General features: G+C 33.8%; 2 protein-coding genes across 3 annotated transcripts; both read right to left on the bottom strand.

Annotated features, from left to right (window-relative positions):
• Window positions 1–4,756: 4,756 nt before the first annotated feature.
• LOC125061620 (probable cytochrome P450 4d20) lies at window positions 4,757–21,518 on the bottom strand. Of its 2 annotated transcripts, XM_047667129.1 has the most exons (10): window positions 21,124–21,518; window positions 20,498–20,607; window positions 18,033–18,126; window positions 16,745–16,921; window positions 16,018–16,087; window positions 14,728–14,854; window positions 14,131–14,322; window positions 10,304–10,547; window positions 6,821–6,988; window positions 4,757–4,984 (listed from the first exon to the last, which is right to left on the bottom strand). In XM_047667129.1, the coding sequence occupies exons 1-10, from the start codon at window positions 21,278–21,280 to the stop codon at window positions 4,821–4,823; spliced, it is 1,503 nt and encodes a 500-aa protein (XP_047523085.1). In that variant the 5' UTR covers window positions 21,281–21,518; the 3' UTR covers window positions 4,757–4,820. The 2 variants fall into 2 exon arrangements, with proteins under 2 accessions (XP_047523085.1, XP_047523086.1); XM_047667130.1 differs by lacking the exon at window positions 14,131–14,322.
• Window positions 21,519–26,308: 4,790 nt separating this feature from the next.
• Window positions 26,309–36,946, bottom strand: LOC125061640 (probable cytochrome P450 4d20). The gene is made up of 10 exons (XM_047667159.1): window positions 36,735–36,946; window positions 36,020–36,129; window positions 34,677–34,770; window positions 32,730–32,912; window positions 31,487–31,556; window positions 31,139–31,265; window positions 30,437–30,649; window positions 29,933–30,176; window positions 29,039–29,206; window positions 26,309–27,461 (listed from the first exon to the last, which is right to left on the bottom strand). The coding sequence occupies exons 1-10, from the start codon at window positions 36,889–36,891 to the stop codon at window positions 27,292–27,294; spliced, it is 1,536 nt and encodes a 511-aa protein (XP_047523115.1). The 5' UTR covers window positions 36,892–36,946; the 3' UTR covers window positions 26,309–27,291.
• Window positions 36,947–60,948: the final 24,002 nt, after the last annotated feature.

Genomic DNA, 60,948 nt, shown 5'->3' with positions numbered 1-60,948 from the left:
ACAATGTATAGTAATAATGAACTGCACAGATTAACGGGCGTTATTAATTGTCCGTTGAATGAACTGACAAAACTTCTGCTTCATGTCAGTTCTGTAAGAAATAATCTTTTATGTAAATATCTATAAGTCGTTTTGTTTTTTGAAGTTATACTTCTTTAGGCGCGTTATGAAAAATTGATGAGAGTGAAATTTTACGATGTGCGCGCACCGTGACACAAAATTAACAGAATGAAGTTTGCCCATGGAAGAGGCTACGGCATTGGACATAATTTAAAAACAACATTCGAATAATAATAGAATTTATGTTACACTTAATGTAAGAGTATTCTCTTACATTAAATCTAATCTAATCTCTCTATAATAAATATTTATTTATTAAATTTTTCAAATGTAAACTGAACTTTATTGACTGTAATGACTCCTTTTCCAGTCTTTGGTTATTTAATTGTAATTAATTACTTGCGTGCAATCAAAAACTATTTTTAATAATACCAAAGAAGTATAACTTCTTACGTGCTTTTATTTTTTCCTAAGTGTGTGTATTGTTTTGTGATATAAATGTAAATAACCGCATTGGAATCTGTAATGATAGCTTATTTTGTTTTATTTGTAACGTACCATATGTTGAACGTGGTATTTAGTATATATAGATTCCGTAATTGTAGAATCTTTAAATAATAGGCAGTTAGAATGAGAAATAATTAGTAATAGTTAGTCCAAAGTACGTTTCAGATGTGGTGTACTTGTTTATAACAACAAAGACATAGTCATTAAACACTTAGATGCATTTGCTTATGTAATGGCCGACGACCGAGGGACTTTGTGAAACTTCGTTATGCAATAATGAACGCTTAAGCAGATTGTTGAGTTTGAGATATTAGATTATGGTATATTTATATACCTTTAAATTATATTATTTTTTTCTTTGAATAATGTTTGCTTATCTATTTTATTTTTTGTATATGTTATAAAAAAAAAATGTGTGCGTGTACTAGGTGTACACACGTAAGAAGTGAAACTTCTTTATGACCTTATTTTTCGAAAAATGATCTACTATATGCAACTTAACGAAATTGGTTAAATAAAGTTTAACAAAAGGTTTTTATTATCATAGACATGAATACAAATACAATTATTTCATTTTACCTTATTACTACTAAGATTATTACAGAATTTCATTAATTGTAATAGAATTATTAGTATCATTGTTATCGTTATTATATATTTTTGTTATTAATGGCTTCGAATCTCTTCGGATCAACCGTGGTAGGGACAAGAAAAAGATGGCGCGTAACCGAAAAACGTGACGATTTGCTACAAAATTTCTCCCATACGTCGATAAAGAACTTTCATTCCAACGCCGATAAAGAAGTTTGACTTCAAAAAGCAACATGGCGCGTAACGGAAAAATGTGACGCGTAACGAAAAAATGTTACACTAATTTTTTTTTCAACCCCGATAAAGAAATTTCACTTCAATAATAATAATTATGCCCCTTTTTAACGGTATCAAATACCGTTAAAAAGTCAAAAGTCAAAAATCATTTATTCATATAGGTAACACAATGTACACTTATGAACGTCAAAAAAGAAATATAGGTACATTGAATGCTTCTAAATTTACATTTACAGCCAGTTCTCAAATCAAGGGCGTAGAACGGAAGATAAGAACTGGCAATAAACTCTCCACCACTCTTTTTAATCGCCAAGTTTTTTGTTTATACTTTACACAACGTTTGTAAGGAGCTGCAACCATTACACCATGTTCCACTTGACATCTTAAGTAATCTATATATATTTATATATATATGAAACCCGTTTTCCGTTGTCACGACATAACATGAAAACGGCTTGACCGATTTGTCTGATTCTTTTTTTATAATATTCCTTGAAGTACGAGGATGGTACTTACGGAGAGAAAAATTAAAAAAAAAATGAGTGAAAAAGTCTAAAAACAACACTTTTTTATATTCCCATACAAACTATTTGTAATAATATTTAAAGGCAATTTGAACTTCAATACCATATCATAAAGTTCAAGTGTCAGTGGAGGGGTTCCGGGAAGGTAAATTTTTATTTTTTGACATAATGTATTTGTTGTATTATCAACTTTATTTTTTCTATCTTACTAGCTAGACCGGTGTCCCGAATAGCAGAATAAGTATTTAAAAAAAATAAAGAATCGACTGATAGGCGGTACGATGTTCGCCAGGCAAGCTAGTTAATAATAATAAATTAAATTAAAAACAAAGATTTGTCCTCTATCAGCTTGAGGCATTACTTACATTCTCGTGAGAACAACACGCAAATTATTACATATCAAACATACATGGGCTAAATTGTTTTATACTTGTTGTCCACGTTAGTTATTGTTATTTCCGTTTCTGTGTGTTCTGCAGTTATCCTTTTTGGATAAACTTTGCAATATGGCCGCCCATTTCCATTTCAGCTGTAAAGACTGGGTATTATTATTATATTATATTCATATTTTTCTAGACTTCATATTACTTTAGACTCTCTTTAAATATTATTAATTTTGTATGCATAATATTAAATCATAATCCAGTGACGCTACAACCATATATATTCTTGGATTTCATCCGTTTCTTTGATTATTTTTATTTCATAAGTTCTCATAGTTCTCATAGTTATAGTTATTTCATAAGTATCTTTATTTTATCAATCTGTCCTAGACACACATCGTCGACTTTTCGGGTCTAAGGAATGCCGGTTTCCTCGCGATGTTTAGTACAAGCGAGTACTACATGGATAGAAAGTCCATTGGATTGAACCTAGAGTCGCAAGCACCACTACGCCAACACTGCTCTTTGTGATGTGTTTTCAATAATATAGATATAAGCATACGGGCATCCAACAATAAAACAAGTCAAATCAACTGCGCGCACACAATACGCACGGTACGAACGATACCAGTTTTTGACGTTGCGTGCGAGTGAAGGATTAAATGTTTGAGTTAAATGTATTATATTGATATTTATTTCCGCGTTTATAATATTCTGAACCTACATAGTAATCTATAATATATATAAAAATGAAACCCGTTTTCCGTTGTCACGACATAACATGAAAACGGCTTGACCGATTTGGCCAATTCTTTTTTTATAATATTCTTTGAAGTACGAGGATGGTTCTTACGGAATGAAAAATTAAAAAAATTGAGTGAAAAAGTCTAAAAACAATTCTTTTCTATATTCCCATACATAATCAAGTCAATCAAAAGTCAAATTCAACTTTAATACCATATCATAAAGTTCAAGTGTTAGTGGAGGGGTTCCGGGAAGGTAAATTTTTATTTTTTGACATAATGTATTTGTTGTCTTATCAACTTTCTTTTTTATATCTAAGCTAGACCGGTGTCCCGAATAGCAGAATACTCGTAAGTATTTAAAAAAATAAAGAATCGACTGTTAGGCGGTACGATGTTTGCCAGGCCAGCTAGTAATAATAATAATTATTATAAATATATAAAATTAAAACGAATTTAAAAAGTTGGGTCCCTGTGGCAGTGTACCTTGTATTGCGATATTTATTCGTTGAGCGAGAAAAGCACCAGCTGTGGGGTCATTGGTACTAGCTACCAGGCGCCAACTTCAATCTTTAATTAGCGCACTTGAACCCTACGGCCCAAGAGACTCTACTCCAAAGGGAATCAAATCAAAGTTGAGGGAAAGATATTTTAGATTTTAAATATGTGAAGTTATTTAATTATTTATCTATGTTACAATATGTTAAGAAATGAGTCGCGGTTAACTCACACAAATACATATAACATTTTCAATGAGAAATCCGCTTAGCTTTATAACTTTTCTCCTCATTACAAAAATATTGCAATGAAATAGTTTATATCTTTTATTGAAATCGGTCCGAGAGTGGCCCAGTTGGTTGAAACTTTAATAATAGAAAGAGTTCGATGGCTAAAGTTGGCTTGGGTAACGACGTTTATTCGCAAACTTAGACCATCGCAAAATAAAATGATGTGAACACTAGTTACCCCTCGCTTTTAATATCGGGTCGAAAAGAAACAATTATCTTCATACACTTACTTTCTGTGACCCAAAACGTGTCTTGGCATCATAAAATAATTTTAACTTACTTAATAATATATTTTAATTATTTAATAAATATTTCGCTACATAGCGGTGAGCAGTCTTAGATTTTAATAGAAAAAAATATAAATACATATTTGTTTAAATTTGTACCTAAACACGTATTTATATGTATATTGTATATACCACCTGTTTCACACAATTTATACTATTTGATAAGTTGAAAAAATGCCCCTTCTATAATTATCTGATTATCGATATAGCCTTTTGGTATATTTTGTAATATTTTGAATGTAAACTTATTACTAACATTTATTATAGTTACTATATTTGTGCACGCCGTCCGCACCTATTACTAGTTCTAGTTTGCATAACTTTTTCTTTTATTTTTTTACTATGACTTTGTTGGTGCCATAAATAAATGACTTTAAAATGATAAATGGAATAATAGCATAATTTTATATCTAGTAAATACAACGTGAAGTCGCGCTAGAGGTTTCCGTAGCTCTCATCGTAGAGGTTTATTTTACGAACACACTACGGCGTAGTACTACACTACGCTCGTAGCATTTCAATGGTTTTGTGCTGTAGTACCAGGTGCATTTTTGTACCTTATCTTTATAACACTATTTCGTACGATTTGTACTTATGCCTTTCAAAAACATAAAGAATTCAACTCATTAAAAACTCTTTGTAACCAATTCATGTTTGTATTGAATATAATTTTTATTATGTATACAATAAATAAATTTAACTAATAAACACGTCTTTTTATATTAAGTTGTATACCATTTCTTGACTCCGTCATTAATCTATATACAAATTGTGGTTCTGTACCGGGACCGGCTAGACCAAGCTCATACCGCCTTATTATATTGGATATTGTAGCTTTCAATGCAACCCATGCGAATCGAAAACCTGTAATAGAAAGCTTAATTAAAGAATCTAAAAGTATATGGTATTGATTTAAAACGTCCTACAGGCCTCCATAAGTCTTGTACCCACAAAGGTTGTCCTAAAGTTAAAATATTTTTATTTAGTTTCGCCGGGCCCGCAAAAAATTTCTAATAATAAGATTCTCATGGCTATTATGTTTACCAGTATAAATCTCTTCTCAGAATATCGTATATGAATAAGGGTACAAGATTAGGTATTGTCCATTAGTTTCGTCCAGTAAAATATATCTATTCTAATCTAAAAATCCCTAGTAACGCTATTGAATGGAGTTGGCGAGCAAAATATCTATATGATTTTCTCACGCGGCACACTTTTTTAATAGCGATACTTATACGATAAGGAATATTAAGGACCAGGTCTGCCATCATGGTAGCGCTGTGTTATTAATTGACCCCCTTTAAAATGTAAAAATAACCGGTATAGGTACTATATCATTTGTTTGTGTCTGTCTTTAAGAAAAATAAAAAAGGCAGACATTTTGGACTTAAGGCGGCCATTTACGGGCGATCCATCGATCCATTTGGCACGCTGTCGATACAAAATTCGTCCATGAATGTGAAAACACTGTCGGTCCAAATGGATTGGCTCGGCACGATGGAATTCCAACTGCGCGAAAGTCCATCGCGCCGAGTCAATTAGCGCGGCGCGCATACGCAGGCGGCGCGCTCGTGAATGCGGAAAACCAACGGTCCGGTCGGTCTGAGCCGTCGTGCCATACGGTTTGCTCGTTCGTGAATGGTGTTACTCGCGAGCCAAAGACGCCATTTCGATTTTAGTTTGCGTTTAGCCGTTGGACGAGAAGCACGTGACGCATTGTTAATATAAATCGTTTTCGCAATGACTTCAAACCGTGACTTTGTTATTCAATTTATTTTTAAGTTTAGAAAAAAAAACAACTCCATTAAATTCATGTGAGTGAGTTGCGATCTTTTCAGCACCCAATCCTTACACCACTTTCTTTTTTTTAAATTAGACAAATCGGGTCATCTTCTGAATCAAAGTTCATTATGAACACGTCCGGTGCTATCGACGCCTACACTCAAAATAATCAAATGGAACGGCTCGCTGGCGTTTTCGTGAATGGCATGAATTTGGCTCGGCGCGATGTCGAGTATCGAGCACGTGGCGGGAAAGCCATGTGTCGCCCGTGAATGGCCGCCGTTAGACTTATCAAGTTATGAATTTTTTCAAGATTTTTTTAAAAGCTTTGCGAACGACCGCTATTTTTCCTTACCTCAATGGTATTGACCATTAACCCAAGAGGCAGACACGAGCAAAAGATTTAGTACCGATTTTTTTAACAGATATAAACCCCTGTAGCTTAAAAACGCAGCAACGTAAAACCTTAATTGATTAAGAAAAAAATTGGCGTATTGATCTGAACTTTAGTTCCCATCAATGTGAAATACCAGAAAATCATACACTTAAATTCACTCCAGCTCCTATACAGTTAGTACTTAATTACTAAATGTGCCAAAACAATAACACGAAACTTAAAATTGAACTAAATTTGGAGTATTTTTTTTTTCTTTAATATTTGCAATTCCCAAATAGAAATACACAGAAATACAGAGTCACAGAACGCATTTCAATAATAGTAGTAGAAATGTCAGCCTTTGGTAGCAAAATAGTAGATTAGGTATTATTTTTGACGTTCTTTATTACCTTACAGAATAGGTATTGCATCTCGCAGTGGTGACCCCAGGCGGCGGTCTGTCTAAATCTGTCTCCTTAATGATTACGACGCCGGCGTTTGATTTTAATATACATATACTCGTATCTAAAATTTTCACATACCTACACAATTACGAGGACCTGAGCTAAACGGAACTAATGCGTAGTTATGCATCGGTGAGAAGAACCTGTCGGGGTTATATTTTTCAGGTTCTGAAAATATCTTTGGATCTTGGTACATCCCTTTGAAGAATATTACTAGCGTCGTATTAGCTGGTACCACTCGTCCATCTGAAAGAATATAATTGCAACTAGCTTTTCGAGTGCGAAAATATTTCTTACAGAAATAAATTTAATAAGAGTACACAAATAGAAAAAAATAGTAACAACTTTTTAGTTTTTATAGTCCCCCCCAACCTAAGAACAGATTCCATATATCATTCTTCTTGTTAAGTCGGCAGCCCCAATGTTGTTAAAGTTGTTTTAGATTTAAGATTGTGGAAAAAGTTCGACATTAAGAAGGCAGTCTTACAAAACATCGAACAACCGTTGCTGAGCGGTGTATATTACATACGTAGTTTATTTCCTATTCGAAAATACTTACTATGTTCCCATTTTAATCTAATGTATAAAATTCTCGTGTCGCGGTGTTTGTAGTTAAACTCCTCCGAAACGGCTTGACCGATTTTCATGAAATTTTGTGTGCATATTGGGTATGTCTGAGAATCAGACAACATCTATTTTTCATCCCCCTAAATGTTAAGGGTAGTCCACCCCTAATTTATTTTCGATACAGCATAAAAAAAAACATACAACCCCTAATTTTCACCCCTCTACGATCAACCCCTATTTTTTATTATAAATGATATACATGGCAAAACGACGTTTGCCGGATCAGCTAGTACTATCTATAATTTGAGTTTGTATTTTCAAGTAATACACGGTGTATTATGTATGAGAATATTAGGCGAGAAATTTGATACTGTTTCGAATGCCAACTACTACAAACTTTGCAAAATTTGTATACACAGTAACTCATACAATACATAGGAATGAAGCTAGATTCCCTTTACATGTTAAAGCTCACATAACATTCTACAACTTTGATTAACAATAAAATGGTAAAACAGATTTAGGGTAATCACGAAACTAAAATTGGCGCGAACTATTATATACGTCAAAATCAAACGTTTAACGTTTGTTTCAACCCTTACTGTCGCCGCACACGGGCCACACGCCACAGCCACAAACGCCGCCACGAGAAGCTAGAAGCGGCTACAAAGGTAGCTGAAGCGCGCGACAGCCACTTGTGGCCGGTGGTCGACACTTGCGGTCGGTGGCTGCTACTTTTTTTAACCCTTGCCTGCAGTATCATAATGGACTCTGACGAAGAAGGTTTAATTGCCCTACTTTTGATATAAAGACGTCGTCGTAGAAGACGAAACCATAGTTATTGGATACACAGAAAGACATTAATTATCCCGTCACCACGACGGTAATCGACAACCATTGAACTATACATGATGAAGCATTTGGCCTCAGTGAAAATATGATGAGGCCATATTCTGGAAAATATTTGGACTTAGACAAAAAAGTTTTCAATTATAGGTTAAGCCGTGCCAGACATTGCATTGAGTGTACCTTCGGCATACTAGCAAACAAATGGAGAATATTACATCGCCTATTAAACACTTCCTTTCATTTCTCAGAAGACATTGTGAAATCTTGTTGCATTTTGCACAACTTTATTCGCAAAAGGGATGGTTTCAATTTTCGTCACACTTTGAAAATAGTGGGACTCGAAAATATACAAAATACAGGCTGGCCAGTAACACGAGATTTCTTCCCAGGCTTTTTCTCCTCTATTACTAAAACTATCACTTTTTGAATCCCAAATCGCAGGACGGGATTGTATCTCTGATATAAATAATTCTATATCCATATTTATCTACCTATATGAAACACAGACTACGTGCGTGCGTTACCGTCGACTTCAGGTTAACTGAGGTAAGGGAGAGAGGGGCGCGGAATCGCGCGAGTGGCGTGTGGCGGCTTTTTGTGTCGGCGTTTAGTGGCCGGTGCGAGCCACAAGAAGCAAGCTGCGACGATTTGTAGCGTGTGGCCGCCACCGGCGCCAACCGTGTGCGGCGAGTCCATAAAATGTATGAAAATTACAGGAAATATGCCAGTGGCGGCGTTTTGTGGTTGTGGCCGGTGGCCCATGTGCGGGGACCCTAATAGCCCACGACGGCCAGACCTTTGTTATTTTATAAAGGCTGAAAGTTTATGTGTGTGGCAACACACCTCAGCGACTATAGCTAACATTCTTCGATTTAAATTGTAAACCGTTGAAATTGTAACATACTGATTATAATTACACGCATTGTTTTTCAACGGATTATCTATGGAAGTGAAATCGATTAATTGTAAAATGGCGTGTAACGAAACGCGTTGAAGTTAACAAACCAATATGGCGGCGCGGGCCACATGACATTTAACCAATTACCACGCGTTCGGGGGTCTCATAGCCTAGCGGTCTCATTAAGTGGCAGCTAGGTGATGGGTACCGGGTTCGATTCCCGGTTCGAGGGCAAGTTTTAATTTAATTTAAATTTGTTCTCGGCCTTTGGGAGGGTTGTGCGGTACCGGGCTCGTGCCTAAACCGTACATGGAGGACACGGAATGCACAAACCGTGCAAGAGCCATAAAAAAAATTCCGCGCGAGGTGCGTTTGGTAAGTAAATAAATGTCTTCTAGTCGAGCACTTTTTTCGAGATGACATAGAAAAACGAGTGGAGCATGACGTACAAACTCGAGCGGTAACGCAAATTCGGCTCTGTAAATCGAGAGCAAACAACGTATACAGCGACAGAACGTTGAGGTATTTTCTACCGCGCCTAATAAATGGTCTACCCAGTCAGATTAGATTAGATTAGCCTAACGCTAACCAACATAAACAGTAAATTAAAAAACTATTTTTAAATGCATTTGTCGCGCTCCTAAACAAGACTGCTATGGTTACATTAATACAAACGACAGAGGTTTTTTAATAAAACATGTTGTGTCCTCTGGATGAGCTGGGTTCCACAACAGTTCCTATGAAAAATCTCTGTTTTTCTATAAAATTTTTCTCCATGTTTTAAGAAATACATACGAGAGGAATGACGTGTGATTACTCGTGTCGCGCGAGCGCTCGGGACGACTTACAAGAGCGTACTGACCGAACCGCGTAACACTCAAAGGATTCGCCAAAAAACCGACGGCCGGTTGGAGCACTCAATGCGAGCTGTTTGAGTTGCTCGCTGGTTTACCAGTAACACGACGTACTGACTGCACGAATGCTCGCTGTGTAACGTGTTACATTACACCGTAACGTTGGTGAGTACCCACCTTTAGAATAAGTTTTTACAGAATTTCATAAGGAACTGACTAAAATTATTACTATCATTGTTATCGTTATTATATATTTTTGTTATTCATGGCTTCGAATTTCTTCGAATCAACAGGGACAATAAAAAGATGGCGCGTAACCGCAAAATGTGACGGCGCGCCGATAATGAAGTTTCACTTCAAAAAGTTTTAGTAACTTACTACAGTATATATTACCTTTGAGCTGTAAGTCATTCTTAAGATGTCTAGATATTTTTGTGATCGTTGGCAAAACACGTATACTCTCCTTAATAACAGCTTCTAGATATTTCATCTCATTCAGTTCCTTATGATTTGGTTTTTTGAACTTGTTCTCATTAAAAATTAATTTTTGTTCCTCCAAAACCCTGTGTTGTACTTCAGGATACTTTGCAATGCAGTACAGAGCGTGAGACAAGGCTATTGCAGTCGTATGATGACCCTAAAGAATATAAAATAATAGAAATTCTTTAATGTATGGTAAACTAGCTGTCATTCATGACATTTCAAAAACTCTGAGAGAAATATTCATTTGTGTTACTTATCTTACTGAGAAATTGTTTTAAAATACTTCTCTAGTAGATATTGTAACTATAAAGTACATACCAATAATTAACATGTCTGTGGTTTTGGATTTGATTTGATGAATCAGTCAGGACAGACGATTATACACAAAGATAGCCAAATCTATAGATCCACAGTGTATGTTAACGATTTCTCCGACTTTGATTCATGGTTATAGTTGTAGGATCCCATCGGTAGTCTTAATATATATAAATTACGCGTCACGTTGTTTGTCCGCTATGGACTACTAAACTACTAAACCGATTTCAATCAAATTTGCACACCGTGTGTAGTTTGATCCAACTTAAAAGATTTATACACGCAATATTATTTTATTTCAAAATATTCTTTTATTATTTGATACAATTCTAACAGATGGCGCTGTGTTAAAAGTACCAACGTTTCACATAAGTTCTCCTATCGTTTTCCTTGAATAGTTTACTACTATGTAATATAATAAAAACCTTAGCCACAGCAACGCTTGGCCGAGTCTGCTAGTATATTATAATAATTATATTAGATAACGTAATATTTATCTTTAATCAAATTACATAAATCAGTAGCGCTACAACCTTTTTAAGTCTAGGCCTCACATTTTTTGTAACTGTTTCATGATCTTTTGATTATCTAATAGGTAAAAGTGGGTTATCAGCCTCGTGTGCCTGACGCGCCGTCAACTTTTTCGGTCTAAGCCGGTTTTTCTGACAATGTTTTTCTTCACTATTCGAGCGAATGTTAAATGCGCACATAGGAAGAAAAAAAATTGGTACACCGAAGGGTTCGAACTTACGACCTCATGGATGAGACTCGCACTCCGAAGCCAAAGGGCCCACACTGCTCCTATTTTACCTTTTAAAGTAAAGTAAAGTAAAAAATCATTTAATCACATAGGTAACGTAATGTACACTTATAACTTGTCAGTAAAGAAATACATATTAATGCTTCTAATTTTTCATTTACTGCCAGTTCTCATATCTCAGATCAAGGGCGTAGAACGGGAGAGAAGAACTGTTAATAAACTCTCCGCCACTCTTTTTAATCGCCATTTTTTTTGTTTTACAAAATGTTTGTCAAGAGCTGCAACCACTACACCATGTCTCATGTGACATTTCAAGTAATTTAATTTAAAATGACATAAATGAAAAACAAAGATTTGCTACAAACTAAACAAAGATATCAGCAGGAGGCATAGTGAAATAGGAGCACGCACTTACATTCTCGTGGGAACAACACGCAAACGCATAGTCGAAATAACCAACATCACCGCATACACGAATTCAAGTACGACCAGTCACCACAAGCAGCACCCGTTCACGAGCATGACGCATGGCCAGCCATCGGCCCCCTCGCCATATTTTAGGGAGAGAGACAACCCCAAGCATGGACGCCGCCACAAGCAATGACATTTAAGCGAGCATGACGATCCTTGAAATGTGAACTTGGCTACATAAGAAAATAATAATAATATTACATATACTGAAATAATTTGATACCACATGGATCACGGTTTGTTCCCACTTTACATTAAAACAGTCGTGGATGTTGACGATCACCCCAAAAAAGTCTGGAGTGAACACATTTTTGAATTCACCAATAAATGAATCAAAAATGTGCTATATAAGTTATTATGGCATTGGTTACTACGCAAAAATGGCATTTTAAATATCATTTTTTTCCTAAATCTGTCTAAGCGATCATCTGTTATTGGAATTGTGCATATTTTCTTTTTTTGATCTTTACATTTTAGTATTTGAAATTCAAACAATTGACCAGAGTGGTCAGATGAAAGTTTGTTGATAATACAGGCGTTGAGAGGAACTATATTACTATAGATATTGTCAATACATGTTGCCGTGGTGGCTGTTACCCTAGTAGGTACAATTTTCTTATAGTGCCATCTCCTTGCGAAGGTTGGCGATCATCATGGCTATTTTAATTTTGGATGCCGCGCTTCTAAACAATGACTTGGTGCTTTGACCAAACCATTGTCTCAAGTTTTTCAACCAGGACGTGCGTCTGCGGCCAGGTCTCCTTCTACCTGCCACTTTGCCTTGTATGATTAGTTGAAGGAGCTCATATTTTTTGTAGTTTTTTTCTTTTGTAGTAGGTATAATAAAAGTATTAATTAAATTATATGATTTAAACAGATTAAGCAAACGTTTACTTGAACTACAGTTGTCAAGCAAATTTACATTAAAGTCTCCACTAACAATCAATTTTTTCTTGGATTTTTGCAATTTGTACAGAACCTGCTCCAATATTTTTTCTAAGCTATCATATTGAGCTGAAGGAGGCTATACAAACTAACAATGATAAATTGCTCCAGCTCCACACAAGATACTTCTATAAGGCGTTCCACAGCCTTCTTTTCTTTAAATTTTATTTTTTACTAAGCAATATTAATGAGCCACCGTGTATTGCATTTCCTCTGCAGAACGAACTACCAATCTGATGATTACAAAAATTGAACATAAGTTCACATGTCTTTAACCAGTGTTCTGTAATACACAATATGTCAACATTTTCACTGCTCAAAAACAACTTAATTTCTAGCAATTTACTTTTCATGCCTTGTATATTTAGGTGAACCAGATTGATAGTATTGTTCTTACTTACTTATCTTACTTTCTAATTCTAGGCCAGAGAGACTCTCTGTTGTCTTAGTGTCTAATTTAAATTAGATATACTATTTCTTCGAATATCTTCCAAGGTCTTACTAACTAAAACCTGCTCAATAGAAGCAGGTTGCCTAGCCAAATTCTTGGCTGTTATAAACAATAAATATGATAGCGAATCAGCTATCTGTCTTTTAAATTATGTAGGTAGACTATATCTATCCTTTGTCAAAAAATAATTATTACAACTAATGTACCTATTGGTATCAATAATTAGTGTAAAGTTTTGATTATATAATGTAAATGTGTGCATTGTCTAATTTAAAATATGTCTCACATTATTTTCATGCTAACTAAAGTTTTTACTATAAGGGAATGTAAACATAATCATATTTTTGGTATTAAGTGAGAACAATTTTTCATAAGCTCTTTTTTGTTTAAATTCCCTCTATTGCTTATAAATATAATTAGATTATCCGTTTTACTGGAAGTCTCTCTTACAATGTTTTTTATAATATATGTAAAAGTAGCATTTGGGTAACAGCTGTTTATAATAATTTGGTTCTTGGCTCATTTGATGGCCTATTTGGTACATTAAATTTAATTTATTTTTCCTTTAATTCATTTAATTTTGGCTTTGAAATATTATTATTAACCCTACATACTGGCGATGGCACCTGTACAGACTGGCTTGAGTTTTCAAACTCAAAGCATTGTGCTGCATGTGTGGAGATCTTGATAAGATCTTCCATAGCAGTCGAGTATTTAGAAACCATGCTTTGTGACATGGAATCTGCTATATTTTATCTATATTTAATAACTTGTCTAATTCAAATTAATACTCACTGTCCAACAAGCAAGTTTGACTTCTTCAAAAATAATATCTTCATTGATTACAACACCGCAATGCAGTTTGCTTAAAATCAATCTATCCAATAAGCATTCATTTTCTATTAAGACATCGAGTTCCATGACATTTTTATTGTTTTCTGCATATTCAATGACTTTTTGTAATTTTTTTCTTCTTTTTGCAATAAGCTAAAAATTTGTTTGACAATGTGTTATCAGACTCTTGTGTTGTTTGTGAGTAAAATGTTTAAGGCCAAAGAGGATTCCAACTATTCCAATGCTTTAAATTCTCGTTTATACATTAATAATGTTTCTGTTGGAGATTTTTGAGCTCAGCCTTGCGATTCTGTAACTCACTTTTCGAACTCTCTAAGCGGTTTTCGCAGCGGCGGTCGCGCTCAAATCAGTCGTGAAGCAGTCATTTTACGATTTGGTATTCTGATAAGGAGGGAGCTTGTAGTTTATTGATTTTCCGCCGCTGCGAAAACCGATGTGAGAGTTCGAAAAGTGAGTTACAGAATCGCAAGGCAGTACAGTTAAGATACGGAGGTCTATGTTTTAAAGTTGTTAATTTAATTTTTTTTGGATACTTACATCATTACTCATATTATCGAGAACTTTAGCGATACGCTGCGTTTCCTTGTACAATTTCGTTAACGTCACAAACCATGGGATACTTCTCCAATAAGAAAAGTAAGTTTCCGTTATTAATTTCATTGCTCTGAAAAAAATTAAAATTATAATTTTTACAAGTACTTTTATTTACATTATTTGACAGCTGGATTTATTTTGCATGTCAAAACACAATTATTCGTAAAACGTTAATTTAAGTCTGTGAATGACCTTTGATGCATGGAATCTGAAATAGTTTCTTTATACTAACTCACTTTTAACTAACCGTTCGAAACTTAAGGTTATTTTAAAAGTCTATGTTAGTAATGTTATAAAGAAGGTCCCTGAAATATATGCTATTCGCTATCTTATGTGATCCTTAGTAATTTGGGACTGCCCGCTACCAGCGCAACAAGGAGCATCCCTGACTCATGATAGCTAAAAAGCTACTTATTCTAGCTTCCGCTTTTGCAATCAACAACTTCGGCAATAAAACTGTGTAAAATACTTGGGAATACACCTTGATAGGAGACTCGTATGGAAACAACACATACATAGAAGAAGAGAGAAGAAATCAACCTGAAATACAGAGGACTCTACTGGCTTCTTGGCAGAAATTCCAAACTGTCAGTAGATAATAAGCTACTCTACGAAATGCTCTTGAAACCAATTAGGACATAGGGATTCAACTATGGGGTTCGGCGTGTGACTCTAACATAAGTATCATATTACATTTTGAAACAAATATCCAACTGTCCGTGGTTTATAAAAACATCGGAGATTCATGAGCACCTCAAAATCAGGACTGTCAAAGAGGAGATCAAGACCTGGAGTATGAAATACAGAAAAAGGCTAGAAATGCATCCTAATAGGCTTAAAAGGCGACAAATCCTAAGTCTTGATAGACACGGTTGAAAGAGAGGAGCAGTCTCGATGGAGATTTTGCTTTGAACGCCTAACAGCTCTCAACACATCTCATAGTGTAGCTGACAGATTGCAAGATAAAGACTTATATAAAAAAAAATTCTAGCTTCTGCAAATCTGCAGCACATCAGAAGCAAAGTAGCCCCCCCCCCCAGCAGAGCCCGGTTATCATTGTAATTATTCGCGATTATACCATCATATTATATGATCTATGACTCGATTTTGAAAACATCTTCACCAGAGTTCTATATAGTTCCTGCATGATTATAATTTAACAATGTTGCATCGAGCTGGTAATATAAATTTAGAACGCTGAGCAAAATGCAAATTTAAAATTTAATTACATACGTGTCGCCTGCTTCGAAGTATGGATGGTCTATACTGTCTAGGAAATTCATTTCAACGCCCATCAGGGAAGCTGTAAACAACAATAAATTTATAACTTTTACTCATGTTATTCAACAAGTCTTAAGAATTCTAATTCGAACGTCTTGGAGTTTTCAGATAATTGTTGCGGGTAGATGAGAACAGAAAGAGAAAAAATAAATGACCTATGCGGAAATGATTGCCTTCCGGAAATGATGTAATCCCGTTTCAGGGTTTCCCAATGTCCGACAACACCGTTTAAGAACTGGCAAATGAAATAAAATCATTTAATTTTGATGTTCATTATATACAGTATGGTGGAATGTATATTTTGACTTTGGTTACAATTTTTGTTATTCAAAAGTCCTGAACTTCATTCCTTCTTCCAAAAATATACAAAATAAAGCTTTAGATAAGAACGCAGTAATCTCAAAAAATACTTAACAGATTTTTGTACGGTTTAACCAATAGATAGCATGATTTTGGAGGAAAGTTTAAGAGTATTTATTAAAGAAGTCGCAAACATGACAAATGTCAAAATACACGAAATCGTGAGAACAACGTGTGGAAGCTCGTTGTTAATAATTGCTTTTTGTTTGTAAACGACCTGTAGCAATATGTGGGTCTATGAGCCCCTTCACTAAAAATTTATTATATTAATGTTTCTTTGTAAATTAGAAAGAACCGAGACAAAACCCTATGCACTTACAACACACTGTATCCAACAAAAAAGGCTTAATGTATTTGTATGCGTCAATCCTATTTTGCTCATCCAAAAGTTCAAATAATCGGTCGCAATGCTTATTAACGGTGTCGATTTTCTTTTCTAATGTCTTGAAGTGAAAACTTGGCGTCACCAATTTGCGTATCAACCTCCATCGCTCACCTTGAAATTTAAATAAAGAATATATTCTAGTGTTTATATTAAATACAAGAGGCTATTTGACGGTATAAAAGTGTTATTAGGTATGTATAAAACGTGAATTAAGAAGCCTGATGGAGTATATGACTTGTAAATAATCAATAGTTTATCAAAATATATAAAAATTAATGACAGTTACTTGACACAAGACCATGCATATGCAAGTACATAGTAAATAACGTATTTGCCTATCTAATCCTAATATGATACTAGCGGCCCCCAGACGTTGTCCTGCATGATATTTCAAGCGATTAGGATATTAAACAATACCTTTTCTGTAGACCGGTATTTTTTGGACAATTCACACCAATTGACCTAGTCCCATGCTAAGCTGGTGAAGCTTGTGTTATGGGTACTAGGCAACGGATATACATACATATTATAGATAGATAGACATATAAATACATATTTGAACACCCAAGACCTAAGCACATCACCAAATGCTCATCATATCTATGTTTGTCTCAGCCGGGGATCGAACCCGGGACCCATGGATCCGCAGTAAGGGGTACTAACCACTAGACCAATGAGCCGTGAAAGTAAGTACCAAGTACCCTTAACTTTATGCATTACTTTCATCTTTAAAATTAGGATAACATTTGTAAATATTCAGCATTGTTAGTTTTTTAATTAGGTAAAATGTTAAGCGAATCTGAATCCAATTTAAGTCTTTAAAATTCGAATAAATCTTATTATATATAAATTACGTGTCACGTTGTTTGTCCGCTATGGACTCCTAAACTATCGAACCGATTTCAATCAAATTTGCACACTGTGTGTAGTTTGATCCAACTTAGAAGATAGGATAGCTTACATCTCAATTTCATTTTATTGCAAAATATTTGTTTATTATTTCATAGTCACAATTCTAACAGATGGCGCTGTGTTGAAAGTACCAACGTTTCAAATAAGCTACAATTTAATGGTATTACCATCAAAAAAGCATGGTGGTCCCCATGACTGGTGTTCTCCTACCGTTTCCCTTGAATAGGTGACTACTATGTAATATAACTAAAACCTTAGCCACAGCAACGCTTGGCCGGTCCGCTAGTAATAATATATAATTTTAAATAACCGTTAGAAGTTGAAAGGGAGTTTCCAAAAAGGGGTTTCATTCCAGTGTTCCTCTCGACTTGTTTACATAGCTCAGTCGGATGATTCAGTATTGTCTAAAAAAATAATTGTAATTAGTTAATAGTTTCATAATAATTTATAGTAATCATTATGTATTAATGCACATTCCATTTTCGTTTCCGCCAAGTGTTAATTGCGCAACAAATATTGCGTAACGATTCTAGTCGGAGATGTAGCTGACTTCTAGGGCAAAAATCGAATGCCTAGAGTCTAGACCCACCAATGAGTATACTGAATTCACTGCTGGAAACTGGGACAGACATGGATAGTACAGCGTATTTAGTATTCATAATAATAATAAATAATCAGTGCTACAACCTTTTTAGGTCTAGACCTCAGATTTCTGTATCTGTTTCATGATCATTTGTTAATTTAAGAGGAAAGTAGATGATCAGCCTCCTGTGCACGCCGTCAACTTTTTGGGTTTAAGGCAAGCCGGTTTCCTAACGATGTTTTTCTTCACCGTTCGAGCGAATGTTAAATGCGCTCATAGAAAGAAAGTCTATTGGTACTCAGCCGGGGATCGAACCTACGACCTCAGGGATAAGAGTCGCACGCTTAAGCCACTAGGCCAGAGTTCCCCAAACTTTTTTGTGTCGTAGACCCCTTGCCATGTTTCTCCATGTTGGGTAGACCCCTACTTACCTGCCCTGCGATTCTGTAACTCACTTTTCGAACTCACACAGCGGTTTTCGCATCGGCGGTCGCTCTCAAATCAGTCGTGAAGCAGTCATTTTATGATTTGGAATTCTGAAAAGGTGGGAACTTGTAGTTTATTGTTTATCAGAATGCCAAATCATAAAATGACTGCTTCACGACTGATTTGAGAGCGGCCGCCGATGCGAAAACCGCTGTGTGAGTTCGACACTTTTCGAACGTAAGTAACAGAATCGCAAGACACTTTCGAAGTAACAGAATCGCAAGGCTGATATTGATTTCCTGTAAATTTCTAACTGTAGTGAAGTTTAGTGTTAAAAACTTAAAGTAAAAACACATGTTAATTTATACATTTATTAATTGAATTTAAATTAAAACTACTCAAAATAAAATTTTGTATCTGTTTGTTTGAAATGTATATGTTTTGATATTATAAGATAGTATGATGTAAGTAAATAGGTACTATCAGTGTATGTGTTGAGATCCACTATCGTGGACCCCCAAATTTTTTTTCGCTGACGTAGACCCCTTGTAGGTTGTCATAGACCCCTAGGGGTCGATAAAGACCACTTTGGGAATCACTGCACTAGGCAAACACTGCTCATTTTGTATTCATAGTTTATATTATTTCAATTGTAATTCAAGAAACCAAAATGAAGTGCTCGGTTCCTTAGAACCGATCAAACATGAAGTGATCGTTATTATTATTTAGTTCATTTACTTTTTAAGATGGCCGCATTTTACCACATGGGCAGAATCCATGGAAACATGACTTAATAATAATAATTTATTTGGTAATATGGTACAAGAATATTATCGTGGTACACATATTAGGACCACACATAAGGACGCGTAAATTTGTCGAAGACGCGCAGCGCCATATATAGTTGGTGAACTATCGATAAATCAATGATTATAAATATTTGTCAATTTTTATTACGTAACTATTATATTATATTTTCTCATATTCTTAATGCCGTACCCTGATAACCGTTTCCTAAAATTATAAAATAATTAAGGGAAGAAACTGAAATTATAATATACTTAAATAAACTTAAATCATATTTCCATTTACACTAATGACATTTTAAATAGAAAATAATTAAGTGCATCTTCTTTATTATCTGTAAATTTTAATATCATTCCACTACGTCAAAACTTATACCTAGGAATTATACGGGCCCCTATTATACTCTACGGACCTTTCTATTTATAAACCTTATTGGCAGTCTATAATGCTCATGCAAAATCTGTGAAAAGTCTCAATCATCTTCGTTATATGCATTACGTCAAGTCTACAAAACTCAATAAACCTGTGCAGCCTTGCGATTCCGTAACTCACTTTTCTAACTCGCACAGCGGTTTTCGCAGCGGCGGTCGCGCTCAAATCAGTCGTGAAGCAGTCATTTTACGATTTGGCATTCTGATAAACAATAAACTACAAGCTCCCTCCTTATTCGTTAGTTCGAAAAGTGAGTTACAGAATCGCAAGGCAGCTTTCAAATATTCCACCAACAAGTGCAGCTGCTCATCAACATTTCAAACGTGTATATTATCAAGTTCAAACTTGGTTAGGGAATGATTTGGAAGCCCATATATGGGGTTGGGCAATGCGAAACGATTTTCTGGAGCAACTTTAAGGGTGTCAATATATAAGTATTTACAGACTTACACCTGGGTATCTCGAATTCCGAGATTCTTACCTAATTTAAGCTTAAATGCCTGGACTAATATTAGATATAAACTCACCGCGACGTCATCGGGATTGGTAACCAGTACCCACTCTTCATTGCCGACTGTCATGCGAAAATTTTGCATTCCATATTTTTTCCATAGATTAAAAATCTTATCGGAAGATTCTGGAAATTAAACATTTTAAAATAAAAAAAATCAAATACCTATAACCGAAACGAAACAAAACAATTTAATAAAAAATAAAAAGGACAAGTTCTTGTGAGCACATCTTAAGATCTTTTCATGATCACTAAGAATTCCTTCAAATTGTAATGAGGACTTTATTGCTACGTGTACCTTGTACTTGCACCAAAATAAAAAAATCTTTATTGAGATAATTTTAGTTAATTGTTTTTTGGTTTCTCCTATGCCTTTTCAGTCATTGTTTTCAAACGTAAATTTAATTTAAGAATGTAACTTTAACCTACGCAAGTACTACAAGTTTTTTCAAAATATTGAACTTCAATCTTTCAATTATATCCAAGGTTGTACAGTTTAACAATTTATCTAAATTAAACGTTTTTACATAACGTTTTTACGTTAATTATCACATTGCATTTCAAGCACTACAAATACTCGTTTGTATCAAGATTTTAATGAAATATCTCAAGATTTATAATATAAAAATAAAGTTATATTACTTTCTGAATCAAATCCCAATTGTAAGCCATTTCCGATGATGGGCAGCGGATAGTCGCCGGGATATTCCCTTAACATTTTCCAATTACGGGTGCATCGTTGCAGGACGCAATAAACACATAATAAAATCGCCCCAATCACCACGAGCAAGTAGAACATGTCAGACCGTCTTCTCCGCGTGCAACTGAGTAAATGCAATCCTACTGCTATCTACGACTATGCGTTTACTTCTAAAATTGATTTTATTTTGTATTTGGTTTATATATGGAAGGTTAGGAATGTGTTTGTTAAATCATACAACCACTGTTTAGCACCAAAGAACAAAATCTTTAATGACGAGTAATATTAATAAAAACCTTTTTATACTGTCTTTATTTCCTTAAGCAACCTTGTGTTACCGACGCAGCGCACGAATTGTACTAAATTAATCAGATTTATGCAAATAGACGGTAGTCTACCTTTCAATACATATTAGAATACGATAAGGGTACTTACATTTATTTATTAATTATTAAAAACTGTATGAAATCCCCTTTCTAGGACACAGACACACTTCTATGTCTGTTTCAATAATAATGTGTTTAGGCGAGTAGGTGATCAGGCTTCTGTGCCGATATTTCGTTTATTTTAGTATATAAGGGTTAATTCAGAGTCGAGCATTTGTTTTCATTAGAAAGAGATTTTTTTATAAGGGACACCTGATGTTAAAAGATACCACAGCCCATGGACACTCTCAATGCCGAGGAGTCGATGGATGCTCGCGAGTGCGTTGCGGACCTTTTAAGAATTGGTACGCTCTATTCTTGAAGGACGAATATTCAGAGACCGTCGTCATCTCAGTCAAACCAGGCCTTAGCTTTCGCCAAGGCAAGGTTCAAAATATTTTAAATTAAATATATATTTATATTAATAATAAATTTTTTTCAATAAACATTTGAGTATTATCTGCAAATTGCAAAAAATATCAATTTGAGCGTTTCAAAATGTAATGAGAAAATAAATTCTAGTCAAGAGTGTTGAAAATTGCAAAGTATTTTAGCGAACCTGGGATTTTATTGCTAGGCTCCATAAATTTAAGATAGATGTAATATTATGTAAACGTTAAAAAAAACGTTTATTTTTCTCTGTGTTTGTCGTATTGTTTTCATTTCGTTTTATGTATTAATTGTATTACTTTCTAAGCTATTTAGTTTATAAGGAATTTAAAATATTACTGTGCCCTGTAAATTTGTAAATGTCAGACACCAAGGTTAAACCTCTTAGTAGTGTTTTCTGTACTATATAATTAGGTTAGGTTTAAAGACATTTATTTCTCATTACAGACAATGGTCACTTACATGAGACTTATAGACTAAAAATACAATTTATCACGTCGTGTTTAAGCGTCAAGGATCAATCATCGAAGTATAACTTGGGTGTACTGTCATTTGCGTAGGTAATTAGGATCACTCAGAAGATGGTCTTTTAGTTTAAGTTTAAATATTGCCAGGCTGTCTGCACTTTTTATATTTTGTGGTAGTCTATTGTACCGCAGCACTCCCCCAACGCTCAATGTTTTTCTACCGTTATTAGTTCTAAACTTCGGTATAATAAGATTGTGAGGGCGTCGTGAAGTGCGCTTCTGAATTTGCCTTATTTTAGTGAAAGTAATGTTAGTGTGTATATGGTCATTTAGAATTTTGTAGATTAATAAGCTGGTATTGAATTGAAATAATTGTTTAATATTCATGAGTTTTGTTTCACTGTAAATTTTTTGTGTAGAAGTTAAGTATGGGTAATGAAAAAGCAATTTCATTACTTTATTTTGAGCAATTTGAAGGTGAGAAATATTAGTTTTAGTCGCGGCTCCCCAAATTTCAATTAGGTAAAGAAGGTGTGATTTTGCCAAAGAATTATAAATATGAAGATGAACTTCACGAGGAAGGCTTCGAACTATGTGTCTAAGGGAACCTCTTAAAGAAGATAATTTAGTTATTAAATGATTTATGTGCGTTGTCCATGTTAAGTTATTGTCAATATATAATCCAAGATATTTTTCACTTTTCTTTTCAATTAGTGGTACATTATTTATTGTTATAGGCGAATGTGGTGGGATTTTAACATTTTTAGGTTTAAAAATTAAGTACGATGTTTTAGCAGTGTTGATAGTTAGCAATTTCGATTGAAACCACAAGTATAGATAGTCAAGGTCCTTTTGCACTCGAGAAATTATAATTCAGTTATATATATAATATAATATATTAACCAATAATAATAATTAAAAAAGCTATTAAAATATATGTGTGATAACTTTGAACTCACAAACGTATTAATTTATTTATGGAGTATTGTAGGTTTTATTTTTTGTATTGTGTTAAACATTACATCATTATCTGTATTTTTAATGACAAAATTTAATCTGTATTTTTAATTGTCCAATTGCTGGCGTCAGCCTCGCAGCTTAGGCTCGCTTAAGTCGCCGATCACTTGGCATAAACTTAACATAGACTAAGTCCAAGTTAGACTTAGAACACGAATATGAATATAACATACAGCTGTCGTAGTTCAAGCTAGTCCTGTTTCTGCATCCCACTATATGACATGACGTAATCCGTACGTTTTTGTTCAACGAACTAGCGTTTATATTACGCATGAAATAACCTCTGATTTGACATTCACACACGCACGTACTTGTCGGTAGGTATAATATTTTTTCAATTACATTAGTTATTATATTCAGTTCTAGTATGTAATATAATATATTCTATTCTATTCTATCAAGTTTTATGAATTAATACCAACTTATTTAGTAGTTTAATTTTAAAATTACTCCTTTTCCAGTCTTTGATTATTTAATTGTAATTAATTATTTGCATGCAATCAAAAACTATTTTTAATAATGCCAAAGAAGTATAACTTCTTACGCGCGTACATAAGTACACGCACCCTTTTTTTATTTTTTATTAAATAAATAAAGTTAACTATACGATCGGTCCTCAAAATATTTAAATTTTTACTATTCTTATTGTATTTATATAATATATAATATACTTACCACACATATTTCGGGAAAAATTATACTATCAACCTAGTTGTTAGCGCTACAACCTTTTAGGTCTGGGCCTCAGATTTATGTATCTGTTCCGTAATCATTTCTAATAAGCAAGTAGGTGATTAACCTTTTGTGCCTGACAGACACCGTTGACTTTTTCAGTCTAAGGCATGACATTCCTTATGTTTTCCTTCACCTATCAAGTGAGTGGTGAATGTGCATAGAAAGTCCATTGGTGCACAGTCAGGGTTCGAACTTACGACCTCAGGATGGCACGCTGAAGCCATAAGGCCAATACTGGTCTAGTTGAATATCGTACCCTTTTATTATTTCTTTACTGGTACTGAATTATTTATTATACTAACATAATGATAATTTAATTCTATAATAAAACTTAAATTCATTTCTATTTCTCGATAGTTCGAGCTCATTTTCTAGTTCTTGGCGTATCTGATTGTAACTTTTCCCATTGACTGCGAAAAGTTTAACGCTAAATCAGACGAGTGATAGTAATCCGTTAAACAAATTCAACTGATAACACATGAAAAACAAGGCCAACATTTGCAAAAATGCAATACAATGTTTTCAATAGGCGTTACTATGATTACCTCTGCTGAGAAGCGATTAAGCAAGGAAAAATATCTGTGTGGGGATGTAAATTCTGCATCTACTACAGCATTCACCATAGAGAGTGCTAAGAGGAGTAGTTCGGATTAATACCTGCAGCTGAGTTTCAACATCAGACGTCGAGGCAGAATACGAAATTCCACGATAATACAGTCGAAAAAAAAAAGATTTGTCTTGGTCGTCAAAGTAGGGTTAAATTGCCGACTTCACTTCATCATCGTCGCCAAACATTTTTCCACGTAGTTCTTTCTTGTGAGATACGTGTTTGGGTTTATAGAGGATAAGGGTGTAAAAGAGAATGCTTAGGTTTGGTCATGTAGAACAGAAGAGAAGGGGTGTACTAGAAGGATATACAAAGTAAACCTGGATTAAGTTGGGATGGGTAGGCCTTTTCTAAATCTGACCAAATTTAGGACGTAGTAAAAAAAAAATGTCCATAACCTACGAGTATGCATGGTAAATGTCATGAAAGTGGATGAAGCAAGGTACATTAGCCCTGCGATTCTGTAACTCACTTTTCGAACTCACACAGCGGTTTTCGCATCGGCGGTCGCTCTCAAATCAGTCGTGAAGCAGTCATTTTAAAAGGTAAGAGCTTGTAGTTTATTCTTTATCAGAATGCCAAATCATAAAATGACTGCTTCACGACTGATTTGAGAGTGACCGCCGATGCGAAAACCGCTCTGTGAGTTCGAAAAGTGAGTTACAGAATCGCAGGGCAGGACCGTAGCAGGTGGAGATCCGTGGTCTCTGCTTACCTCTTCGGTAATAAAACACATATTATTTTCATGTATTTAAAAAGATAAAGATTATTATCAATATAATAATAATGATAGCTTTTTAATTCAGGTACTTTAACATTTAAACACGTTTCTATTTCAATCTTATTTTAGGTATCTGTGCCCTTTTTTGTCAAAGGTCTCCTCCAAATCCTGCCATTCCTCTGTGTACTGTTGCACTCTCTGTCGTGTACCACCTGCAGTTTCTTTAATTTGACCTATCCACCTTCTAAGTATCACCTCGTTAGTAATAGTAGTATATTATTCTTGTGTGTGCAATCAAGTGTAAATAAATTAATCAAATCTACCATATGTTACTAATTTTGTATATTAGCGTTTTTAATGATAAGTTTACCTTTTATACTAGGATTATTCCTCATAAATTCCAAACTTAAACTAAAAAGCAAGCATTTTTGCGCAAAATATCTTTTACCCATCTGAGAGGACTGCAAGTTCGTTGCTTATATTTTGTGTTGGAATTAAAAAACTTTCAGTTTTCATTTTCCAAAGGTCTTTTATACGTCGGTTGTGATTTTCATATAAAGTAAAAGAGAATATTTGTGTAATTATTTATTTCATAACATATAAACATTGATATCAACTGATAATGTAATTATGTATTACAAAAGATAAATTATGCCATCGTTATACATACATACATATTTTATTTACAAATATAATAAAAAACTTAATTTATTTAAATAAATATTACATAACTATTTACTTTATTTTTATAAATAAATTGCTATCATACATCTTAATTATAAAGAAATATATTTTATGTATCACAAGCCTTTGAATATTTATGCGATAACTAAACTAAATGTTAAAAGGAATTTCCTTAATATAATTTTCGCAAACAATACAACGATTAATTAATTCAATGGTATTACAAATTTAAAATAATACTTCCTCAATATTTCATAGTAAAATGAATCAATTATAACAAATCAAAATCTACTATAAGATTTATTTATAAAACTAGTTTAATACAATCACATTTGCAAACCTTTTCTCTGCTTATATAATATTTGTTTGTGTCGTCTCCGTGACGCAATTATTCGTTTAATAATACATGTCTAACTCAACTTGCACTACTCTTAGGTGCAAAGGTTACGTAATAAGGAAAACATATAATAAATAATACTAATCATGATTTATAACCGCTGAGATTAAACCCTAAAATGTTGGCATTTAATTTATGAAAAAATAGGATTTTAGGGGGTTAATTAAAAGTAATAATAAAATTGGCAAGTGAAGTCAGCACTATGAAGCTAATATAAGGGCTTGTTTAAGATCTTACAGTTAAGTCGGTGAAATTTAATTGGTCAATTGTCACGAGTTGCGATCGTGTGATTTCTGAGTATATCTATTACCTGCCGGTTATTATTACGGAAATCAATACTTAAAGATTGCGAAAGAATCCCTAAATTCTCCGTACTATACAAAAATAGTAACAAATAACGTAAATTTCTCTAAGTAAGTAAGTAACGTAAGTTTAATCTCTGCCAAACAATTATAAACTCCTCTTTGGGAATTTAACTTATAAATTACGATTATTTATTTGCCAACATTTTATAGGTATGTTATGTAACTATTTGCAGTTATAGATATGTATAAATTACTAATCTAGTTATCAAACGCAACTGGAACTGAACCTTAATTAACTCCATGTTATACCAAAAAGCCTATTTAACCATCACATATTGACTTGGTCAGAAGGTTTTTTTAGGTTAGTCTATGGATGTTCGTTTCTTTAGTCTAAGCTGTAAACCATTTTTGGACTCTGTTACTATTCTGTATGCGAATTGTGGTTCTGTTCCGGGACCGCCAAGGGAGAGCTCGTACCTCCTGATAATATTTGATATTGTAGCCTTCATTGCCACCCACGCGAACCGGAAACCTAAAACAACAGAAGGTCGTGAAAACAGGGGATAAATTAAATGTATATTTTTGAAGTTATACTTCTTTAGGCGCGTTTTGAAAAATTGATGACAGTGAAATTTAACGATGCGCGCGCACCGTGACACAAAATTAACAGAATGAAGTTAGTGACCAACTGTGTATTCACTGTGTATTTATATTCATAATATTTATCCACATTTAAAATGCGTGTTTTCATTATACAAATGCGAATTTTATATGTGCGTCTGAATTATAATAAGAAGTGATTTAAATTGAATATTTTAATAAATACTAACTAATATTAGAAAATAATAATAAATATAAATATAATATAATATGAATAAATATTTATTTATTTAATTTTTCAAATGTAAGCTGAACTTTATTGACTATCATGACTCCTTTTCCAGCCTTTGATTATTTAATTGTAATTAATTATTTGCATGCAATCAAAAACTATTTTTAATACTGCCAAAGAAATATAACTTCTTACGCGCGTACATAAGTACACGCACCATTTTTTTATAATTGATGTCGAAAAACCCATACGGTTTTATTTACACATGTCACAAACCTATGTAGTTAGTATGTGGTTATTACTTTCTTTTGTCTGTTTGTTATAATGTTTTATAGTTTGTGTTTATTATATATGTCTCCTATATTTATTATTTTCTAGGTTCTTAAGAATATATTTATTAAAGTTCATCACGTCGTATATAATGCATTTTCTACAGTATATGTTACAAGTTACAATTCTAAAATTCATTACAATTATGGTGAACATAAATTTTATAAAAAATATTAAAATATTACTCTTCCAATTTTAGATTTTACATAACAATAGAGAAAAAAACCCTTAAAATGGCGTATCAGATAGGCACTTTACAATGATCATTTTTTTTTTTTTTTAAAAAGACAATTCACACCAATTGACCTAGTCCCATGCTAAGCTGGTGAAGCTTGTGTTATGGGTACTAGGCAACGGATATACATACATATAAATACATATTTAAACACCCAAGACCTAAGCACAACACCAAATGCTCATCACATCGATATTCGTCTCAGCCGGGGATCGAACCCGGGACCCATGGATTCGCAGTCAGGGCTACTAACCACTAGACCAATGAGTCGACAAAATACTCATCAATACTTCTTACACATATACATCTCTTTAGTCTTTACCTGTGTAAGTATTTTCATTGTTTATATATGTTAACGTAAAATTGTAAATACCGTTAGATTGTAATCTATCTCACGAGATTATAAACTGTCAAAAGATTGTGAACCTCAGCGTACTGCTTATAATTTAACGTATTATTATTCGGTAGATTGTAATCTATCGAAGTGAAACCGTCAAATTACAATCTAAGATTGTCAACTGTCCGAAGGTTGTCCCTGATTGGGCGGCTTTTTAATAGACAGTTAATTAGTAATACGTTAAATTGTAAGCAGTTCGTTGAGTTCACAATCTTTCGACAGTTTACAATCTCGCGAGATAGATTACAATCTAACGGTGTTTACAATTTTACGGTGACATATATATCAAAAGTTCCTTAACTACAAGTCACTCACCTAAGCAATTCCTTGGTCCAGCACTGAACGGAACGAAAGCATGATTGTGCATTGGTTCGAAGAATCTATCAGGATTAAATTTCTCCGGTTCATGGAACGTCTTCGGGTCTTGATATACGGCTTCATAAAATACTATAACGGTTGTGTCGGCTGGTACCTTTCTACCATCTGAAATAAAAGATTTTTCCAATTATCACTGATTCTTATTGAATTTCTATAGCAAACTTCAATATTTTTGTTAGATATATTTGCAACTAAATGCGCTTATTTAATCTTATAAGTTTGGTAAGAAAATAATTTTCGAAGCAATTATTTTTAACATAGAAAATTTATTTGCACAGGCGCTGGATGGTCATTGGTCATACTTATGAATTGCTGAACTACAAACTTGAGGTCAATGCCTAGTCATGGCGATTTATAACACCTTATGAAAACTTATCCGCAAAAACATTTATCAATTCTTCCTATAAAAGACCTACTCTTACACCGTGTGACTATCAACCATGCGTGTTTTAGCACCAGCTATGAAACAAATGAAATTTGTATTGATAAACGTAAACAGCGAGGTCCTTATCACTCTTACTCCACTTTTTTTTTTTAAAGACAATTCACACCAATTGACCTAGTCCCATGCTAAGCTGGTGAAGCTTGTGTTATGGGTACTAGGCAACGGATATACATACATATTATAGATAGATAGACATATAAATACATATTTAATCACCCAAGACCTAAGCACAACACCAAATGCTCATCACATCGATGTTCGTCTCAGCCGGGGATCGAACCCGGGACCCATGGATTCGCAGTCAGGCGTACTAACCACTAGACCAATGAGTCGTCAACTTTGCAAGTGCAAAAACGAGACAGTAAAAGCTAACAATGTTTAATTACCTTTAAATTCTAAATCATTTTTGAGTTGCCTTCCAATTTTCGTCACAGTGGGAATCGTTCTAATACTTTCTTTAATGGTTGCCTCGAGATATTTCATGTCTGTCAATTCGGTATTGGTTGGTTTTTTGGTAAAGTCCTTATTATAAATAGATTGTTGTTCTTCTAAAATTCTCTTCTGGACCTCTGGGTACTTGGCTATGGAGTATAAGGTGTGTGCCATCGTCATTGTTGTCGTGTAGTGACCCTGCAAACAAATATATTAAAAACTAATTAAGTTGGTTGTACTGAAATTTATTAAAATTTGTTTTAAAATGTTCGTTTTAATTACAAAGACTGTATTTCAAATGTAATTACGTGTAATTTACAGGCTTATAAAGTAAATAGCTAGTAAATTTACATTCTTGTCAGCTCATAATGAACAACTTACAATACTTTAGAAGTTCATACTTATGTTAGGAAATTGTAATTTTTTAAAGAATGATTTTTTAATAAACAAGTACTTACAGTCCAAGAAACAAGCGTTATTTCGTCATTAATCATGTCTTCAGGCAATGGCTCTCCATTATAAATTTTGCTCAAAAGAAATTTATCCAAAAGACACATATCATCAGACACTTTGTTCCCCAATATCACTTCCAAGTCAACATCAACGTTTCTATTGTTATTTTTAGTGTCGTCAATTATTTTTTTAAGCTCCTTCTTCCTCTCGGCAATTATCTAAAAATGTAGCACGTGAACATATTAAACATTTTTCCTCTTATTAACCTCAAAAAGCTCTAGAATGTATAGTCCATGTAGCTCCTATACTTAAACCTATATGCATGGACACGACGGCTTTTGGAAAATATTATTAGTTTATTTCTTGCAATTAACTATCGGTATGGTTGTCTAGAAAGTTGGAACCAAATATATCGGTATAACCAATTAAGTCAGCAAATAATGTATAATGGTATCTCTGCCCGTATACGGCTAGGAACAGATATTTTTGCATTTATTTCAGTATTAAAGTAGTTGGCTTATCCTTGATTATCAACTGTTTCATGTATATTAATTAATCGGTCCAATCTTATAAACGTACTATAAGGCTCAATTAATAAAATGTTTTGGCTTTATTTTAAGTATTTCGAAAGTGACAAAGATAAAGCGTTCGATAGGCATTATCATCATTTATGAATGAAACAAATTAAATTTTGATAAAGAACTTACGATAGTGCTTGTGTCTCGAATGGTTTTTATGGTTTCCGTCATTTCCTTGTAAAATGGTGTTAATTGGAAAATAAACTTGATGTTTCTCCAATACGAGAAAAAGTTCTGTGTTATGATATTAACCACTCTGAAAAACGAGAGAATTTATCATATAAAAAATGTGCACGGGCAAAAAATAAATTCTGATATGGATATGGAATATTTTTTATTATTATTAAAATAACTGGCGTTGCAGGCAAGCATGAGATGTACGATTCCAATTAAGACAAAGTCATAACTTTTATATGACTTAAGGTCGTAAGTCGTATTATATAGTAGGATAAATTAAGTAAATTTGAGAAAACTTACTTTGCACTGGCTTTTAAGTAAGGATGGTCCGGGGTCGAAAGAAGATCCGAATCGACACCCATAAGTGAATCTGAAAATAAGGAAGGATTATGAAGACTAATAATCATAGTATTGTCTTTGATTAACATAACTCATTTAAATAAAACACTGTTTTGACCGGATTGAAGTTATGTATTATTATAAACTATTATACTATTACTAATTATTGACATTCAACATCTTTTGTCTTCAGTCACCGTGACCACGCACGCTGTAAAGCACGCGAAACGTCGGATAAATTTAAAATTATGTTAAATAGTTGTAAATTTATAATAATACATAACTTCAATCCGGTCAAAACAGTGTTTTATTGACTAATAATCAATTAAAGATGCCCTAAGTAAGGAAATTGGCATCTTTAAAATCTCCCCCGCGCTTTAGCACGCACGATTTCTGACTGTGCACGAATGGACTTTCTACCTAAGCATTTAACATTCCCTCATACGATGAAGGAAAACATTGTGAGAGAACAGTTTCACACAGAATCCTGATCATCTTGTTTATAAAAATGATCACAAAAACATATGGAAACTGAAGCATATAGGTAGAAGTGCCTCTGGGTCAATATTACTATAGTACATTTGTCTTGTGTTATCCTATAATTTTAATAATAAATAAATAAATTACTTTCTATGTAATTTAGAAAGGACCTCGATTGGAGTGAGCGTAATGGACACCGCCTTTCTCGATAAAGGCCATTTTTAACTCTAGTCTGACTTTGATGTTGCTTTGCCATAGGGGCTTTTAATTTTTGATAAGCTATTGGATCATCCGGATCCGTTAACACATGTCGGGGCCTCCTACGGGCTCAAGGGGCTTATAATTATGTTCAAGACTAAACATGTTTTGACGTGACAACGTCTTATAATTCGATGGAGCCGGCTGCACGCACGATAAAACATGAATCATGCGGCGTTACCTCTGAGGCGTTGCCTCTGAGGCGTTCCATTTAAGGCTTGAGGTGCAAGCGAGAGCACATAATGTATTTATGCGTACAAATAAATGCAACTTGATCAATTCAATTGTGATTTCCATTTACTTCCTTCTCTATATCCATACAAAATATCTATCTAACAAATAAAATTAAAATTTTCTTTTGAAGAATGCAACCATTCCATCAGTATTTTCTTATGACGTTGTCACGTTCAACTATCGTCAGTAAACCGACTTTACAGACAACCGATATTTTTATCATAATACTTACTGCACAAAATATCGAACATATACGGTCTCAGATAGCGGTACATATCGACCACAGTACCGTCGTGATCGTCTAAAACCTTGAACAAGCTGTCGCAGTATTTATTTACGTGCTCTACCCTCTTCTCTTGGGTTTTGAAGTGGAAACTTGGTGCCATCATCTTGCGTATTGTTTTCCAACGTTCACCTATGAAAATTTAAATTAAACAGTATTATTATGGTGGCCTAAAATAGGATTAATTCATATTGAAAGTTATTTTAAACAATTGTAAAATGCTCTATTGAGTAAATTATTATGCAGAGTTTATCAGTTTCAAAGTTTTCTAAAACTCCGAAGACAATCGGCCTTTTTATGTGCATAATTGTAATATCCTTTCCCTATACTAGATTTTTAAATTTTAATTTACTATAAAACATAGTAATACAAATGTTAGTTAAAGTTAAAGGCTAACTTTCTGAACCGATACTAAGAGTTAAGTATTACTGGATTTTGACATGTGGGAGCCGTACTTCGCACTGTTCTATTATTTAAAATTATATTATTTTATTAAATTAGCATCAACTTAATTTATCTAACTAAGTTAATCATGTTTTAAAAACTCTTTCGATTTGCTTTCCGAGTTCCGTTGGCAGCCTTATAGAATAGGCCTTCCTTTAAATGTGAAAATGCGTGGGAAAATCTGATTGAGATAAACACGGATTGGTAACAGTTTCAGTTACCGCAGTCAGACACAGTGACCGCATAGTGTAAACTGTTTTAGCATTCACATAGTGTGACAAATTGCTATATTGCTTTAAATTTAGTTAACAACATATATACTGGCGGCATGTCCTGCCTTTCGCACGGCTGCATTTTTTAAATATAGCTTGAATGTGAAAGAATTTTCCAATAGAAAAACGTTTTAATATTAAGAATCATCTTTAATATATAAAAAAAATATTTTTCAACACGTCTCGAAACGTCAAGAATTATAAGAGATATATAAGAGATGTTCTTCAAACGAATTCGCCAAACAAACACTCTAATTAAGTAATAATAACTGTTAATATTCAAGCAAAAAAAATGTAAGTAAAAGATCTTTTATAATTTTAAACAAATAACTTAACACCTTAAGAAAAATGAATGCATAACATGCGCAAACACGTTATTAAAAGCTTTCTAATACGCCAAAAAACCCAACCGGGTTTTTCGACGTGAAATTTTTTGGTCAATGTTGGCAAGACACCGCAAGAATTCGATGAGGTTAGTCCAGTAGAGGATAAGCTTCCAGTGGAAAGATTTTTTTAAATTGAATATTCTTTAACGAAAGTCTGATCTATTGCCTTTTAAGTTGTTTAAGGTTCTTGATAGTTTTGTATTGCAACGATTTGTTAATAATATCCAATTGACATTAATAATATTCTATCTTTTATTAATAAAAAAGTTAATGGTCATGTTATCAATTGAATCAAAAGCATTTTTAATAAACGTAAAAATGAATTATTGTTAATAGAACATTGATGCCTTTAAATTATATGATAGCCTGTATTACCGTTCGAACACAAAATACATCTAATTAGCGCGTCTCAAATTAAACATTTCTATCTTTCCGATTAGATCAGCCTTGCGATTCTGTAACTCACTTTTCGAACTCACACGGCGGTTTTCACAGCGGCGATTGCGCTCAAATCAGTTGTGAAGCAGTCATTTTATGATTAGGCATTCTGATAAACAATAAACTACAACCTCCTTAAGCTGTGAGAGATATAACCGCTGTGCGAGTTCGAAAAGTGAGTTACAGAATCGCAAGGCTGCAATCCTATTTATATACCATGTATTATATTTCTATCTAGTTTTAATCGGGCATCAGTAAAAAAATATTGCTTTTATTACGTCAATTATATTCGGCAGTAATTACCATAACAAAATTTACTTTTTAGTTTCTGTTACATCATATTTGATATATCTTACCTTCTGAAGTTGAGACGGAATTTCCAAAGAACGGTGCCATTGCTGTGTTTCTTTCAACTTGCTTTCCCAGTTCCGTTGGGTGATTAAGAATAGTCTGCAAGGAAGATTATTATAGAATAATAAATTCGTACTAAAATTCACAATGGAATGTATCTGGGGGCACAGTCCGCCGAGTATGGGTTGAACTATTTGAAAAAAAAAATTTGCGCAATTTGAGGGTAGATACAATACAACAATTCAATAACAATACAAGAAGATCGAGTTGGTTATAGTTACTGCGCAGGGCATGGGACAGACACATTTCAGCGTAAATTTTATTTTATTGTAGTTATACTTCTTTTGGCGCGATGGCGAAAAATGATGAGAGGGAATGTTTACGATGCGCCCGCACACCGACACCTAAATTCTACATCGTAAAGTTAGTTCTAGATGGCATGACAATCGATAATAACTATGTTCAAGTTGTACATTCTAGTATTTTTAATTATATATCAAATTGAAGCAAATTTTTATATTTAGAACACGTGTTTCGTAACAGTACAATTAAACAGTGTGAATAAATAAATATTACTTTGGTGTTGTATTAAATCAATTTCATATACGACAGTGATAGTATTTACTAATAATAATTTATTATTTATTAGTATATCTTTATATATTGAATATTAATGATAAAACTGATTTGAGTGCATTTATAGATTTGAGGTAATATACATAATTGTGCTTCTGTTGATTCCAACTATGTTGTTGAAAGGAGGAAAACTTCTAACGCGTGTACATAAGTACACACACTCTTTTTTATATACTAAGGGCACGCATTGGATCAGCCTTCAAGGCAACTGCAACGTGACACAAGAAGAGAAAATCAATTTTAAACTTATTTTCAAAGCCTAACATAGTTTTAGGCAACAAATACAAGGAAACTAAATACAAAAAGGGATCATAAGCTCTGCAAATATAAGGCTTAAGAAAATAAGTTTTATTGACATTGAAGTGGGGTCACTCTCGGGCCATCTGGGCCAGGGTAAGTCAAAATGTGAATTTTCTATTGAAAATTCATAATGTAATAGTGAAATTGTTAACTATAATTTGAACAAGTATTGTGGAAATGACATGTTTTGAAATTTAGAACTTGTTTTATATATATTATCCATATTTATATAATGTATAATTATCCATAATCAAGCTCTCTCAATTAGCTTATTATGAATTAGATAAAATTGTTATTTAAATTTAAATATTGTTTATACAAAATGTGCCGTTACAACCTCCAAAAATACAGTTTTTATTATATCTATATTTAAATAATCATTATTTAGTACGTTGTTAATAGATTTCCTTACCGCAATATCATCAGGATTTGACAGAAGCACCCATTCTTCAGATCCCACTGTCATTCGGAAGTTGGTTCTTCCGTGCTTCTTCCATATTTCCATTAACTTGTGGGAAGAATCTAAAGGAAAGCAGAGAAATACTTAGTTTTTTCTAATTTTTAAAACAAGTAATATAAGTGCAGTGGTTAACGTATATTGCGTATTTCGGAGTTCAATTACCGGCGATAATAATTATTTCGGGTCAACACAGATGGCTGTCACGCATACACGTCTCGAGATAAGGCATTGTGTATTATAAAAAAAAAGCATTTTTGATTTTTGAATCTGATTCATGATCATTTTTAAATCTAATAGTCAAGTAGGTGATCAGCCTCCAGTGCCTGACACACACCGTCGACTTTTTGGGTCTAAGACATGTCGGTTTCCTCATGATGTTTTCCTTAACCGTTCGAGCGAATGTTAAATGTGCACATAGAAAGAAATATTTTTGGTGCACAGCCGGGGATCGAACCTACGACCGGGATGAGTCACACGCTGAAGGCACTAGGCCATCACTGCTTCTATCAAAAGGCCTTTCAAAAACAGCAATATCTATGGTTTAAATAATAATTACGATTCAAAATAAATAAATCTAAACTGTTTTAATAAAAACCAATTTCTATAATATGTTACATTTCATTAATTTCAAAGGTGAGGCTAAATTTTTAACTAAAAAGAATCTCACCGTCAGCATCGAATCCCAATTGGAAGCCATTCCCCACGATCGGTAGTGGATAGTCACCAGGATACTGACTTAGCAACTTCCAATTCCGACTGCGCCGACGCATCAACTCATATGTGCACAACAAAACCACTGCGGTCACCACAAGTATGAAAAACATGTTCACTGTTAGTTCTTAACCCTCAGAAGTGTTAAGTCCAAATAAATTGTCTCACATGAAACAGATTCATTTATACCGCGCTACTATGCCGCTGATGACGCAGGCAGAGCTCATTCTTGCACCTTCCTTAATACTGGGAAGCCCATAGCTTTTAGTTACCTAACATCTATATATACTACATTAATAGGCAATAGTAAAGTTGCATTAAAAATGTGGTATGTCTTTATTATTACTGAAATACTTAAGGGTTTTTAAAGGGTTCTTAATGGTTAGTTAAAAACATTGCTACAGTAGTTTTGTGTCGTAAAGAAAAATATTTTTTTTAATCAAACTGGTGATCTTTTGATACAAAGAAAAGTTTAAGGAAAATTGTGAAATATTTTGGGACACATATTTCTAATATTTTATTTTTTAAATTTCGTGTATTAAATTACGTAATATAATTTTATGAAACACTTATTTAGTAATTGATTGGCGCAAATCCTTTAATTATCCCGTCTTTAAATAGCTAAACCCTAGCAATTAATTTGTTAATTAGTAGATATAAATTTTTTTATGTTTTAATATAGGTATATTTTTTTATTGTGAAAGCATTGTTAGTATAGGTAATTTTTAATATACTAAACTGTCTATTTTTTGTGTTATTAAATTGAATATTTATGTATATGTATTACTAATACAGCATTATTTAAATACATTATAAAAAGATTTTAATTCAATTTGGGATATTTAAATATAGGAAAAACGAGTCCGCCGTTGAATAAATAAAAATGTTTATTGGTAATCATTACAATCACATACAGTATCTACAATTTTTTTAACTGACATAACAACAATAAAAATAATTAAAACGAAAATTAAAAAAAAGTTTTTTCCCTGTGGCGCGTACCTTTAACGCTGGCAGCATTTCCTGGCTGTATTGCGATACTTATTCGTCGAGAGAGGAAAGCACCAGCTCTGGGGTCACCGGTACTATCTACCAGGCGCCTACATAAATCTTTTAGCGCCTGTGCACTTGAACCCCATGGCCCAAGAGTCTCTACTCCAAAGGGATAATAATTGATTATTACAATTGATTGGGATTAGAACTAGGATAGTTGTGTGCTATCAAAATCCTTGGTCTATTGGTTATGAATACGATAAACACATTTTTGTTATTTTAGCTTCAGGGCTGCTACTCTGTCCCTTTTAATAGCTATACTAATTGTATACCAATTTCGCATCGCTATTTTTTTTTTTTATAAAGACTTCACACCAATTGAACTAGTCCCATGCTAAGCTGGTGAAGCTTGTGTTATGGGTACTAGGCAACGGATATACATACATATTATAGATATAGACATATAAATACATATTTAAACACCCAAGACCTAAGCACAACACCAAATGCTCATCACATCGATGTTCGTCTCAGCCGGGGATCGAACCCGGGACCCATGGATTCGCAGTCAGGGGTACTAACCACTAGACCAATGAGTCGTCTAAAGTCGTTGAAGTTATAATAATACAGAAAACATTCAAAGTAGTGGAAACTCACGTGTTCTTTCACGTTGTTATCCTAAATCACTACACGCTGTCTTGGATTAATCGATAATATTTCCTTAAAAATGAGGAAAACCTGCAAGTTTGTAACGTGACTTATAAACTTATATGAGCTAAAATCATAATTGCATCATAATGATAGCTATTAAGAATTGTCAATATTACGTGTTGAAAGGCAGGTCTCGCTAATGACCCCTTTATTGAACGAGAAAAATGAATGTGAGGCCGATTCACTGGAGCGACCATGTTAAGGCTCTTCCAGGCGCTGTTCGTTCGGATTGGAAGAAGTTTTTTTTCGTAATATAACATTAACTATATATAAATAACAATTATATTAAAGATCAAATACAAAATATATACATATAGTTTGGAAAATCCAAAAGTGCACGCTTCATAGCGGTCATTCACATTTAAAAAAAAATTCTAAAACAGTTAGTTGTTTAAAAATAACAAAAAAAAAATAGTGGCGCCATAACTCTAAGGTGAGGAAAAAAAATATTCTAAAATAAATGTATAAATAGATATACAAATACACAGTCGTATTTTAGTTCTTTACAAATTATAATTAAACGACAGTACTTAGAACGCTAATATTAACTAGGAATCAACCCAGGGTATAACTTTATATAATAAGAAAAAAAGTATTCTGGTACGTTAAATTTTTCGACCAATTTCTCTGCCACATACATGGATCCATAAACACAGACTGACGGACGTCCAAGAATAATTGATTTTATTGTTATTATTTACAGTAGTGCACTCATTTAATCCTGTAAGTGTTATATTAGTGAGAAAAAAGTCATTCAAGTTTCGAAAGACTGGGTTTTTTGACATGTCGAGAGTAGAGCACTGCCGAGGCGTGCAAAAGGTTCTAACATTCACGAAAGGAAAAAAAATAATGAAAATTAAATAAAGTACTTTATTCATGTAACTTAACATAAAAAATAGTGCGTGGAGTCCCTTCGCGTGGAAGAAGTGAAACTTCGTAATGTGGAAATGAAAACAGGATGCATTCACTCTCGCTCTGTCTCTTTCTATTCCAGGGGCGTTAAACGTTTAACACAACCTTGTTGGAAGACGCATTAGAAGTTTCAATTCAAAACAAAAATGTGCGTGTACTAGTGTACACACGTTAGAAGTGAAACTTCTTTATGACCTTATTTTTCGAAAAATTATCTATATGCAACTTTACAGAAATTGGTTAAATAGAGTTAAATTAGATAAAGTTTAACAAAAGGCTTTTAATATCACAGACTTGAATACAAATAATACAATTATTTCATTTTACCTTATTACCACTAAGATTATTACAGAATTTCATAAATTGTAATAGAATTTTTAGTATCATTGTTATCGTTATTATACATTTTTGTTATTAATGGTTTAGAATCTCTTTGAATCAACCCTGGTAGGGACAAGAAAAAGACGCGCGTAACGGTCAAATGTGACGCGTAACCGAAACATGTGACGCGTAACCGAAAAATGTGACGCGTAACGAAAAAATGTTACACAAATTTTTTTTCCAACCCCGATAAAGAAGTTTCACTTCAAAAAGTTGTATGGGTTTACCTATATGAATAAAGTTATTTTGAGTTTAACTTAAATTTTACTGGCTTGATGAGCGGTAAGATAGTGATTATGACACTAAAAACCAGCCTTTAAGGGGTGGGCCTTAGATATGTTACGTGATCATTTGTTATTTTTATAATAGCCTTGTAGCTGATTGGCCTTCTGTACCTGACCGACTTTTTGGGTCTAAGTCACCAATGTTTCGGGTTTTATCTAACTATGACACTAATTATGAGGATATTGATATTTTCCACCTCATTATTTGAAGAGGCGGGAAGACTCTAATTTTGTTTAGGTAGTGATATGAACTATTTAGTATTATTTGATGTTATAATGTTACATTTCAGTTTTCTTTATATGGTTTTGTCTATTGATGTGCTTATTTGTTTTATTTTTCGTATATAATATTGTTTATCTATGTAATCTGTTTTGGCTTTCTGTACTGTCTAAGTGTTTGTTTTATAATATTATGTATGTTAGCTGAAAGATTACTTATAATTAAATAAATTAATAAATAAATAAGTCGGTCACTTCAGGTTTTTTTTTCACCATAAAGTCCCCTGGTCACACGACGTCAGAGATTAGAGTCGCACTCTGAATTCACTAGGCCAACACTGCTCGCTGCTTTTAACACTAAAAATATCCAGTATTTTTTTAAGTCTACATAACAAAATCAGTAAGTGTTTTTGAAAGGGGTAATTAACCCAAATCCGGGAGTGTGGTGTGGTGTATAATAAAAAGTGACCGCTCTATTACGTGCGTTGATATTCATTGAAATTTAACAGGCAACACACGTTGGAAATGGGTAATTGATTATCTGTGGTGTGCGGGCAATCCGACTATTACATTAGCTTAATTATGCACAAGTACCTGTGGGATAGTTTCAACTTTGGCAGATTCTAGAATTTATGGCCGTTTTTTTAACTGTCACTGTCTAATTAATGTAGTGTATACTAACAATAATTTGGTCACGCACTATCTATATATAAAAAAAGGGTGCGTGTACTTATGGACGCGCGTAAGAAGTTATACTTCTTTGGCTTTCTTTATTTTTTTTAAACATAATTAATTAAAAATTAATATTTAACGTAAACAATTTAATAATACTTAATATTTAGTATATTATTCAATTATTAATTAATATTAATAACAATTATTATTATTATTTATTATTTTATTACATTAACTAAGTAACAATAGGTCTTTGTGAAAAAACATTGCTACATTTCTTTGAAAAAAGAATTAAAACTCCTTTATTTGTTTAAAAGGTAAATGACAAATGTCATTAATCATTATGGTCATTCAAAATTCTTTGCTAACTTCACGCATATTCTATTTCTTTTTACTTGTAGATTGTCTTATTCCCATCTCGCTCGCGCACGCTATAATCACACTGACAACTTTGTGTCACGGTGCGCGCGCAATCGTAAGATTTCACTCTCATCAATTTTTCATAACGCGCCTAAAGAAGTATAACTTCAAAAAGTTATGTTGGTTTGTGTACGCTTCAAAAACTCAAAAAGTTCTGCACCGATCGAGCTGAAATTTCAGCATGATGTATAATCCACATCAAGGATTGTTTTTATCTATCTTTTTTATTATTTTTTTCCACAAGTATTGCAAATTGAACTTATATGAAATGTTTCTTTGTTTTGTTCATTTCTCAAACATTCAATCACAATGTGCTACAGCGAAGCGTGGCAGGGAACAGCTAGTTAATTATACAGAATGGTCAAAAAGTCATGGATCAAACGGAAATAGGGGATAGATGAGGTTATCAGCTGCATAAAATTGTTCTACGGGAGGTCTCTAAGCTCAACCCCTGCAGAGTTATAATTTATTTTGCGTTTTTATAAGAAAATTAACTTTTTTTACTAATTTTATTAAAATTCAAAAATATCTACATCGTGTACATTTTTCATAATATCCACTAGATTGGTACTGATGAGTTCTTGCGGTAGACATACTATTTATAGTTGTTTATTAAGTGTATTGAAGATAATATTAAGTTATAAGATATAATGTTTTTTCAAATGATAACTTTTTGTTTACTTCGGACTGTGAAAAAAAATTACTCTACTGAAAAGTGACCGAACCTACGACCTCAGGGTTGAAAGTCAAAGCTGTTATCAACCTAGGTCAAGCATAATCAATAATTTCATATCATTCTACAAGCTTAAGAAAGTTGGTGGAGAGGATTGAGAGAAAAATGCTCAAAACAGAGAGAGATGGAGTCAATTGGAGGAGGCCTATACTCAATAAGAGGTCCTTGGAAAAACAAAACAATATATATATATATATATATATATATATATATATATATGTACCTATGTGTGTGTGTATATTTTGTAACTTTTTATTTTTTTAATTATTATTATTATTATCATTCTACAAAGCTTATATAAACGCTTGCATGCGTACCTATTGCCTTTACGATAAAAATATCTGAGATAAAGTGTTTTCAAATTCCATCTCAATACGTCTGCAGTAATACAACGTAAGCGATGCAGTTATTCACTGACACACCTTGTATAATCGAAAACGCCATTAAAGTAATTATAGGGGCAGAGGAAAACGATAAAGACGTCATGTTACGTCAATATTCACAATTCGGTCACCGCCATGTCGGGTTATACATATTGCAATGCCGAAATATAAGGATAAAGGATACTTTATCCTGTAATCCGAATTATTTGCATGAAGTAATTTCTCAATGATTTTATAATTTACTGCAAAAAAAAAAAAAAGGCCAGCAACGTAATCGCGAGACTGGCATTGAAAGTGACGATGGGCGGCGGGTATCGGCGGGTAGCGGGCACGAGGCACACCTGATGTTAAGTGATACCGCCGTCCATGGATACTCACATTGCCAGAAGGTTCGCAAGTGCGTTGCCGGCCTTTCAAGAATTGGTACGCTCTTTTCTTGAAGGTCATCAAACTGCATTACGGTATTTTTTTATATAATAGGAGTCAAACATTGTCAGAAGGTTCACTCAAATCGCAAGTGCGTCGCCGGCCTTTAAATAAATATAAGACGGAATGAAGTTTTATTTGCTATCATCATACTGTCTGCACTAAGGAATTTCCAACTAAGTTGGTACTGAGTCCAAACTGATCAAGTCGAAGTAGCACGTCTCGACTTGCTAACACTCATTAATTTCTCTCAAATCTCGGCTCTGACTCACAACTTTGCCGCCTCTTCTCAACCGCCAATTATTGAGAAATAACTTCGCCCTAATTACTTGAAAAACATGCTCAAACATTATTGGGATTAAATATAGTTAATTAATAAAAATAAATAAATCAGTGGCGCTACAACCTCTTTAGGTCTTGGCCTCAGATTTCTGAATCTGTTTCATGATCATTTTTAAATCTAATAGGCAAGTAGGTGATCAGCCTCCAGTGCCTGACACCGTCGACTTTTTGGGTCTAAGACATGTCGGTTTCCTCACGATGTTTTCCATTACTGTTCGAGCAAATGTTAAATGCACATAAAAATAAAGTCCATTGGTGAACAATGTTCGTACCCATACTCCTCCGAATTTTTTTATGCATATTCAGTAAGTCTGAGAATCGGCTACTATCTTTCAAACTCTTAAGTGATAAGGGGTGTCCAGTGTCCATCTCGATTTTTTTTAGACAATTTTTATTGTTTTTATTTTTTTATGATACAGCATACAAAAATACATACAACCCCTAATTTTCCCCTCTCTAATTTTGATAGAAAGGGACGAAAGTACTTCAATTTGTGTTTATACTGTGATAAAAAGAGACAGAGCATTGTAGTTTTAGAAAAATATGGGTTAGTTTTAACATTATGTGAATCAATTTCCATTAAAAACTAAATAGTTGAACTTCCATGGCGCTGCACATAATTTGGGAAAATTTTGCGTTTTGCACAAAATCCGCGAAATCGTTCCTTGGTTTGCCAAGCCTTAAAACTTCTGCGCATATACTGCCAAACTAACTCAAAAAAAAAAACATGAACGATAAATATACGTGATAATTGGTAATTAAATAATATTATATCAGCTGGTGAATTAATTATACTTATTTTTTTCTGTTTACCTATAATAATGTATGTATATTTTATTAGCAAAAAAGATTTACCTTCTTTTCTTTTTTGATTTATCTTTAAGACCATATAATTTATAGTGAAAATAAATTAATAATATAATTAATAATTAATGTGTAATTAGTCTAGCTATTCAAAGGGGGAATATCTTCGAAACCTTGCCTAAAAGGACTCCTTTTAATAATATATTTTAGTTATTATATCTTACGGTTAGTTATTTATTTATTAATTAGAACCCTCTAATTTAATTTAATTCAGTTTGTTAGCATAATATTTATCTATTACTTCTAAATTACACTAATGTTATTTATATAGTGAAAATGTACGAACGGAAAACACTTATAAGGGAAATAAACAGTAGTAGCCGCTAACGAGATCGAAGTTTAGTTCGCAGTTCCCAAGTGCTTGTGGTAATATCGTTGGCTTCGTCCAATAAAGTTTAAATCGGCATGAAGCATTTCAAGTAAAAGATAATTAACATTTTTGAGTAATAATTATATTTGTAAATATTTCTTTACGTAACATTTCTTCTCTTCTGACGTCTTCGTCTTTTTTAATCGGTAATTATTACCGGTCGTTGACTAATGAATGTCAATTGTTTGAGGCCTACCCTACACTATACAATGTTAAATATTGTATGTAAAATTATGATTTTAAGATTTTAGAAATCGAAATGTGGCATCAATGATTTTAGTGTGTGGCATAGATTATTTAGATTCTACCCTCATTTAGTTTTATAAACAATAAAAATATAACCCGAATAAACATCTAATGACAAACAACTTAACCAATTTGTTAAAGACACTGGAAGGAACTAGCGTTTAAGATACAGGCTAGGCCTAGTTTAAACGCTAGTGCACATATAATTATTTTATGTACGTCAAATATCGTATTTTTACGTCAAATAGTATTTTTTTTCAATGAATGTTTCTTAAACAGGCATAATTATTAACTCTAAATTATATTAAATAATAGTTTTGCATTAGTTATAACAACTAACCTAATTAATTCTTCTTAAGTACTCTTTCGTCTCTTTCCATCAAATCGTGTTTACGCTGTGATGAAAAAAGACACATGACATATGAATTTATTGAGAACAAAAATACAAAATAAAATATTTTACAATATTGCTTCAGTATTGTTACGAAAAAAATAAAAGTAATATTATATGCGAGAAAATACGTTCGTAATGATTAAATTCGGATGTACATTTTCATATTATTTAATAACCCCAAAACCAAAATACATTTACACCACTACTCTCAGCTACACTCTCAAATACATGCGCATGCACACTCACACACTCACGCATTCACACATACTTTATATCTTATAAGACATACTTGTAACACTAAAATTACTTTAAAAAAAACTGTTTTAAACATGTACCATGTACCACGGAATAATTGTTATCTAGTTACCCACACAGGGACTCCCTAGTGTGGGGACTAGCGATAGATGAATTTTGTCACAACCATTTTGTCATAAATAAAGTTTTTATTATTATTATATAACCCGAAATGACAAAGAATTCTTTCATAAAGTTAATAGTGGAGACGATCGGGCCACACAAATGTCGCTGTATTGATCATGTCCTTTTAATTAACTTGAAGCACAGCAATTGCCTTGCAAAATTACCTAATACCGAGCAAATGAGACAAAACACAGCACAGGTAAACATTTTCCATTCCCAACACGCTCGGACCAAGTCGGGCCTCAATAGCTAAACAGGCTCACTTAAATTCCGGATACACCCTCACCTCCCGATCATTCCTTTCGTATATGAACCGCACACAGTAATTACAAAAGAAATTGAACTAAAGGAAATCTTTTGTGCCGAATAAACATAGGTAAAAGATGTCTAAAAGAAAAGCTTCAACTTTTCATCTGTACCTCTTCTACTGTGAAAATTTGGTGAGGAAACCTACTAAACCTATTAAACTACTGTGATTTTTTTTTATTTAAAGAATACAACGCGCGTATCAGAATTGCTTTCGGCGCAGATTGAAACGCACGTAAATTGCGATACAAACATACGTACTTATGCTACAGCCGCGCGTCGCAGCCGCATTTATAATAATCTTTTATCGTATTTTTCATGTGAATTTGCTTTAAAATGGAACCCTTTGACAATATAGCAATAGCAGTCTAGGCAAATGCAAATAAAAACAATTATTTTGATGAAACTTGATTTTATGCTGATAATAACTGACCGGGTATTCATTAGCCGTTGTAGCAAATACCTCAAAGTTCTCTCACTATAGACGAATGCTCTCGATACAATCTTTGTGTGTCGGCCACGAAAATCCAACCAAATTTAGCTTCAAAGGAAAAAAAAATATGTTTATGTACATCTCAAAGGTTTATTACATGGTAATGAATTTGTATGTGAATTTACAATAGAGTTTGATTTTATGTTTTTAGATTTTAGTAAATTATTGTATAATTCTGAGCAGTGTTGGCCTAGTAGATACAGCGAGCGACCTTCATCACTCTGGTCGTAGGTGCGATCCCCAGCTGTGCACCAACGGACTTTTTTTCTGTGCGCATTTACATTTACTCGAACGGTGAAGGAAAACATCGTGAGGAAACCGGCTTGCATTAGACTCAAATACTTGACGGCGTGAGTCAGGCACTGAGGCTGATTAGCTACTTGCCTATTAGATCGACAAATGATCTGTTATACAAAAATCTGAGGCCCACCCCTAAAAAGGTTGTAGCGCTACTGATTTGTTTAGTGTAATATTTTATGTTATTTTGTTAATTATTTATGCACTTCTTGTATTACCGTCAGTAGGTTTTCATACAAGGGTAATAAGGAAATCACTTGTTAGCGATTATATAAAGAACATACTATAATAAATTATGTAGCCTGTGTTTTTGAGATGTATGTTAAGAAAAACACTGGAAACAGTTGACGATATGAAAGGATTAATGTTTTACTACCTACTAATGTTTATTTTAGTAACCAATAAAGCCTAACTGTATAAGAATGTTAATATGGAACATTGGTTCGTAATAACCGCGAATTAAAAAGCTATAAGGATAAAACAAGGAAATATTGTTTATAAAACTTTACATTAAGTAAAAAATATGATGGACCATAATGACGATATCGGAATGTATGAGGTTTTATACACGTTTTTGTGATACATATACAATCAGATAAATTATTAAGGTAAGTAAGGAAAAAGAAATACTAAGGGTAAAGTTAAAAACTAAATTAACAAAAAAAAATACAGATAACCAGACTAAGGCCTACAACGCACTAGCGGCTGGCCGTAATGCGGTGTGCCGCTGCGACAGGCCGCGGTATATACGGTCCGCCGTAGCGGCATGCCGTATTCCGGCTAACCGTCCCTATTGCGGTCCTATTGCGGTCTGCCGCAATCGTCACTCGTCAGTGCTTCTTGAAATATTACAAATTCAAATTTAATGACGTGGAATAAGTGATACATGTATCTTATGTTCCATAATAAACATATTTAATTTTTTTATTTTTACTCTTTTAAAATAGGTTTACAATATATTTTTAACATTTGTTAAATAATTATATGTGATGACGAAGGTAGGACGGCTAACCGCGCCGAGTGCGTGGAGGGGACGCGGCGCGCCGCATCATTCAACCGGTGCGGCTCGCCGCAGCCCCAGATCAACCGGAGCGGTTGACGGTTGACCGCAAGTCAGTGCGTTGTTATCGTGCGGTTTCATGTAATAATCGATGTGCGGCCTGCCGCAGCGGCACGCCGCATTGCGGCCAGCCGCTAGTGCGTTGTAGGTCTAATACTCGTAATAACAAAATTGACATATACAGGGCGGCCAAAAAAGTCGTGGATCAAATGCAAATAGGGGATAGATAAGGTCATCAGCTGCAAAAAATTGTTCTACGGGAGGTCTCTAAGCTCAACCCCTGCAGAGTTATAATTTATTTTGCGTTTTATAAGAAAATTGACTTTTTTTTACTAATTCTTATTAAAATTCGAAAAAATCTAAAAAAGATACAGGCTTTTTCATAATATAAGGTAATTCGCCCTTCTCACTTTCTCTCAATCGGTCTCAATTGCTCTCTCCCTTTTCTTCGACCAAAATGCTGCATCTTCGTGACGCTAATATTGTTATTATTGCGTGTCTTCCGTAAAAAAATTATCCTGATGCGCATAAAGAAGTTTCACTTCAAAAATTAGGATAATTACAATGGATTTTAATTAAACGTTCCTATAAATGAACTAACGAATCGCTGACGACTGAGAGGACATCGTTTGAGTCACGGAGGCTGTGTTGCAGACAACCTGGCTACAGTGACTCACGCGAGAACAAGCACGCGATCTCCACGTGGAACGATTACCCGTTAATTACAATGTGGTATTAAAAATGTATCATAATTGAACACTATGCTCTGCGATTCCAACCACATTCATTCGTAAATTAAATTTTATCTTGGTTTTTTGTAGATGTTTCTATTATACTGTACATCACTGCTCTTTTGTCAATAGTTTCTGCAGCGAACGCATTATAGGGTTGTTTTATAGTATAGTATTAAGGTTTCATACAGCCTTGCGATTCTGTAAAATAAAATAAAATAAAATATGTTTATTATGGAACATAAGATACATGTATCACTTATTCCACGTCATTAAATTTGAAGGCATCCCTACTCATCGGCAAAGAAGACAGAGGGGGTAGGCCGAGAGAAAAAGCCGGCGTAAAAAACTCTCGGTACTCTTTTAAAACAGCAAATCATCAAACAACACTTATTAAAACAAATATCGCAAATTAATTAGAAGTAGCCTGTCTAGCACTAGTCCCAGGCCCTTTTATCAACTAGATAATCGTTGACTTTATAGTAAGCCTTTTTACACAGCTTTTCTTTAATACATTTCTTAAATTTATTGTAAGGCAGGGATAAAAGAGCCTCTGGGATTTTATTAAAGAAGAGTATCCCTTTCCCCAAAAAAGAATTACTAACTTTAGATAGTCTAGTACGGGGAAATTGCAGCCTGCGTTTGTTCCGTGTATTAACATTGTGCGTATGTTCTATTCTAGTAAACTTATCACTATTTTTGTATACATACATAATATTTTCATAAATATATTGCGAGGGAAAGGTGAGTATATTAATTTCCTTGAATTTATCTCTAAGAGATTCCCTACATTTTAAATTATAGATTGCACGAATAGCCCTCTTCTGCAGGATGAAAATAGTTTCGACATCAGCAGCATGACCCCATAATAATAAGCCATAAGTCATTCAAACTATCAGTACAAGCTCTAACACAATAACAATAAACTACAAGCTCCCTCCTTATCAGAACACCATGTGAGAAGTATGTATAGAAAAGTACATTTCTCGCGGACGTGGCCAGTCTCAATAGAGATTCCCGCATCGGCAAACAATGCTAACAAGGAAACAAAATAATTATGATTTGCGAAGTCACGAAACCGGAGTGTATTTGCGCCGGATGTTCCAAGTATTTTTCTTATGACGTCATCTAAGCCAATTGAATTTTCCTCAATGACAAACGATTATTTTATTTGTATTATGATTTTCCCTAAACAGCGCGTTTCCTCTGCGCTTATTCATTCATGAAAAGGTCTATTTATATAAAATTTATGATTTTAGTTTATAGTACAAATAGGTAATTTTTTATCGACATTTCTTTGCACAAATACGGAACTAAATCTATTATTTTTTCTTTTTCTATGAAATCGTGTTTACGCTGTGATAGAAAGCGATTTCTTTTATTGAAACGTACAGACTAAATTTGTTTTTATGAATAAGGGGGTTAAGCAAAAACTTATTGTAATTGAGTAATGAAAAATAAAAAAATACATTCCTTTTTCAAAATCCCACGACGACCATAGACAGTAGAATTACATATTTTTAAAGACCAAAACATAGACTTCAATATGGCAAGTCTTTGATTGTTAAACGATGTGCTCGAACCGAACAATGTTGCCCAAATCACTCTTGGGTATTCCATTGTGTTTAACCGGAAATATTTTTTATATTTCCAACAATTTATGGGTTTATTTTGTTGATTGCCGGAGGTGCCAAAAAGTTCAATAAACTAATTTAATCAAATGAAAACTTATAATTACAAAGTGTGACTGTTCAATGATACACATGTTTTCTAACAAGTCTAGATTACATCTTAATTTTAAGGGCGTGATCAACAGAAATACAGTTTTTTTAAAGAACTAAAAGCCATTGGAATCTAATTAACATCTCAATATTTCCTTTTCAAAAACTATTTGCAAAAAATAAAATGTCGGAGAGTGACGTTCATTCATTAGAATTACTTTAAGGGTATGATTAGTAATAAATTAGGAACTGGAATAACTGTGTTTAAATGCCCATAGTAAATCTATTGGTGCACAGCCGGGGCTCGAATCTTCAACCTCACGGAAGAAAGTCACTAAGCAAACCCTGCTCTTGTCCTTTATATATAAGACTGCACGACGAAAAGCGTTGCAGTAGTCATACCAAGCTGAAATTTTTAACGTAAACGTGATAAAAATCAGTGGCACTAAAACATTTTTAAGGTCTGGGCCTCAGATTTCTGTACCTGTTCCATGATCATTTGCCAATCTAATAGGCAAGACCCACGTCGTCGACTTTTTGGGTCTGACTCATGTGGGTTTATTCACGATGTTTTCCTTCACCGTTCGAGCGAATGTTAAATGCGCTCATAGAAAGATAGCCCATTGGTGCACAGCCGGAGATCGAACCTACGACCCTGAGGGATGAGCGTCGCACGCTGAAGCCACTAGACCATCACTGCCACTACACTGCTTTTAACATGAAAAAACCGCGTCAACAACTGATAAAGCAATTTCTTGGCAAAATTTTATGGCTATTGTACTAATGCACGTCACTTGGATGAATACTGTTACGTGAAGGTATATTTGCAAAATGATAATGTCAAAATGTATATCCAAGGTTATCTTATACCTAGTGCCTTCAAAGATTTAGGACGTACAATTCCTAGGCTCTTGGAAAAGGCATTTGTTGATGAGCACACATGCACAATGTAGTTCACTATGAAAAGACACAGCTTTTACGCGGAATAATTCTAAAAAGCTGTGGCTTACAAAGTAAAATACAAAGTCAGTAGAGTCCAGTACAATACAGTCATCCAAATGTTATCGTAGAATTTTTTTATGTGAAATTTAACCAAATTTGATGATAGGTTTGTCTAGGCTGGTCGTTCTGCCAGAGACCACAACAGTTGGTTTGCGCCTCAGACGCAATAAAAATAATGTAATAATAATAATAGTAAAAATTATTAGCCTAGTAAGATTTATGCGTAAAAGTATATAGTAAATAAAAATATAAAAGTATACTGTAAGAATTTAAGATTTGAAGATTTTTTTAATATACACCGAAGCAGTCAGTAGACCTAAGTCTCCACCACATATATCTTTGCACCGTAATATATTATAACCCTGACGACCTTGCGGGCGGATTTCACCCAAACATTCAAATTAATAAGAGCCATCCGCTGGATTAAATCCCAACAATAACATTGTTAACATTTCATCGCTCCCGGTTAGCAGAGCCTACAATATTTTGAACTGCTTAATTAATTAAATTAAGCCGCCCCTTGAGGAGATGCTATTATTATGATTAATAATGTACGGGCGGGGTTAGTTATATCTGCCCTGCGATTCTGTAACTCACTTTTCTCTCATGGTTTGGCATCCTGATAAGGAGGGAGCTTGAATGGCAAATCATAAAATGACTGCTTCACGACTGATTTGAGCGCGACCGCCGCTATGAAAACCGCTGTGTGAGTTCCAAAAGTGAGTTACAGAATCGCAGGGCTGCTCTAAAATTCTTCGTTTTGTCTGTCTTTTATATACCAGTGTTACTGCCGTACTCTGAGCTTTCTATTACATTTGAACAGATACCTTAATAAATTATAACTATACCTAATAACAAACATAAAATACATCCAGTTTTGGATTTATTTTCTATAGGCTGGGGATCAAACTACGACCTCAGGAATGACAGTCACTCGCTGAAGGTACTAATACTTATTTTTATAAATATACAATTAACCTAGATAGAAGGAAGAAGATAAAAATATACAGTATTAGCAATATTCTTAACATACAGTAATAATAATATAAATTTTACTTGTCAACCATTTAAACAGTATTTAAATATTGTTTTAAATTTATGTATTCTACAGAATAACATAATAAAATCATAAAGATTAGAAAACCCCTGTGGTTTGTATAAATGTAACAATAGCAGTCTTGTTTAGGAGCGCAACAAATGCATATAAAAGTAGTTTTTCAATTTACTTTTTATGTTGGTAAACGTTAGGCTATCTAATATCTGACTGGGTAGACCCTTTAGTAGACGCAGTAGCAAGTATCTCAACGTTCTCTCCCCATATACGTTGTTTGCTCTCGATGTACAGAGCCGAACTTGCGTTATCGCTCGGGTCAATACTTCATGCTAAACTCGGTTTATAATAAACCGAGTTTTGAAAATAGTGCTCGACTAGAAGATTTATAATATATATATATATATATATATATATATATATATATAATATCTATGTACTTATATAAGTGCGAGTGTCCTTGGGCGGTGGTATCACTTAACATCAGGTGAGTTTCCTGCCCGTCTGCCTATAATATAAAAAAATATATGTGTATAAACCGCAATGAAACCCATTAGACAAGATGGCGGTTTATAATCAGCTGTTTATTATTTGTTATATAAATAATCTCCATTTCCCTTGGCTATCGCACGCGTGAACTGATTGAACAATTACGCAAATTATTTTTTTGTTGTGTTTAATATTGTCTGGAGGTTCTTAAGAAAAAGAAGAGAGTCGAACGGAACATTAGAAAATTTAAGACATAACTGTCAATTGTTTGAAGTTACTGACAGCGATTGACAGCGCGCTGCAAATGTCGTTTAACACACATACGCCATAATAAAAACTATGTTTTTAAATAAATTAATTTTTCTTAATTATTTCAATTCGATTTGAATATTCGTAGTTAAGACAGGGCAACGCGGTCGGTCAGCTAGTACATATAACATACATAATATAAGTATCATATAAGTTTGCAGCGGTTTTAGATTGCTTTGATTATTTTATTTATCTATTTTATATTAATAGATATCTCATATTCTTGTTTGTCTGTGGCAAGTTAAAAAATCTTCAGTAGATACGATTCTATTGGTTTAAAAATAACCGGTTACGCATTATTTATCGGAAAGGGGGAAAAGTATGAAGTATATGCACTTGATAGCGAAAGAGTTAATCCCCGTAATCATACGTTTATTGTTATATTCTAGTAATATTATGAACTATGTTATTTAGATCGATATATTTGCTTTCCTGTTTTTTTAATAATGGTTTATTGGATGGGCTAACACCAATTAAACCAAGGTTTTAAACTGATTTGATTCTGACGTTGTTAATTTATAAACTCTGTGACATAATGACAATTATAGCTGACAGTAACGCCCTCGTCCGACATAATAAATTACTTTTAATAATAATAATGACTATGGAATCACTAATTAAAACTTTATGACCGGTTTTGCACTGACTTGACGTTGACGTTACGTCATAATGACAATGATAGCTGATTGTAACACCATTACTTATAGATTACTTTCAATAATAATAATAAGTATGGAATCACTTACTATGGATGACCAAATAGTTGATTAGGCAATTCAAATACTCTACTAGTAACGGTTTAAAACTGATTTTAGTTTGATTTTAATTTACGAGTTCCATGACATGATGACAATGGCAGCTGACAGTATCGCTATTGTTCCGACGTTTATATTCTTAAAGGATATATTGCGTACTTGCTTCGTTGACGCATGTCTCTGGGAGATTTTGACAGTTGATGGGTCGGGACATTACGAGCTCACTGCCTCGACTTGTTCCTTTGTATTCCAGTGCTTGTGTGTGTTGGACGTGTGATATGTCATTTGGATTGGTTTGTTTTTATACATTAAAATAATATACTCCTGAAGTATATTGATTTTTTTACACGCTTTATATTAGCTTCACCTGTATGTATGTCTGTATGTAACCGACTCCTTCGGACTCGATTTTGACCCACTTTTAACGAACAGATTTAATTCAAACTTTGCGCACCTGTCAAAGATCGATGACAATGCAATAATCCGAAAAATTAAATGAAAAAAATTTAACTAAAAAATAAACAATAGTTTAAAAAAACTAAAAAACACGCTTTTAAAGCACATCAAACTAAAAAGTTAAACATAATTCCTAATTTAGGCTGAAATTGGTAATGAACAAAAAATACTGGTATTATTGTGAAAAAGCGTGGGGCGCTCTGTGCCATATTTTTCGTCTATCGAGATTCACTTGTAATAAAAAACTTGTTTTGTATCCATTAATAATGTCACAGCAAAAGGGGATAATCAGGAAAATCTAAGCAATTTGAATAAAAAATAAATTTCAGAGAGAAATAGGGGAGAGAGGGTCGAAGCCATATTAATCACACCTTATAGTGCAAGGGTAGCATATTTATTTAATTTTACCTTTTTATATATCAAAACTAATTTATAGAGAGATAAGATTTTGTAATTAAACTCTAAAATTACGGAACTTTTTTTTTATTTATTTTATTTATTTATTTTTCTCACAAAAACTTAAACTTAGAACATAGGCAAGTGACAGTTATATTCTCACTTCTGTTAATGGAAAAGCAAGTCTGTGTGAGACTGATGCCTGATAAAGGTAAGAGTACCTGTGTTACAGGTCATCAGGCCTCCACTACTTCGGATTGACAGAAGATACAATACAATACATTACAATATATAGTATATAGAGGAAACCAGATGGGGTATGTGTGTTTGTGTAAATTATGTGTATGTGTGTGTGTCTGAACGGAACTGACTTTAATATGTCTTCACTTAGCTACATTATAAAGTTGCAACTTTGTGGTTAAACGCGCTAACTACAGATCGATACGAGTTCGAATTGAAAACAAAACTGGTGTGCTAGATAAAATAATAAAATTAATCCAGTACAGTATGACTGCTTCATGACTGATTTGGGTGAGACCGCCGCTGCGAAAACCGCGGTGTGAGTTCAAAAAGTGAGTTACAGAATCGCAAGGCAGTCCTTCAACCCTATATGGGTCTTGACACGCATCCATTTCTTCGATTATTTTAATTTCACGCTGAAGTTACTCGGCCAGATCTGCTTCAGTGTCACTTATGTTTTTTTTTAAATAACACGTTAAAATAACCAAAAAACCACTAAACCTTGGTGCTTGAAGGCTTATACCACAGTACGTATTCCTTTGAATTCTTTACATACATCCTTAAACTTTTCCCTACGAAGACTGTGTCTGTGTGTATGTCTACCATATGCCCACAGCTATTTGTATCTTATTTCGGCCGTACAATTCGCAGAGGCGCTGTGTTACCAACTAGGATCAGTTTCTCTCAGAGAATCGTGGTTGGTAACAGAAGAAGAAGAGAAGAAGAAGGCAAAAGATCACGTGTGGTTTCACCACAAAACATTAAACAAAAAAAAAAGTTGTGAAAAAAAAACTATTGAAAATATACGTAAAATTTTGTTAACTTAATATATTTTATAAAAAATTCTTATCTTATCTTCAAAGTATATAATTTTAATCATCACGAGATATCATTCTACGAATTGCCTTTAATTTGTCTCAAAAGAATCTTATCTAAATTAAAACAAACTTTTCTTTTTATCGCCGTCATAAATAAGTTCATCTTTTGAACTCATCTCTGAGAATATTTAATTTGAAATATCTTAGATATTTTATACACGAATCTTTAATGCCTGAGAAATTGCAATAAGAATAAATGTTTTTATAGTTTTTATAGCTTTATTAGTAATATTAGTATTATGAAAAGGGACCGGTGTAGGCGTGCAATTAAATTTTTAATATTCTCTTTCAGTTTCACAGATCTTTTCCAAAATTTTGCAAGTTATGGTCTTGCTTTATATCACATATTAAGTTTGTAAGAATTATGTTAGTAAGTGATAGTTATTAAGTGTGAAGGTTGTGGTGTTGGCCTATTAAAATAATAAACGGCTCAAATATAAGAGTCTTTCCTCCAACTTTGATTTTGGTCACATCGGAGGGGAGATTCTTGAGTTGTGGGGTTCATGTCGCGCTAATTAAAGATTGAAGTTGGCGCCTGTTAGATAGTAGACCGGTGACCTCAGAGCAGCCTTTTCAGAATGCCAAATCATACAATGACTGCTTCACGACTGATTTGAGAGCAACCGCCGATGCGAAAACCGCTGTGTGAGTTCGTAAAGTGAGTTTCAGAATCGCAGGGCTGGTGCTTTCCTCGCTCAACGAATAAGTATCGCAATACTGCAAGGAAATGCTGCCAGCATTAAAGGTACACAGGTACCAAACTTTTTAAATTGGTTTTATCTTTCTATTTATAATTTTTTTGTATTATTGCTTCTGCTTATTAGGTCAAGAATATTGTATATTGTATATTGGTGTGCAATTAGTTTTTGTTGTTAGTGGAAAAAAACTATTTATGTATTTTAAATAAATAAATAGCTTTTTTGACATAAGGAGGCAAATGGGCAGGAGGCTCACCTGATGTTAAGTTTTACCGCCGCCCTTGGACACTCACATTGCCAGAAGGCTCGCTAGTTCGTTGCCGGCCTATTAAGAATTGGTACGCTCATTTCTTGAAGGACCCTAAGTCGAATTTATTCGGAAATACTTTAGTGGGCAGCTGGTTCCACATGGTAATACGCGACAAACACTGCCTTAAAAACGCTCAGTTGTGGAATGACGGACGTCAAGGTGATACGGATGGTATTTTATATATAACTAGCTGATTCGGCAAACGTAATTTCGCAATGTATATCATTTATAATAAAAAATAGGGGTTGATCGTAGAGGGGTGAAAATTAGGGGTTGTATGTATTTTTTAATGCTGTATCATAAAAATATAAAAATGTATCTAGAAATAAAAAATAAAAAATTAGGGGTGAACTACCCTTAACATTTAGGGGGATGAAAAATAGATGTTGTCCGATTCTCAGACATACCCAATATGCACACAAAATTTCATGAGAATCGGTCAAGCCGTTTCGGAGGAGTTTAACTACAAACACCGCGACACAAGAATTTTATATATTAGATACGATTATTGATAAAAATTAAATTCATCTAACACTATTGTAACTTCCAAAATAAAATGCGCAATTGCTTTTTTGTCTAATTATGGTTATGCTTAGAAAAATTTTGAAAGAAAAAACATGAATGACCACACAAACTTGTAGCTTTAATGGATCAGAGGTTCCACATATGTCAGTGAAGAATGTGTTGGCAAATGTATCCCACAAAGGGTACGTAGAGAGGTCCTTTATATGTATATTAAACACGTTAAAGCCTTACGTGCTGCCTCCGTTGGATGGTAAATACGTATTACGCAAATGTATATCTACATATAATATATACGTATATATGCCATCGACTACCTTATATTAAAATAACATGTGGCGCTACTCTTTACCTAGAGATCATTTGTTTTTTCTAATAGGCAAGGTGATGTCTTCTGTGCCGTGTACACGCCGTAGATCTGTCTAAAGATGGTTTCCTCACCATGTTTTGGTTCACCGTACGAGCGAGTATTAAATGCATCATCTATATATATAAAAATGAAACCCGTTTTCCGTTGTCACGACATAACATGAGAACGGCTTGACCGATTTGTCTGATTCTTTTTTTATAATATTCCTTGAAGTACGAGGATGGTTCTTACGGTGAGAAAAATTAGAAAAATTGAGTGAAAAAGTCTAAAAACAACACTTTTCTATATTCCCATACAAAATATTCGTAATAATATTTAAAGGCAATTTGAACTTTAATACCATATCATAAAGTTCAAGTGTTAGTGGAGGGGTTCCGGGAAGGTAAATTTTTATTTTTTGATATAATGTATTTGTTGTATTATCAACTTTCTTTTTTTTATCTTACTAGCTAGACCGGCGGTGTCCCGAATAGCAGAATAAGTATTAAAAAAAAATAAAGAATCGACTGTTAGGCGGTACGATGTTCGCCAGGCCAGCTAGTAGATACATAATATATATAGAGATAGTGCACAGCCGGTTCATGCGCTATAGACAGAAAATCCATTGGGATCAAACCTCAGTGATGAAAGTCGCACGCGGAAACCACTAGACAGACTGCTCATTGCATAATAATATATTCAAGAAACTCTCTCTTTAATCGGCAGCTCAAGTCTGAGCTTCGTGGTCAGCAAAGAAGCATCTAGAGCGGACTATCTGTTTCCACCGGTTTCTGTCCTCTCTTATGACAGTGTACAGTTTTGAAGACGATGACTCTTTCACTTGATGGACCTGGTTGGTGAACGGCCACGTGATTTTGCCTTCTGTGTTACCAACCAAGATCACTTTCTCCAAAGATATTATAATCAAAAATATTCTATTAAAATTGCTTGAATAACGGTCGTAAAGTAACTTGAGATAGCCATCGTGAAGAGCAAACACGACCATAAGCTGTACTTGAAGAGGATTCCCTTTTAATTAAAGTTCCAGGCAGTATCCGACCTGTATCCTACAAAATGGCTTGATTAACTTGTAGAATCGAGGATTTATTAGTGTTCAACCTCTATTTATTATTATATATTACTTTATTGTAATAATGGTATTATCGTCAACTATTGAAAAATATTATATTTAAACTGATTAAAAGCTGTATTAGCTCAGAGGTTATGGGTTTTTATTCTGAGAATTGTTCTACTAATTGATGTTTATATGTATCTGCTTAGTTAAATTGGAATGACGTGGAGCTGGAGGACGAGCTTATTAATTAACTATTAATTACTTAAGATGTCATGTGGAACATGGTGTAATGGTTGCAGCAACAAACATTGTTTAAAACAAAAACCTTGACGATTAAAAAGAGTGGCGGAGAGTTTATTGCCAGTGCTTCTCTTCCGTTCTACAAGGGCGTAGAAGAGAAGCAGTTGAGAACTGGAAGTAAATGTAAAATAAATTTTATCAAACATATTTCATATTTACAATCAAGTAAACAGTATTTTCAATTTTCTTAACCTACAAAGTAATAATTAAAATTATTAAAAACAAAATCAATGTAAAAATAGAAGCATTTAATGTATATTTCTTCTTTGACGATCGTAAGTGTGCATTGTGTTACCTATATCGATAAATGATTTTGTTTTTTTTTTTTAATTTTTAAATGCCTTCTGTCCAGCCCTGCTGAAAAGGTGGGAGCTTGTACTTTATTGTTTATCAGAATGCCAAATCATAAAATTACTGCTTCACGACTGATTTGAGAGAGACCGCCGATGCGAAAACTGCTGTGTGAGTTCGTGAAGTGAGTTACAGAATCGCAGGGCTGGGTGACATTCCTTAAGTCACGTCAAGCGTACATGCTAATAATAAGCGTTTTAGACCTAAATTTTGACGGCGGTCTTTACTAAAAAATCTACGAATTGTAGTGATTACGACTACGATTTCGTAAGTACCATTATATATCCGATTGCATCGAAAACATTCTAGATCTTAGCAAAGCAGATCTTAGCGGCAATTAGCCGAAATACAGATGTATAATAATGTTAACATTGGCAAGATTTTGTCATTAATTGTGTCAAGCTAATGAGCTTTTAATTGTATGTGTACGTGCGTTTCGTGCGGTAGCTCATTCATTAAGTAATTGAATGTCATTAAAGAAAAAGGCGAATTCGTTACGACATTAAAAATACGTGTAGGTATGCACATCAACTTAGGGGGCGTCCATAAATTACGTGAGGTGTTTTTTTTTAATTTTCTTTACCTCCCTCCCCCTCTGGTGAGATGTTGTGAGATTTTATTCAACCCCCTCCCCCATCCCCAGATCTCACGTGAGATTTTTCAAAATGTGGGTTTCTTACGTAAACGCGTAAGAAGCTATCTTTTTAAGTTCGGAGAACTCAAAATAACATAGAATTCGTACTATTGAGCTCCAAGAGCTCAAAAACAAAATAAGTGAAATGTTGAGCGGGAAGTTGCAGAGATGGCCTTTAGGGTCAACCGTTTTCCTAAAAAAATTTTTTCAATCAGAAAAAACGCGCTGAGGCGTTCCAATTAAGGCTTAAAGTGCAAGCGAGAGCGCGGAACGAGCGACAAAGAGGCACAATCGGACTCCGCGTTCGGCAGCGTTCGTTCGTTAAAATATTGACATAATTGTAGTTATGCGTATAAATAAATGTAACTTGATAAATTCAATTGTGATTTCCATTTACCTCCTTCTCCATACAAAATATCTATCAAACAAATCAATTTAAAATTTTCTTTTAAAAAATGCAACCATTACATCAGTATATTCTTATGACGTTGTCACGTTCAACTATCGTCAGTAAACCGACTTTATAGACAACCGAATGTTTTTAATCCAACACTATGGTTATAAAGCAGCGTTACCCTAGGCGTGCGTCATCACTGAGGTCGTAGGTTCGAACCTGAACCGGCTGTGCACTATCTCTATATATATGTTGTCCATGGTGCATTTTATGTATGCTCGTAAAGTGAAGGAAACATCCAGAGGAAATCGCCATGTCTTAAACCCAAAAATAAACAGCGTATACGTGGCACAGAAGGCTGAGCACCTACTTGTCTATTATTTGAAATAATTACGAAGGGTACAGAAATCTGAGGCTTAGAACTAAAAGGTTGTAGCGCCACTGGTTGTGAGAGTAATACAACGAGTAATCATAAAAACTAAATGACTCGTATTGCACTATTACTTAATTTCGTATACATTGTTGTCTCTTACTGTCAAATTGTGTTAACCATGTGATAAACGGTGCAATTAGACCATAA

This window comes from Pieris napi, chromosome 23, assembly GCF_905475465.1.
Source record: "Pieris napi chromosome 23, ilPieNapi1.2, whole genome shotgun sequence".
NCBI lineage: Eukaryota > Metazoa > Arthropoda > Insecta > Lepidoptera > Pieridae > Pieris > Pieris napi.
This window is presented reverse-complemented; position numbering and strand designations above follow the sequence as displayed.

Excerpts from the sequence above, each read along its gene's own strand:
- LOC125061620 (XM_047667129.1), bottom strand. The coding sequence starts at position 21,280 with ATGTTCTACTTGCTCGTGGTGATTGGGGCGATTTTATTATGTGTTTAT. Across the intron at positions 20,608-21,123 it reads ATTGGGATTTGATTCAGAAA|AATCTTCCGATAAGATTTTT; the intron begins GTAATATAACTT and ends TTTAATTTCCAG. Across the intron at positions 10,548-14,130 it reads TCAAACTTGCTTGTTGGACA|GGTCATCATACGACTGCAAT; the intron begins GTGAGTATTAAT and ends TATATTCTTTAG.
- LOC125061640 (XM_047667159.1), bottom strand. The coding sequence starts at position 36,891 with ATGTTTTTCATACTTGTGGTGACCGCAGTGGTTTTGTTGTGCACATAT. Across the intron at positions 36,130-36,734 it reads ATTGGGATTCGATGCTGACG|ATTCTTCCCACAAGTTAATG; the intron begins GTGAGATTCTTT and ends GCTTTCCTTTAG. Across the intron at positions 30,650-31,138 it reads TTCGAGACACAAGCACTATC|ATAATTGCCGAGAGGAAGAA; the intron begins GTAAGTTCTTTA and ends CTACATTTTTAG.